The 68678-nt window shown below is 45.9% G+C and overlaps 3 protein-coding genes and 1 pseudogene across 8 annotated transcripts; 1 reads left to right on the top strand and 3 right to left on the bottom strand.

The window, feature by feature from the left end:
• Window positions 1–33: 33 nt before the first annotated feature.
• On the bottom strand, window positions 34–5506 carry LOC136457528 (uncharacterized). Of its 4 annotated transcripts, XR_010759742.1 has the most exons (11): window positions 4885–5506; window positions 4420–4605; window positions 3699–3808; window positions 2726–2834; window positions 2266–2421; window positions 1854–1969; window positions 1517–1683; window positions 1095–1225; window positions 872–996; window positions 704–758; window positions 34–517 (listed from the first exon to the last, which is right to left on the bottom strand). XR_010759742.1 is itself a non-coding variant. In XM_066457557.1 (10 exons), the coding sequence occupies exons 1-9, from the start codon at window positions 5476–5478 to the stop codon at window positions 889–891; spliced, it is 1677 nt and encodes a 558-aa protein (XP_066313654.1). In that variant the 5' UTR covers window positions 5479–5506; the 3' UTR covers window positions 34–758; window positions 872–888. The 4 variants fall into 4 exon arrangements, 3 of the variants coding, with proteins under 3 accessions (XP_066313654.1, XP_066313656.1, XP_066313655.1); XM_066457557.1 differs by having other exon boundaries at window positions 34–758; XM_066457559.1 differs by lacking the exons at window positions 34–517; window positions 704–758; window positions 872–996 and having other exon boundaries at window positions 1219–1352.
• Window positions 5507–7942: 2436 nt separating this feature from the next.
• LOC136461574 (protein ALWAYS EARLY 3-like) lies at window positions 7943–16243 on the top strand. 2 transcript variants are annotated; one of them, XM_066460860.1, is made up of 16 exons: window positions 7943–8226; window positions 9197–9340; window positions 9503–9598; window positions 9700–9762; window positions 9961–10038; window positions 10812–10977; window positions 11149–11529; window positions 12093–12176; window positions 12282–12430; window positions 13189–13455; window positions 13540–13721; window positions 13827–14109; window positions 14646–14852; window positions 15040–15222; window positions 15311–15457; window positions 15550–16243. In XM_066460860.1, the coding sequence occupies exons 2-16, from the start codon at window positions 9233–9235 to the stop codon at window positions 15748–15750; spliced, it is 2595 nt and encodes an 864-aa protein (XP_066316957.1). In that variant the 5' UTR covers window positions 7943–8226; window positions 9197–9232; the 3' UTR covers window positions 15751–16243. The 2 variants fall into 2 exon arrangements, with proteins under 2 accessions (XP_066316957.1, XP_066316956.1); XM_066460859.1 differs by having other exon boundaries at window positions 10809–10977.
• A 148-nt stretch (window positions 16244–16391) lies between these two features.
• Window positions 16392–20159, bottom strand: LOC136461575 (uncharacterized). 2 transcript variants are annotated; one of them, XM_066460861.1, is made up of 4 exons: window positions 19476–20159; window positions 18098–18274; window positions 17505–17921; window positions 16392–17400 (listed from the first exon to the last, which is right to left on the bottom strand). In XM_066460861.1, exons 1-4 carry the CDS (start codon window positions 19812–19814, stop codon window positions 16591–16593), a joined length of 1743 nt encoding a protein of 580 aa, XP_066316958.1. In that variant the 5' UTR covers window positions 19815–20159; the 3' UTR covers window positions 16392–16590. The 2 variants fall into 2 exon arrangements, with proteins under 2 accessions (XP_066316958.1, XP_066316959.1); XM_066460862.1 differs by having other exon boundaries at window positions 18098–19179; window positions 19476–19614.
• An 11085-nt stretch (window positions 20160–31244) lies between these two features.
• Window positions 31245–32606, bottom strand: LOC136457526 (protein ALP1-like; annotated as a pseudogene).
• Between the last annotated feature and the right edge of the window lie 36072 nt (window positions 32607–68678).

The raw sequence follows: 68678 nt of genomic DNA, 5'->3' as shown, positions 1-68678 counted from the left end.
CACATTAAAAAATCACATGCACCATAATTGAGCAACACTTACTGGAGATATTTTTGACACCAAATCAGAAAGTTCAGACAATATAATCAGCTTATACAGCCCGCTTATACAGAGTAGAGGTTAGGGGTTTGAGTAGATGGTATGCAATCCTATCAGAATTGTCATTCTGGAACCTTTGGCAGGCGCGCCTCGAATATGCCTTGAACTTTGAACACATATTATCACTTTATTCTAATGAAGGGGGGAACCTTTTTTCTAAAAGAAAGATAATCAACTTAGACAGCCTGCTACTTTCTGTAGATACCTCATGAAAAAAACATCGTGCCTTTGTTTGCATACACTCCTCTCTCCTCTCTGTAGAACGCAAGGGCAGGTCCAACCCTTGTTGTCTGTTGATGACCATCCAGTGAAGAGTCAATCGTACAATATGATCCGGGGCGACTGTTCAGTTCTCTTTTTTTAGCAACCCAAGCTTCTTCGGTGCTGCTTGATACATGGTAGCTGATGAATAAGAATTCTATTCAAAAAAATGTTTAGTCGTCAAAAGTGTTTCAATAAAACCCAAGGCCGGGCAGGGTCTTCAGAATTCAGATCAGTTGTCCAGTAACTTCCCGATGTTGAGAAAGAAGATACAAGGGTTCCTCAATCATGAGGAAATCATTTGTGTACCCTTCAATGAAAAGTATCAGATCAAGATTCTCACCATGGTATTCATGCCACAAACGAGTTGTCTCATTTTCAGAACATATGGACAATTTCTGAAACACGGAACAAAATTGTTAATAAAGAGGCATAAAATATAAGTAGCATTGTTGTCATCAAATATTAGGACAAAATGAAACGCAGTGGAAAACCTTCCAGTGGGTTTTACCTGACCAAAACTGAAAATCAACACAGCTCCAATAAGCAGACACACTCAATATGAGGAGTATGAGGAAACATATCCACAGGAATTACACTCTTCAGTTCATAGCATCCTCTCAAGTCTCTCTCCTCCTGCAGTCAAATTATTGAAGCAGCAACTAAGTATCACAAGAGAACTAAAATATCAAAAGGTATTGGTTATGTGCCAATAGGAGTAGGGCAAAACATACCACGCCATGACATAGATAGTCCAAATCCCGAGCACAAGTAGCTGGATTACATGAGACATACACTATTCGAGGAGCTTTAACTTCTAACAGCCACTTGATTAACTTCATGTGCATCCCAGGCCGATTAGGATCTGTATAATTCATTGTTGTCAGTTGGGTTACGAAGCAGACTAGAATTACAACTGATCCAGCATATAGCTTCATAAAGTTTGAAACTTCGTCTCATGTTTGTTGTATATAATTGTGACACTCATCAGGCTGCATACCAAAGATGTTGTTGCCTGTAAGTAGCTAATGAAAATACTAAGTTAAGGCAGATTTAGAAAGAACTGTTGCTGTCAAACAAATTTTCTAGGGAACATCATGGCGTAATTAAAATTTGAATGCCAATGAATAGTAGCAGTATATGAACCAATACGAACCTGAGATGATTATGTCAGGCTTTGGAAATTCCTTCCCGAATGATTCATTGATTTTATTGAGGTCCCCTTGAACAAATGTTGCATTATTGATACCATTCAACTTGGCATTCTTTCGCGCATCTGCAATGGCTTCAGGGACAACTTCATATCCATAAACATGCTTTGCCCTGAGCCAAGCAGAAGTGTGTTTACTAAAAATGGTTGCCATAAAGTGGTTTATTGTAGTAGCAAAATGGTTTATGTTAACCAAGAAAGCAATTAGACTCTCATAACTAGTAATATCTGTCTCACAGAATATGTACAAACAGAATATGTACACCCAGGGAAAAAAAACTACCTTCTGGCAAGGGTCAAACCAATGGTCCCAGTTCCACAAAACAAGTCAAGAACAATTTCAGAGCCATCTCCTTTAAGGCCAGCAGAGTCTTCAATAAGCCTGTAAAGAACATCAGCCTGCACGAAGTCATAGCGGGAGAGGGGCTCAGATCATTAAAGGCCAGGAAGGGACTTCATTTCAACATTCAAATTTCTGACATTTACCGGTCTTTCTCATCTATACGAGCATACAAGCTCATTTTCTGCATATACAGTTCTTATTTAACTTATGCTTTCTTTAGTTCTTTTCATTCACCCTATTGAAGAGGGGAAAGAAACACACGATGATTGGAGAGAAACACCATGATGGAATGGTACGGTTGTGACAAGAACAAAATGCAATAAAATGTCAATATCATTCAACAAAAACAAACCTGTTTTGTATTAGTCTGAAAAAAGGAGTTGGCAGATATCTGGAATGTAAGTCCTCTCAACATCTCTGTAATGTTTGGCTTCCCGTACAAGGTATATTCTTGTTCACCCACAGATGTATTGCCAACAGATGAGTTCACATTATTTATGACACTGACCTGCATTTACATTACGGGAATGTCAATAATTGAGGCCCAAATATGGAAACCAAACTAATTAAAGCCTGTTTGGAAAGGTAGTTTTGTCAACCAAATCCCTAGGATTCACTACAAACTTGAAATAAATCTTAAAAACTCCTAGATCATTCCTTCCATTCCGAACAGACCTTTAATTGGCACAAAAAATAGAACAGTCCTTACATAAAAGAGCTATTTTAAATTATAATATCTATCATCACAAAAGTAGCTTAAGAATATTTTCGTCATTATTAAAGTTCAGAACAAAAAGGAACCAATTACATACCACTTCAGGTATTTTTGTGATTTTGTCAACAAGAGGCATCAATAGATCTGGTTTATAACATGACGTCACAAAATTGACCATTATTTCTGGAGTTCCAGTGCTGAAGTTTCTGGAAAAAGAACAAATAAAATGGAATCTTTAAAGGAACTCATCACACAAAATGATTTGCTCAATGACCAACAAAAGGATCAATGGTAGTTTACATGGAAATATTATTCCCTTATCAACATTACTTGAGTTTTAAAAGGAAAATGTAGTCAGAACATCTTCCTATAGATAGAGATATATGATCAAGCAGCTAACAAAGCAAAAATACCAACTTGATTAACTGTTTAAAACTTTAAATATCAAACCACATTATCACAAGCGCTAGGTGCTAGTCAGAGGTCAAGCTCCACCTAGCAGCTAGGTGAGACTATGATGTTGTAATTTTCAGATGTGGGTAGAGTGATGGTATGTTAAATAAAAGATATTTGGTGCATCGAAACAAAGAATTTGACATTATATTACAACCATAAGTTCCATGACCATAGTTTGTCTTTCTTCATCTCTAATTTATCCCACATTGCCAAACTTGGATCAAGTCCTAAACGCCCTAGGGGAGAAATCACCTAGGTTATTGTGCTGCCCTGCCTAGAGCCCTATGCACCACCTTTTGAAACAGAGCTGACGATCGAAACATGTGTAGCATTGTAAAAGCACATCTTCTGAATTCAACTTAAAATGTTATATTTGTTTAATGGAGTGAGTCTTGTATATGCATTTTTTATAGTTAAATTGTAGCAATTAGAATGTACTATGCATAAAAATGGCATATTGGAATGCATGGAATAGATGGTGTCAGACACGCGAGTGTGTGACACTAAGATGAAAAACAAAAACAGAAAAAATTATATTCAGGTTTCAACCAGCAAAATGAGATATATGATAACACTGGTAGAACATGTGAAAAACACAAGATGGGATGCCATACCTTCCAGTTCTTATCATAAGATGCTTGAGAAACCCAACATGCTTATGGACATCATAAGGCGTGAGGCCTATGGTAGGATCCATCCAGGTTTCTTGAACAACTGCAAGAACCTATGGACATTAGCAACTAATCAATTCAGCATCCCATATTGTCAATCAAACAATAAAAAAGCTATGCGCTATTCACCCACCAATCACAATCAAGTAACATGATCACCAAGTAACAATCAACCAACCACATTAACATAAGCAACAAAATGCTGTTTAATAAACAACCTAGCTTTGACATAACCTCCAAGCCACATGGTTCCACACTTGTAGTCCAGAAAGATTAGAATACAGGTACCAGCTATAAACAATATGTTTCCACACATAAGCAAAACCCTCCTAGCAGATTATCAAATACAACTACATATTTCTCTGATGTAATGTTTAACACCAACCCGCAACTCCATTAATTATATCGATTGCAGACACTGCCTAAGCAACCCTGTTCAGACATTATCCTATGGAATGTTACCGAAATCGACAACATTAAACCTGAACATATCATCAGTTTATTTTATAGGAGATTCACTCTGCTTTTAAGAAAGCAAATAAGTCTGATACAAAGCGGACTACCAGCATTCAAAAGCACAGTAACATACTAAAAGGAACCAAACATATCATCATTTTTTTCTAATAAAGCAAACTTCCTACATCACAATTAACCAATTCATCACCTTATCTGCTGGCTCACTCTGCAGAAAACATTTCTGCACATGTAGCACCTTGTCGAAGAACCCTGGTGCGTGCAGTCCAAGCGCATATCCATCAGTTTCGTTTGTTTCCTGCTTCACCTCCACCTCCTCATCCTTGTCCTTCAACTCTTTTTGCACCCATCTCTTCGTCCCAAATGAGAACTCCATCTGCAACAATGAAAACACAAAATGGCATGAACATCATTAGCATTCAAAACGTTCAAAACCAATCCACCATAAACTTGATACGATTAGATTTATAAGCAATTGTACTGTCCAATACACATAAGTTTATAAGCACAAACAATATAATATAAAGTAAATGAATGGTCAAAGTATAATTTATGAGACCGTGGCATTTTAAACTCCACCTTATAAAACGGAATGGAGGGAGTAGTATTCAAAACGCCAAAACCATCCACCATAAACCCTGCAGTTAAACCTCACCTTGTTTCTGTACCGGAATATCTCGTCGCACGGCACGATGGGTTTGAGGATCGCATCCGGCTCCGAGCTCTCCAGGCGCTTGGGATCAAACTTGCCAAAGTTCACGAGCAAGTCGCGAACCTGGAGATGCTTGTGGCGGATCTGCGCGGCGTACGCGAGAGACTGGGTCTTGCAGCCCCCGCAGTCAGCAGCGAGGGGGCAGGGCGCCTCGACGGCGTCGTGGTGCGGCTCGAGGGTCCTGAGCTTGGCGGCCTCGGCGAAGGCGCCGCGGCGGAGGCGGCTGACGCGGGCGACAAGGCGCTCGCCGGGGAGCGCGCCATCGCAGAGCAGGACGAAGGTGGAGCCCGCGACCTTGCAGACGCCCTTACCCTTGAAGGCGAGCGCCTCGCAGGTGAGCTCGACGGTCTCGCCGCGCTTCGGGAAGTAGCCCTTGCGGGGCGGAACCGGGGACAGCGGCGACTGGGATGCCGCGGGGGTAGGCGCAGGCGCTTCCGGCGCTGCGGCGGCCACGGCGAGGAGGCGGCGGCTGTGGTGGAGGGGGACGCCGCGCTGGAGGCGGCAGATGGTGAGCGGGGTGACGGCGTGGGCAGCCATGAGAGTGCCTGGCTGCGGCGGCGTGGTGTGGAACTGTGGATGGGCAATGGACGGTGGAGATGGCGCGGGAAATAATGGCCCCGCACCTCCAATCAGTTAGCAATTCCAGGCCCATAAGCATGGGCCGAAAACCACTCAAAATACAAAAATGGGCCGATGTAAGTATTGTAGAGATTTTAAATCTTTTTATTATACTATATACTCCACGTCTTATTACTTCTAAAATTTATACCGAATTATAGAGCATTCTATGTGGTATCCATATTAAATTTAGCAAAAAAAATGTTAAAAAGGGATAATACAATTTGAGGAGAAGCACTTTATTGCCGTTTCTTCTACTCTTCATCTTTCTACATAAAATTGTCGTTTATTTTTCATAGCTATTTGCTAACATCACAAATAGCAAATTGTTTAATTATATGGCAATGTGTTTTTTTAATATTTATGCAGTTATGAAAAGAAAGTCAAATATTACATCTCTTTTTATTTTAAGTGCTTTACCAACATATGTAGGGTAGTAAAAAAATGGAATTTAACCCATTCATGCCTAGTTATTTCGGTTTTGTATTCGCTGCTTTAACTACAACACTAGCTTTATTTATTGGCTTGCTTATTTGAAATGAATTGGATGAATAGAAGGATCTTTCTTTTGGATTGGATTCCTGGTATTCTAGACTTTTAACTATCAGTATGACTTTTTAACTGTGTTATATTGTAAAGTGTTGAATAAAATAGCCAGAAAAATAGCATTATAAGTCAGTAGTACTCTTTTATGCCTATATTTCAATTATCAGTATGACTTTTGAACTATTTATATTGTATTTAGTGGATGATTTCAACTTAATCCATGAATTTAAGCCTTACCGTATTACTTAATGCTATAATAGATAATTTACCGAATTGGATATGAAAATTTTTCGACGGCATATCCTAAACTAAAATCCTGGATTCACCACTGCTTGGCAGGGCGGTGGACAAGTTCCACTAAAAAAATAACCAATTGAGCCATGCTTAGCTCATGATATACGCAAAAAATTTGCCACAACATAAATTCTATGTATCCAAAAAATAGTGCCGTGTAGCATGCTGTGGTAATACCATGATATAAGCAAAATATCTCGCCACCACACAAACGCTGAGAGAACCACGAATCACCATGCAGCATGCTGAGATATCCAAAATCACCACGCGGCAATGATGTGATATACGGAGATACACAAAATAACTCACCAGAGCGTCTCAAAAAAAAAAAAACTCACCAGAGCATAAATGCTAACATATCCGACCAAAAAAAAAACCAGGCGGCAGTCCTCTGCTTTACGGAAATGCACAAAAATAACTCGTCACTGCATAAATGCTAAGATACTCAAAAAGTCAAAAGTCCATATGCCATAGTGTGTTACTCGCGGATACATAAAATTATTACTCCCAACTACACAAAATGCTCGAATATTCAAAAATTGCTAAGCGACAGTGCTATGTTCTAAGAGATCTCCGACCGTATTTCTTAAATCGGCTATCTAAATCGCTATTTGTTATACTAATCAAATTGCTCTAGTCGGTTTGTAAATTTTTAAATAGGCTATTCACCCCCCTTTAGCCATATTAGGACCTTTCACCTCCGTACTAAAAAATGAAGTCGTTTTGTACAGCGATACGGTCTTCAAAGCATAACTTTGACTACTTATTTTTATAAAGATATTTATCAAAAAGTTATATATGTAATTTTTTGTGAAAGTATTTTTCAAGACAAATCTATACATATGGTTTTCACATTTCCAAACTCAACCACTTAAAAGTTATTCATGATTTATATTCTCAATGTTTGATCCAAACCTTGTCCAAAACGATTTTATTTTTTAGTACGGAGGAAGTACTCCTTTTAAGAGTTATGTTGCAAGAATCTAGGGCTGAATCCGTGGTAAAAAGATCTTATAAAGATATAAAGAGGCTCTTAGATTTGTTTTAAGTCACCATCGATGTCGGTTACCGTGGGTCCACCGTATTAGCTACAAAGATAGAGGGTACCTCTATTCCAAAATAGGAGTACCAAAATATAGCATGTTTCTATTTGTATCCTGAGTAAAAATTTGACTCTGTCAAGCCTCATAAAAATATATTAACATTTATATAATATCAATAAATTCCTACGAGACTTATGTTATGGTGAATTAATGAAACTAATTTTATCCTAAAATTTAATGAAGCTCACAAACGAACAGTCCAAAGGTAGCGACCACTAGAATCGCCACGCGTGCTTTCTCGACCGCCACAGACCCATCTACCGGCCCAAGATCTACACGACGGCCCAAGGCCCACGCTGCGCCGCGTCGCTCTCCCGAGCTACAACTTCCCCCGACCCTAATTTTCAAACGCGCGAACTCGCGTGTGGCCCACATGTAAGCGCCTCCACCCACCTTCGCAGGGCTGCTCCCACCCGTCTCCTCCTCTCTTCCTCTTCCCTTTTCTCTACTTGTATCCCTCGCCCGCCAAGCCGCGGCTGCAGCGCAGCAGAAACGCAAACCGGCCACCCGCACTCGCCGCCCCATCTCCTCCGCTCCCGTCCTCCCCGATCCATCCACGCCGCCGGAACCAGCCCCCCGAGCAGCACCTTCTCGCCGCCGGGCCCCAAGCCTCTGCCGGCGTGGACGCGTGGTTTCGCCTCTGCGGCGGCGGCGCCGGAGGGAGCGCGGCTCGGGCGTCCGAGAGGCGCCCTCGCGCGCGCGATCTCGTCCAGATCCGACCCAGGTGAGCTCCTCTGCGGGTCTTAGCTCTGGAATTCCGCGGGGTGGGCGATCTCCGCCGATGTGGTTCGGGTGGTGGTGTGAGGTCGATTTCTGCTTGTGGTTTTCTGCGCGGTTTTGCGGGTTGCGGAATTTGCGGGTTTCGCGTTGTTTCTGCGACGAGGGAGGAAGGGAGGCTGGGTTCATCGGAGCACCCGGTGCTGTGGCTGGGGGTAATCGAGTCAAGCGCGGCTGCTGGCGGCAGAAGCCTCTTCGCTGCTCGCGAGGCCGCACTGGCCTGGATCGCAGCTGCCAGCGAAGGCGCTCCTCCAGAGTCGGCCCTGTCCGCGCGCCAGCACGGTGGTGCCCGGTTCGATCTCCTACTTCTCCTCCCGCCCAACCCCGAAGCCGCCGCGACGCTCGTCCCTCCAGCAGCGGGTTTACCACCGCTCTTCACGCCTTCGTGACATAAAAGGGCTGCACGTCCACTGTGGTGTGATCCGTCGTTGTCACGCATCATAAATTAGGAGAGAATTTGGTCGGTTTGGCGGATTTTGTGTAGGCCATAGCTTTGGTGTTCAAATTTTGTGCGAAAAAAAAACAATGAAACGCGTTTTGTTTATTTCGAGTTATTCTTTTGGCACGGGCTTTGGAAAGTATGGATTTTTCTAACGAATTCCTCTTTACTTTTGATTCCTGAATGATATGGGATGGGTTGCTTTGTTTAGTTTCTTTTCTTTTCTGAGGTTGATGGCTTGCTTTGATCTCAGTAGTAAACGGGTCGTCGAATGAGTTTTTTCTTTAAAAAAGAGTTCGATCCTTTTCACTGCATCTTAGCTTGACTAAAGTAAGCATGTGGAAGTTTTTGAAGGTTGCAGGGAATTACAGAACTTATGAATGTGAATGACATGACATTCTTGTTTTATCGATATATTTTTGTTGCCCAAATGTTGCTTTGACTTCGGCCTTACTGATATTTCATTTGTTGCTCGCAGCAATATTTGTCGAGTCTGAAGTAAAGGACTGTTTTGATGGGCCCAGCAAAGGGTTCTCGAGCTATTAACAAGACCATAGTAAAAGGATATGAAGATCAACAGCAGCATGATGATCCATCTAGTTCAAGCAAAGCTAAACAGAAAGTACGCATATTTATTTCTCTTGGAAGCTGTACAGAGATTTATGATAGATGGGCTGTAGATAGAGACCAGTAATTGTGACATCATATCATCTAAATTAACATTCTACTCTGCAGTGATGTAGTATTCAGTTCTCTCATTCATCAAAATAATTTTGTTTTGCAGAAGAGGAAAATTTCAGACTTACATCCCAAATGGAGCAAGGATGAACTTACAAACTTTTATGAAGCCTACCGTCAACATGGGAAGGACTGGAAAAAGGTTCGAACTGTCTGTTTCCCTTTGTTCTTCTCCATCATTTGTAAGTATCATTCGAGGTGTCATGGCATTGTGAATTTTGATCGGTGAATTTGCTTATGCAGATCAGCATAGCGGTAGGTGGTAAGTCATCGGACATGGTGCGGTCTCTTTACACTTTACATCGGGTGAGTCTGAACTCTGTAGCTCTTTCCAAAGTGCACCATCTCTGCATCCTCCACTGTTTACATGGCTTTGTCAAACTTAAGATAGTGTTTTTCTGCTCATATAGGATGATATAACATGCTGCAGAAATAGTACTTATTTGAATGCCATGTTGCACTCTATGATCCTTGTGGATTGACATGTTTTATTTCTTTTGGTAGACTTTCTTATCTCTTCCAGAACGTGAAGCTACTGCCATGGGATTTATTGCGCTGGTGACTGGTCATCACAATGCTTCGGTTAGCTTATGATCGGTTACTTGTTCGAATTATTGTTTTTTTGGATACGTAGAACGACCCTCAATTTCTTTCATTTGTTATTTGATCAAGTGCACATTTGTCCATATGAAGCTACCATGCTAAGCTTGTTATAATGAAGATCAGCACGCCTGATCATTATTGTTCCAACATATGCTATGACAATTTTATTAAATATAAGAATAGCTATACATAGTCCCTTTGTTTCATAATTTGAGGTCTGGTTTGGCTTGGTGCAGTCTTGAAAGCTAACTTTTTTACCATTTTCTTGTTATAACATTATTGTTCACAACAATAAAATCAAGATCATAGTAAAGTACTTTTATATATGAATGCAATGGTACACCATTTTCATAACACTATGTACATAGCATTAGAGTAATCATCAGTCAAATGTCACCAACTTTAAATTTTTAATTATGTGTTTGCCCTAAAAGAATGGGAGGCTGTACTCTGTAGTGATGCTGGTGTTTCTAACATCAAACAGCGTCCAACCTAGAGCCGCTTGGGTCGTTTTACCATAGTTGGCACTTCTTAGGCTCTGAAGCACGATTCATACAAACAGGTGAATGATGAGATGGAAATGCAATGTGGGATAGACAAGACAAAACAAATGAATTGTAAAGGTTATAAAACTTGATACAGAGTTTTAACCTAGTTTGTTATTTTTTATCAGCATGCCTACACAACATGGTTTTATCCGAATTAGATTGACATTTTTTTCATTGACTGACTTGTGATGCTTGAAACAGCAGGAGAAAACCACGAGTCATAGAGGATATGATCACATAGTCAGAGCATCTGGAAAGGCAAGGAAACATGGAGAACAACAGAAATCAATTGATGGACCTGACCCGCACAACTGTCATGAAGGGAAAATTTCTGGATTTTCAGCTTCCTTCAAAAAACGATACTATGGCGGTGAGTATCATAACAAAAATATGTCATCTTCTGTTTCCCTTAATAACCTTTCAGTCTTTCTCATAAGGATTGCCTACTAAGGAGGAAACTGTTAGCAGATAGTTTGAGAAGTATTTTTTTATTGGATAATTTGTTGCCTAAGAAGTTTAAGCAGCTTTTTTGTTTCTTCAGAATTGGTCAGGAACAACCGAAATCATGCTGTTCGGAGGCGTACTCCTCGTATACCAGTTATAGCTCCTGCAGACAGGAGTACCATTGATGAGGCCACACCACGAATTGAAAACGTCATCAATTCTACCAAGAGAAAATATGAAGTAGCCAATAACGACTGTGCTATTGTTCCAACAAATGAGTACTCTCCGGACAGAGTTTCTGGCTTTGCTGAAGCAAACAAGGCTGGTCAAGATTTTAAGAAAACAAGAATTCAGCAAACTATGGCGGAAGGTCAGACTGGTATAGTTGAGCATGAGACAACGATGGCATCTAAAGAAGGGAATAAGCTAGTTGATTCACTAAACAACAATCAGATACTTATCGACAGTATTTCTGAAGGTACTTTTAGCAATTGGTTCATTCTTTTCACTTTTATTGACAAAATGTCAACATACTCATTATTTATGCAGACTTTATTTTCTGCCTTGCTTCCAATTCCATTTTCTGTATACGAAGTACTTTATACTTGTGTACTATTATGGTACATATTCATCCTCAGATCTGCTGAATTTCTGCATACTAGATTTCCAGGCTATGTTTTGAAAGCTTGAGCCTGAGCACACACCCCATCAACCCTTTAGCCTCCAGCCCACTACCGTGGAAAAAGAAAATACAGATCTGGCACACAGATGAACTAGGTTTACAAAATGCAACCAGAACAAAACCCCTGACCCCCTGTACAATATGTGATTGAGCATTCATTATGTTCACTTCTTCAACCACATAATTGCTGTCTGGTGCATATTCCTCGTCATAGGATTTCACTCATATTATTGTTGAAAGGCATCCTTTTTAGTAATCCTTGGTACTGCTAAGGTTAATAAGCAGTGTAATGTTTTACTAGTTATTAGTACTGTTTTAGATGAAAATATTTGACTGCTGCTGTTCTGTTATGGTTGCAGATGATATGTTGGTCTTGGATGTATTGAATAGCCTGGTGAATGCACCCTCTAAAATGTCAAAACTAGAGATTAATATTCCTTCAGGTCAGCTTCTGTCACTGCTCGTAGTTCCATCTTTTTTTCCCCACATTATATGTTAGCCATGTTGATAATTTCTTATGTATCTCTTCTTCTCATGTACTGATCCAGGTTCACTTGGGAAAACTGACTCTGCGTTATCTCACAGAAGGGAGGAAGACCACCCTATCATTGATGTATCTAAACAAGGGAAGCCTGTTGTTAAATCCAGTGCTTCCAAGACTAGGAAGAAAAAACATAAGAAGATATTAGATGCAGAGGTAAGTTTTTTTTAAACAAAAATAATAAATTGAACCTTGTTTTATGTACTACCTCCATCCCAAAAAAGATGCAATTCTAGGTTTGGTCAGTCAAACTAAGTAAAGTTTTACTGAGTTTATGGAAAATGGTACTAACATTTAAGACTCCATATAGGTATATTATAAAAATATATTCCATGGCAAATCCTAGTGATACTTCTTTAGTATGATAAGCATTAATAACATTTTATATAAATTTAGTCAAACTTAAGATGTTTTGGCTGAGCACTACTCTAGACCTTTTTGGGTGGAGGGAGTACTTCCTATCTAAATTTATGGTCCCTTTACTGGTCAATCTAGGAAATAAAATTCGATTGGCTCATCTATGTTCATTTTCTACTTTGAGTCAACTGTTTCCTTGTCAGTGTTATGATTTATTTGTTTTGGTGGAACCAAGATGAGATTAATGAACTTGTGAAATTGCTTTAGTGTATCTTATGCTGTCGGAATTCACTCATAGTTGGTTCATTCCTTCAATTGTTATCTTCCATTTTTTAACTCAATGCCACTTGCATCCCATTGAATTTATAATGTTCTGGGAATAATGTTTAAGGGCATTCATTTTGATCAATTATTCCGAGCTGGTGGTGGTGTGCACTGTTTATATATGTTTATTTATCATTCGAAATCATCTTAAATATTCGAAATCATCTTAACTCTCTCTCTCTCTCTCTCTCTCTCTCTCTCCCTCTCTCTCTCTCATTCTTTTTGTGTCACAGGTGCCTGCTGAAGCACAAAACATTTGTGGTAATAATTTAGTCCTGCCGGAAACACTGAGGGTTGGTATCACTGATGATTCTTTCTTGTGTACTGACTCTGGAAGAGTGGGGATACCAGAAGCATCTGAAGATATTTCTGCTGAAGTCCCCAATGCACAAACGGAAACCAAGCCTGAAGTTAGAATGTCTGGAAGGACCAGACGGAAATCTCAAATGCATTGCAAAACAAAGCATATGTCATGCAATGAAGGTTCAGATAATTTACAGGTAGTCTACCCACCTTTTATCAATATTACAAGTTGAGATATGCCCTGCTCTTAGACTTCTATCCTAACTGTTGACTATGTTCAGGCAAAGAAATTGCTGCACTGTTTTTCATCCCAACCACTTCGTCAATGGTGCACATATGAGTGGTTCTACAGCGCAGTTGATTATCCATGGTTTTCAAATAATGAGTTTGTGCACTACTTAGATCATGCAAAATTGAGTCATCTTTCAAAGTTGACTAGATCAGAATGGAGCGCAATTCGGAGGTATAAACCAAGCAAACCTTGGAGGACACAGTCTTTGTTTCATTGTCAATTCTGTCAGCATTGTGTTTGTTTATGCTATATACACTGAACAAGTTTTTCCTGCAGCTCCCTTGGTAAACCACGGCGATTTTCAAATAATTTTCTGGCTGTGGAAAAAGAAAAACTTGAGGATTATCGTGAGCAAGTTAGAAAAATCTATGCTCAACTCAGTAATGGTTTACGGGATTCTCTACCTGCAGACCTAGCTAGGCCATTTTCAATTGGTCAGCAGGTTATTGTTCGTCATCCAAGTTCTAGGGAACTTTGTGATGGCAAAGTGGTGATGATGGGGCTGGATTGTTACAAGGTCCATTTTGATGATCCTGACCTTGGTGTTGATATTGTAAAGGTATGTAGTTTCTGTTTCAGCTGCTTTCATCAATTGTCAGTAAGACTTTTTATATTATGCTGGTAAGATGGCCTTTTTTCATGTTATAAGCGTCAAACCTTTAGTTTTCACTTTGAAGAATCAATTTCACAATTCATTGAACATTGCTCTAGTTCTTTTTTTTTTTCTGTAAGCCTATTCCTGTGCAAATGTAGTGGCAAGCTTTTTTGCCCTTTACATGTGGAGACTACTAGCATGTTTTCACAATAAAAAAAACTTTTCAAAAGTGGATTGTCAGCATGGTAGCTGTCGCATCCAACTGCAATCTTGATCTGGTACTGACTATGCTGCATACAAGTTTCTCTTTGATTTGGCATGGGGCATGCTTGCTTTATGATGCATTTTTAGTACTTATACTTTGGATCATATTTTCCTTGAACTTGGTGAGGATTTGTTACTTATTCACAATCTTCTGCATTCATGAGCTTTAGAATTTCAGTCTGACAGTCTGATGCTATGTTACATAAAGATACATACCTGAACTTATTTGGTTTCAGGACACTGATTGTATGCCAGTTAATTGGCTGTATAATCGTCCTGACAACATGAGAAGGAGCTACCTTTCAAATAATGCGTACAGCATACTGGAGATGGATCACATTCCTGACCTTACACCAAGTGAGAACGGGGACCATGCTGTAAATGGAGCTACTGTACTTGAGGGGCTCAAAAAACTGCGTTTAACATCAGATATACAGCCTAAGGTTATCTTTTTTAAAATTCTTTTCCTCAGGGTTCATAAATTTTAGAGTGAGGTTCAACATATAGTACTTGCTCAGGCTAAGTAACTATATATTCACATAGCAGTGCTTAGTCCTCCACTCATTCATAAAATGCAATTATCATGATTAGTATCTCAGGGCTAAGTTTTTGTTGATGCTTCATTTGCAGGCAGAATCTATTGTAAATAATGAAAGACCGCCACATAGGAGTACATCTGATGGCCCTACAAAATCATCTAGAGATTGCCCAGACAATAATGCTGGTCACAACGATGAGCTAGAGTCATTTATAGCTGCATTTGTAGAAAGATCACTATCACAAGCCAGGCAGATGGTTGATGAAGAAATGCAGGTATGTTAAAACCTAGCTGGCAATTACTGGACTCTGTGCAACATGTTCCTCATAGTTTCATTTGATATGTTGCTTATGTGTTATATAGGCAAACTCTGGAGGTAGAGACGATGAAAAGTTATGCATGTCAAATCAAGCGACAGGTTGTGTAGGCCCAGGTTCTGAATCTGCTCGTAGCACGCAACATCCATCTGACCTAATATCAAAATGCATCGCAACAGCTCTTTCAATCAAGGTAAAATACTGACATGTCTTGTTATTGAGACTGGAGAAGCTGTGGTTAGAAGCTATTTTCATCTCTTATGTTCCTGTTCCAATTTTGTGCAGCGCCTTAGCGACTCGTGGCATGAATTTGATAGCATAGCAGGCGTCTTGGAGCACGCTTTGTCAATGCTGCGTCCAAGCTATCCAGAGAACCTCGCAGTCTACGAAGAAATAAAGAGGTTCATCGGTATCATAAGGAGCCAGATATTTGCACGTGTGCCAACAGCATTGGGCAATTGCAACCCTCCTGTCTCTCCCATGTAACTTGGCCCTGAGCCGGATAGACTCTTGCTGCCTTCTTGCAGGCCCTGCGGAAGAATAGGCTGCTTCTTCTGCTGTGAGTTCAAAACACAGAGGTTTTGCCGCTGTTGGTGCTTGATGTTATGGAGGAAGTCCGGTTGAATGGTAGCAAACCATAGCATACGGAGGACACAAGTCTGATGTGCTGACCTGAGCTTGGATATGCAGCGTGCGATCATTAACTGACTAGCTCCCTTGTAACCTGTGTATATAACTGAATGAATAGTTTATAGGCCGTTTGGGACTTAAAGGCTTTGTTGTTGTTGTTGAATAGTTTATAGGCCCATATACAGATTCAGGATAGCTGATATCTGATATTGTAGTGAACAAAGATGTATGTCTGCAGTCATGATTCTTGAGTGTAATGTCACAGGATGGTTTCTTGATAGGAAATTTACATATTAAAATGAACGAGCCAGGAGCTCAGGACCCGTTCACTGTGATTTACCGCGACAAGTTTTCTTTTTTTAGTAGGAAGAGGAGCTTGCCACCTGAATCATCATTCAATAGAAGTAAAATTCATGTAATACTGAGCTAGCTTACAAAATGGTATTGCAGGGATGATCCAGAGATAGACCCAAATCCCAACCAAAACAAGAAAAAAGTACTCAACCGGCACTCTGTATTTCCTCTCCATGTTTTGTTTCCTATCTAAAATGGTAAAACCAGAACCATCAATCCTACCCTGTAAATTTTTTCTTTTAAACTGTATACAGATATACAGATGAATTTACATTATGTTAGTACAATGCTGCAATCAGGGAGGAAGGAACATCCCCCGACTGCTGTCGTATCACCAACTGATCATCTATCGTGGTCTCGTAGGACTGTGAAGTGGAACTCGATCTGCAGCCGCCGGTGCGGCGCGCCACCACCGTCGATGCTGCCGGCGCCCCTTTTCTCGATCTCCAGCTCCTCCCTGAGCGGGATGGCGGCCAAGAATCTCTTGATGAACTCCCTGCAGCATTCCTTCCCGGTGACGATCACCTCCTGTGTGCCCTCGGCCTGCATCTCCGACGAGCTGTCGAACCTCAGCATGTAGGCCTTGTCGCAGCCCTCGTACAGCCTCTCGCCGAGCGTGTCGATGATGTAGTAGCAGTCGCTCTCCACCTTGAGCACAAAGAAGTGGTCGTTCCAGCTGACGATGTACACGTCGGCGCGGCCCGGCTCGCGTTCGCCACCGCTGATCTCGCGCCAGATGTCGTCGAACGACATGGCGCCTGACAGCGACGCGAAGCTTTCCGGCTGGAAGAAGCCGACGAAGGCCTTGTCGTGCTGCACCGCGATGGGCCGCGCCCGGGACGCGAGGACGGTGTCCAGGTCGAAGTGCCGGTTCGGGAACTGCGCCATGTGCGCCTCGTCGTCGCAGAGCTTCCTCCACTCCGACGAGCCGTCCCGGATGAGCGCGTCCAGCTCTGGCCGGGTGGGCATCGTCGGGTGGTTGGCGTGGAGCGCTGCCGCGAGGACAGCGACGAGCGCCGTGCACGCGCTCTCCCCGCCGGCGCTGTCGTCGCGCTGGTCGATGGACGCGAAGAACACCGGCGTCCTGAGCTTCGTCTCGGCGTCCCTGCTCGTGAACTCGCGCGTCTCCCAGCTGCCGGACGGATCGTCATCCTACACAGATTCGTCGTCGTGACACCACGATTAGTGCTATAATTCCCCAATGCCGGTGCACATGATGAGGAACATTTCATTTTCATCAAGTGCCAGAAGCTCACCATGCACTTCATATGCAGTTCTTGGGAGAGCGACTCGGTGCTCCTCTTGTCGAAGTCCCTGCTCCTCCTCATCCATGGCAGGAACCGGCGTTTCGACGTCGAGATCGGCTCTGGGCTCGCGCCGCCGCTGGTGCTAGCACTGCTGATGCTAATCGTGCTGCTGCTGCTGCTGCTGCTGCTCACGCTGCTGGTGTCGGAGTTCCTTTTGTTCCCGTACACGGCCACCCGGCCTTCCTTCTCAGCCAGATCAAGCAGCTGCTTCAGGTCAAGAACATCATCGTACGTCGCTGCCTCCAAGCTCTTCCGGCTATCTCGCACTGTCGGCCGTGGCGCCATGTTCGTTCTCGGCTTCTCCCTAAACGAGACTGCTCTTTCGATGTCCGAGCGCGTGTTCGCATCCACGAGCTCCACGTTCACCTGAATAATTAACCGCACACACTTCTTTCATTAGAACATGTCATTTCCACCAAACATTTGTCATATCTATTATCCAAATCCAAAGCAATTCCACTAAAACTGCAAATGGCCGGCAAGGCAATTGAAAGGGGAGGGGGAGGGTGGGGAAAAAGCAAGCCGGAGAAGATCGCGCTTACATAAAGCATGGCATCACTTGCCCATCCGTCCTTCCTGACCCTGATGGGGACAACCACCAGCTGCTGGCGCTGCTGCTGCAGTTGCATCTCCCAGCAGCACTCCTCCAGGCTTATCATGGCTGTCCCGATCTCCTCCAGCCTCACCAGCTCCTTGCCCCGGCCTTGTTCTTGGAATCCCTGCGTCGCAAAGCAATTCTTATTGCCAGCCTCGATGGCTACAAGCCTACGCATCCACACAAAAAGGGGGGCTACATAGCTAGAAGGTGGATGCTTTGATTGGTACTCTATGATCCATTCCACTGTAAGTCTCAAGATTACCCCGAAATGGCAAAGGAATAACATTGCTTGCTACGTAAATGCTTGTACTGCTCTTCAAGATTACTGCTTTGGAAGGAACCTAAGATATTCTTTGATGCCTACTTTGGTTCTGTTCCACGGGAGGTTACATTTAGTTGTCCTTGCGGTATAAGCTAGTAATTAAATTTTTACTGTTATTACTTTCACCCACCCAAAAAGGTTTTTAAAAATATAGTAGTTACAAAACGGTTGGTAAATAGGAATGAAACAGAAATGTCACAAGAAAACTGACAAACCACATATTATCAACACTGAAGAGAAAAGATTTGGGCAGAACAGCATCTTCCGAAAAATGCAACTTTAACACACATGAAAGCGAGGGGGCCACTGTTGGAACATAACCCTCAAAATTAACACCATGACATAGATCTCGCAACCAAATAAAAATAACTAAAGCCTGACTGGAGTCAAACTACGCGGGCCAATCGGAGTGGACCACGTGGCCTTGGCCCCCCTGTTCAATTTCAAACCACGCACAATAAAACTTTAGACAAATGCTCCCAGCAAAGATGAATACTTTTTCCTCAGCTCAGCACTAAACCATGGATTATGATGCTTAGCCCAACATTTGACTTGTCCTCTCCTCCCCAATTGCTGACCAGACCGCTACAGGTAAAAGAAAGCTGTGCATTGACCTCGAGCACACCACACCGAAGCTGCGGTCGCATCGCAAGCCTCCAATTCACAGCAGGAAATGGTATCCGCACAACTTACCACCAATGCGGCTACAAAATATCAACGACAGGTTGATTAAAAAAAATATTAGAATTTAAGCTAGAAAAAACCCGAGCGTATATTAAATTATGCTTGTAGAAGGTGGAAATGAAATCAGGAAGCCTTAAAGAAACAAATCATGTTGGAAAGGTTCAAATCAGTGTAACAGAAGATCTAGCAAAGTTTCTACTGATTGCATATGCAACATCCGTAATAACAGTACTAAACTAGGCGATTTGATTTGGCTGAAGAAACTGATGATCAAGAGGAGGGGGGGAGGGGGCGGGGGCGGGGGGAGGACGCTTACATAGAGGACGGAGAAGAAGACCCCGCGCTCCGGCCGGCCGCGGGCGCCGGCGGGGTCGACGACGTCGAGCCTGAACCGGCTGCCGTCGCGTGCCTCCCAGCGGACGGTCCCGCCAGCGCCGACGGCCTCGACAGCGGTGACCCCGCGCGCCCACCGGCCCGTCAGCATCCGCGAGAGCGCGCCCCCGGGCGCGGGCCACTTGACCTTGACGGCGGCGGCGCCCGGCCACGCCGCCGGGAGGCCCTCGAGCCTCGCGGGCCCCACCCTCACGCCGCCGCCCCGTCGACGCGCGCCGCCGGCGGGAGGCGGCGGATGCTGCTGCTTCCTCGCCACCACCATCCCGACCGTGGCGGGCGCGGCCTCCACTTCGCTCCTCCTCGCAGCTGACAAGAACCACCCCTCTCCGATCCTCGCTTCCTTCCTCTCTTTGCCGGAGCCTGGCTGGCGCGCTAGCTAGCTGTGGCTTGGCCGGCGGCTGCGCTTGGCCACCGACGAGGCAGGGGCGTGGTGGGTTGCTTGCTTGTTTCCTTCCTCGGGCGTGTCACTGCCGTTACCCTGGCGCTGGCGCTGGCGTCCGGCTGTCCGCCCGGGCCTCGTCGCGGTCTCGGCGTCGTTAATTTCAACTGCCCCGAGGCGACAGACAACAAGAAGATGGCCAAGCCAGGGCAGCGCAGGGCCGCCCGTTGCGGGCCGCGGAGCCTTTAATAGCCGCCCGCAGGGGATCCGGGGGATATGCGCGTGCGGGTCCAGGGTGTCAACGGTGGAGCCAGCGTGGCCGCGCGGGATTGGATGTGGACGGGCGTGTGGGGCTGGACGGCCAGCCAGCCGAGCCCCACTGGCACCGCACCAACCGCCGGTGCGTGCGCGCGCGACGTGCGAGGCGAACGGCGCGGGGGCAGCTGCGCGCCACATGCAGGGGCCGTCACCGAACGCGGGAACGGGGAGGGGCTCTCTTCCGGCTCACAACTCACATGCACGTTTTATTTTGTTTTTATATTGTATTATTATATTCTGGTTGTGGGACGGATTTCATTTCGTTTTCTAAAGCTTGAGGGATCTCCCATGAAACTCATGCAAATATTCCCTTTTTTCCTTCTCTTTTTAAGAGTAAGGCATTTCTGGCTGTGGACTGGAGATCATTTCGTTCTCTAAAGCTTGAGGGATCTCCCATGATACTCATGCAAATATTCTCTATTTTTTCCTTCTCTTTCAAGAGTAAGGCATGTTAGGTAGATTTTTTTTCGGCTCCAGATTCTCTATGAAGCTAATTGTTGGACTGAAACAATATTTATCTAGGTTTTTTATGATAAACTCTACACGTACGGTGATTATGTGCGTGGAGTGAATTAGAAGAATTTACTTTTATTTAGGTTTCAGCGTCATTTTAGAGAATTATTTCACACAACCAATATATATTCACTTCTCAGTAAAAAATTGTTTGGCGGTCATCCTCCTGAATTTAGCTTGTGTTTGGTTTCGAGACAGTGTGAGATGGGCTAGACCTATCATTCTCATGCGTTGGTTTGAGAGACGGAACTAATCCAATCTTTTGTTTTGATGTGAGGGATAGAGTGGGGTTGAGATGGACGGCATTTTGAATCGCGTTAGCTACTATTTACGTGGGGCGTAGCTGTCGGCCACTTTCCTAGCTTCTTCGACCTCCCGTCGACGAGTAGAGCCCTTACGCTCGTCCCCGCGGCGATGGACGCCGCGCCGTCGTACGTTGCCCCCACGCCGGTGGCCCACGCAAGGCTTGCGCGGCCTCGCGTCTGCAGTCCACGAAGCTCGACGGAGCTAGTACCAAGCAGGTCTGCGACAGAAGTCTGCATGGGCGACCGTTCACTCCTACTCTTGGTTGCATGGGCGACCGTTGAAACAGTCTATTAAGGCATTTGTTGCTTCATGTTCAGTATGACAGAGGCGAGACAGGCCATCTCTCGCTCTCCAGTGTACTCCTACTCGTAGTACTACTATTTGATTAGTGCGCTGTCGATGGAATGGAGGAGGCTAATCCAATCTCGTCCTCGGAAACACAAGCAGCAGAAACGGCAGCATGCGGCTGATCGTTGGACGTGCGCTCAGCTTGCTCAGGACATGCATGGAAGAACGAGGCAGACATCGCATACGGACTCAGAATGCTGCTAGCTGAGATGCACAAACCTGGCACTGCCGCGCCGTTAGCTATGGCGCGTCAGTGACGCGCCAAGATCGGTGACGCGGCAGACCCTGCCACGTCATCGGTCAGCGTCTCCGGTCTTCGCCGCGCCACCATGCATGGCGCGACACATGTATTTCGCCGCGCCATAGCAATAGATGCGGCCAAAAGTGTTAGATTTGAAAATAAAAAACAAACAGTGTTAGATTTCAAATTAATTTTCAAAAAGGTTTAAAACTAAAAAAAAAATTCAGGAAGGCATGGGCTGGGTGACTGGATCCGGTCCAGCTCCAGCCAGGCTCGGTCGTCGCTGACCTGGCCTCGGGCGCCCGTCGGCGTGTCGTACGTGGGCCAGGGGTGACGATCAGGTCAAAACAGTCGCCCATCGGCGCGTAGCTGGGCTGATTAGACTAGTAGTATAGCATTAGCAGTGGGAGCAGGAGCAGTCGCCCATTAGTTTTTAGTTTACTCGGTGATCACTGATTCATTGACGACGTCACCAGCGACGGAGCACGGCACAAAATCAAGGGGGGCCGACTTGATAAAAACACAAGTGAAATATGTTGACATCAGAAATAAAACCATATATACTATGGTAAATTTAACTAATCACATATTAAGTGACTACAGAGACTGTCAAACTACTCTTAACCAAGTTATGGACTAAAACTAGATAGTTATATATATTTATAGTTGAGTCATATTTCACAAAATGCAAGTGACCACAAACTATATTTGAGAATTTTGTTTTGGACAAGGGGGCCGGAGCCCAGTTTGGCCCCCACTGTGCTCCGTCCGTGGACGTCACGACGCCTTCGTCCGTTCGCTAGCTCTTCCGCGGCCGAGCGTACGTGTGTGTACCAAGAACCACCGTAGCGTCGGCGGCGGCTCCCGTCGCTGTCTGGTCGGCTTTTCCCGGCCGATCCTTCATTTTGTCCTTTTGGTCCTTGCTAGTATGATTGATGGTAGAAATTAAAGAAAGCGCTTTATTAATTATTATTTTCTGGAATGAAGCAAAAATGATTCTCATTATAGTACACATGATTATTAGTTTCTCTTTGCTTTTTCGTGGTGGTGTGTCGTGATGTACTTACGCCGTGTCTTGTCAGGCTCATCAACCATCGATCGACGATCGACCACAGCTGGCATGACCGTTTCCTTATGCGTGTAGTTAGGCCACAGAAATTTATATGTATTCCTTTTCAGTTTTGGAGAATAATTGAAGTTGTAAATTAAAGGGAACGCGTGTAGTACTATGTGAATGAATGAATATATACAGGGCCGAATGTTCCGTTTGCAATCCTGCTGTTTGGCCTCGATGGGGGCAGGAGAAAGATCATTTTCCGGACCACCACGCACATCATATTGGTCACGTGTGGAATAGCCGAATATATATAGGAGTTGTTTTAACAAAGTCTTGTCTCTCGATAGCTAGCTAAGAAAATGTCTATTTAAAAATAAAAAAAGTTGTGGAGATATTTTCTTCTTTACAGTAACAAGCATAGAGGCGTGATCACAACGATGGAGACGTAACAACAAACTTTACAGCACGCTTATTTCTCTTTTTCCTCCAATCCCTCTCTCTCCCTTCTCTCTCCCTTTTCTTTCTCTTCCCATGCATCTCCCCTCCCTCTCTGTTAACTCCATGGAGCTCCAGCAGGTACCCTATCAGGGTGCACTTGCCGCATATGCGTATATAACTATTACAATATACAATTGTTATTGTTATATATATATATATATATATATATATATATATATATATATAGAGAGAGAGAGAGAGAGAGAGAGAGAGAGAGAGAGAGAGAGAGAGTATCATGAATTAAAGTTGTGCAAAGAAACTTCTATATAGATACATGGTAGTACCTACTGCGATTGCAATGGATTAGGGGATTAAAAAAATTGTGTCTGATTGAGTAGGAGAGAAGGACCTAGAGACTTTGTAGCCTTATCGGGAACAGGAAAGAGGGAGTGCTCGCAAAATTTCCTTAAAGACCATTGTAGAGGTAAGGAATTCTTGTGGCATTGTATGCCTCCTCGAGGTAGCTCTGGTGGTATGGTAGTCTCTGTCACCTCCTTGCCTCTCCCAAGCGGTACAAAGGTCAATTTGAGTTCGTCACTAGAAAATCAAGGGCAACACAAACTTTCCGGGGTTCTCCCACAGACCAAGAGTTCTCGGGCAACCGTCTAGCTGGCTAGGGACAAAGCCCCAAGAGTAACAACCATAAATCCAACTGGCTTGACGAATAAAAAGTGCTAAAGCTTGCTTTGATGTTTCTCTCACCAAGAACCCTTCTCTCAACTCAAACTCTTGCAAGATTTGTATTTAGGAGCAAAGTGGAGGAGAGGAGGGGGCTTTGAAACCTAGGAGGCTAGTTTTTTCTGAAGGTAGGTCGTGAGTAATGGAGTGGGTAACGGATAGAAGAGAAGAAGAGTGATATTTACCCCACAAGGGAAATCTAGCTGTTCTGGGTGGCGGCGGAAGTTCCAACGCTTAGTGTCAGAACTTTCGACACCTAGGGTTTTCGTACAGGGAACAGTATGGACAAGGAATCTAATTTTGCGCGAAAAGAATTGTCGGAACTTCTGACAATTGTCACTTCCGATGCTTGGAAGTTGAGAACTTCCGGCGCAACACCGACGATTGGCTGCGAGAGCAAACGTCGTCGGAACTTCCGATGTTCCGACATTGTCTGCAGGGGCTGCGCAGAACCTCATCGGAACTTCCGACACCCGTCGGAACTTTCGATAGAGGAAAGCTCCAAGCCAAGCCCTAAGTGCTCATGCTGTGTTTGAGTGTCTATCAATTGTTTTTAGTTAGGTACTTGAGCACTAGACCACCTAGATTTGCATCCCACTTTGTAGTACGATGTTTTACTCAATTTCAAAACTAGAAAAGGAATTGAGACCACTTGAGTCTGGACGCCGTTTGAACTTTGAATTGAGGGGTGCCATTTCATAAAAATTATCCTTTAAATCTTTCAAGAGACTAAAAGCTACAATGTCACTTAATGAACTCGTTAGTCCCTAATTTGGATGTCATTAAAACACCAAAACCCACAGCGAGGGCAAATGCACTTTCAACAGGATAACTTATTTTGGCGTTTACATAAAATGGAATGTTCTCTGTTAAGTCAATGTACCATTTTCTTGTTAATATCAGGGTAAAGGTGTCATAGGAAATTTGACGTAAGGTGCCACTAAAAAAAAGATTTTCTTGTGGTATTTAAAAAAAGGAGGTCATTGTAACTAGGGATAACTTAGCAAAGATGAGGTGGAATGGTAGTAAATTTTGTTGCTTCTATAGCAAACATGAAACTATCAAACATCTCTTTTTTGGTTGTCATTATGCCAAATTTCTATGGCGTGCCATCGATATGTATTCCTTTCAGTTTTGGAGAAGAATTGAAGTTGTAAATTAAAGGAAACGCGTGTAGTACTATGTGAATGTGAATGTGAATGTGAATGAATGGATATATATACAGAGCCGAATGTTCCGTTTGCACGCGCTAGCATGCGCGTCGTCGTCTCCTGCTGTTTCGCCTCGATGGGTGCAGGAGAAAGACCATTTTCCGGACTTGGTCACGTGTGGAATAGCCGAATAGAAGCCTGTTTCCACAAAGTCTTGCCTCTGGAAAGCTAGCTAAGAAAATTTCTAAAAATGAAAAAGTTGGGGAGATATTTTTCTTCTTTATAATAACGAAGCATAGAGATATATGCAAGCGGCTCTAAAGCGTCACACGCACACGCTGGCCGGAGGCCGCCTCGACGCCTTGGAATACCTAAGTACACATCTCAGTTTATTGACAAGTTAACCTTTTTATGTTTGACTTAGTATATAGAAAATCAATATTTGTATTTTCGTAATTTTACAACTAATCTAATGATATTTATTAGTGAAATATATTTTTATAGTACAATTATGGAAATATAAATATAAATATAAATATTAGTGAAGTTTGAGTTCTCGATAAGTGAGATGTGCACTTACTTTGAGATAGATAGATAGATGGATGGATGGATAGAGTATATATAAATAATGCATCGACACGGTGCACCTGCCGCGTATACGCAATACACAATTATATGAAATATGTTACGTACCAGGAATTGAAGTCGTATAGTACAAGCGTACGACGACAGCGGCCCGAGTTCCAGAACGGCATATGGTGCAACGAGCCAACGACAGGCAGTATATCTTGGGTCCTTGGCGTACGCACGCGCATGCGCCCGGCCTGGCGGCTGGTAACTTAGCACGGGCGCTCCTTCGTCATCGTCAAGCAACGCAACTCCATCACCCATTCACGCGGGCCTCCTCGCACCATCCTGCATGGATGCAGTGAAGTTTCTTTTCCCCGACGACGGGCGAGGCATACGCCGATACGTACGCGACTGGCGACTTCGTCTCGATCAGATCAGCCAGCGTCCAGCAGCGAAAACTTGCCGTGCCTGTGCTCGGCATCATGTCATGTCACTAGGGCTGCGTGCACGTGTGCGCGTCCACTACCCGGAACTAAAGGCAGGCCCGGTTACAGAGGCTTTTCCATGTGTCGCCAGCCAGCCGTAGCAAAACACTACTCCGTACTCCATCTGTTATATGTCGTCTGCGATGCCACGGCACGCCGCCGTCTGTGATCTGGTCTCGTGGGTGCGCGCGGCCGGCCGGTTGCTTGGTCACCACGCACGTACGTACGGCACGGGTCGCATGCTTGCTTGGACTGGATTAATTGCATCCAAACTTGTCATCAATTTTGATTAATTGCATCCAAACTTCTCATCAATTTTGACGTGTGGGGACACGCTAGAAGGACGTACTCCTTTACGTACGTGTAACAGTTGTCGGATAAGTAACCCTCTCGTCGCTGCTCTGGCTTCCGGGCGATGGAGGCCACCGACGGGCCGGCTGGCGAAACCGAGCAAGCAACCACGCACACGTGCACATACGCGTGCGCGATGACAAAGCTAACAAGTCATCTCGCCGATCGATCCTAATCTCCATTATTATCGAAAACGAAACGAAAAGAATCTAAAAAGGTACGTGATTGATCCTAATCTATGGGAAAAAGAAACTTGAACAACTTGCTGCAGTGATATTTCCTCTTTCTTTTTTTGTTGTAGTTCTTTTTTGTGGTCCGGTCCGGGTAGCAAAAACAAAGGGTCTCTGGTTGGAGTGATAAGGAATCAGGCGCGCAGAATGTCGTTTCTCCGTTAGCAGTATGTAGTAGAGTATCTACTAAGTATATTACATTACACTACTTAGGAGTAGGTACGGTACTCCGTCGGTGCAGCGTCGTTATACGAAGCAAGCACTTGGGAGCCCACGCATATAATGCAGAGGGCAGAGCACAGCCATCCATAAACAACACGCGGCCGGCGACGCGATGCCTAGCTAGTCCCTAGGTCCCTGCGGTCCTGGCCGGGCGACGACGACGGCCTCCGATGGCAACGCAACGCAAGCCTGCGGAAGAGGACGGACGGGACGCGCCAAGGCGAAGAGTGCCAAGCCAACGAACCGAGCATCGATCGATTCTGTCGTCCGTTCCCTCGCCTCTCGCTCGCGCTCGCGCTCGCCGTCGCCAGCAACCGGCGCGGAGACAACGCAGCGGACCCAGGCCCAGCACAGCATAGCGCGCGGGTACGGCGTACCCATCACGTATCATCAGCAGCGGTGACAGCGGCGTGCACCGGTCCAGCAAAGACAGCGCCGCCTCGAGCTGTCGCACGTGCGACCACGTCACTAGCTCGCTTGGGTGCTGTCACGAGCAAGAGCGCATGACCCCACTGCTGCAACGAGCCCTCGACACAACACCAGAACCTGTTGTAATCTCAAACAAAAAAAAAAGAACCTGTTGCCTGCTGCTGTGGCGACTGGATTCAGGCTTTTTTGTGAAGGTGCATGCTGCAGAGAACTCTAAAACCTGACGGTCAGGTCAGGTGGGAATAGCATGGGAGGCGTTGGAGTTCCTCCCCAATGGAAGCCCACAAGCAATTGAACCCACAAGCCCTGCTATCCTGTAGATTTATCATTTTGGAGCCAACGGGTGGTGGGAGATCAGAAATTAATTCAGAAAGGAGTACTTTGTCACGAAGAGAAAATGATCCAACATAACTTGTATATTGATCATTGTAGTTGTAGTTTACATTTATCCAACATAACTTGTATATTAATTCTGTATTGCATATAGCTGAAGCATCTTTTTCTCCATCACGCAAAATGTTTGCTTGTCTTTGTGTTAAGTTAGATAAAAAGTTTAATACAACACACCTTAGCGGCGTCCTAGGGGGTTAGAAGACTTTTACATGGACGCTCAGACTCTCCTTAGTGCACTGAAAGTTAAACTATTACATTGTACACTGATCAACCCGAAATGTGGCGCCGGCTAGAAGGCCTATAGCCGGGCTGCCAAGCGGCGACGGCGCCGCTTGCGCGCACCCACGTCGTCATCCGGCAGGAACAACTCACGAAGCGCCTGCATGTTACCGGAATCACCGCTGTAGATTTCATCGTACACCTTCGAGGCCGACGTGGATGGAGAGGATATCCCGCTGCTCACCTCGTTTGGACACCGGGATATGCGACAAGCTCTGCGCCGCTATCCGCCTACTCATCTTGGGGCGTGCGGGTGGTGGACGTCCGTCATGGGCCGCAACATCTTCGGGTAGCTCCAGGAGTGGTGGCTGCCTCGCCTTTATGACTCGCTCGGTGAAGCGTTTGAGGCTTCTGTCGACAGATGTCACTTGAGGGGAAGGAGTGCGGTTGACGGCGTCCGTAGCAGCCATCACCGTCGCGCCTCCCGTGGTGGCAGCCTCGACCGGCGCTGGGTCAGGGCGTGCCTCGGTGTCCATGATGTCGGTCTGTCTCCCCCGAGGCGGCGTGACCGGTGGTGGCCGCTACACAGGCGATGACGGAGGCGAATCCATCGCCCACTGAGCAGCCATCGCCGGAGAACGGGTGTCCACCAGCGACGCATCCGCCTCCTGAGAGGCGGCCTCCGACGCAAGTCAGAACCTGGGTGGTGGTGCTCCGGCTGGGCGGCTCACAACGAGCGAGGCTTTCCAATTTTGTTGGTTTCATTTATAAGATGGTCATATGCATTTCAAAATCTCGGGACCACAATAAAGTTTGCTCGTTCAATTCTTTCCTCCTCATTTTATTTAGCCATGTGCTTCTTAGAGCATCTCCAACAGTTTGGTATATCACTTGCCATCCTTCAAAATTTGGCAAAACAAGCAAAAATCAATCTCCAACAGTTTGCCAAAGTGACTTGCCAAAATTCTCAGGTTGCCATCCCTCGGTGCAGCGCGCGTATATTAGCGCACGCAAATCCGACTGCGTATCCCTCCTCGCGCGCCCGCGACTCCTCTTCCCGCGCGGTCGAGGAATTTTCCTCTCCTTCCCGCGTGACCGAGGCGCGACTCCTCCTCTACTTCTTCCCGCCTCCATCCTCGCGATATCTGCGCCAACACCGGCCTCCGTCGTCGCGAGTTCTCTCCACCACGCGCCGAAGTCGTGGCCTCGTCCCCTGGTCGTTCTCGCGCGCAGGTAGCAGCCTGGCCGGACTCACGCTTCCCGATCTGATCCCGGCCTCGACGTCCACCGATCTAGTGTTGGCAATCGACGTCCACCGATCTGATCCCAGCCTCGACGTCCACCGATCTGATCGCGCAGGTACGTGCTCCCTCCTGATCCTGTTAGGGTTCCTGTTAATCTACGTTTTGATTTTGTGATCAATATATGTTCTAGTGCCATATACCAGGACCATCTCCCTGGCATATGTTCTAGTGCCCTCGATCGGATAGCCAAGTTAGGGTTCCTGATAATCTACGTACTGATTTTGTGATAGTCTAGGTACGGTTTAGTATTTATGGTGATAGATGATAGTGTTTCTAGGTGGATGATTAATATAGTTCGATGCTCCTTGCTGATGATCGAAGATACAGTATGTTTGCTGCTCAATATATCTTCTAAATTCTATTGTTTACATTTGTTTAGACTCATGGAGATGGATGGAGAAGGTTTCTTGTCGGGCATTCTCCTGAATGGACAAGATGGCCATGTTGATGGTTTGGACGACCTCACCATTCCAATCTCTTCAGATTCACAGACTAGTCCAGATGTCGAAGTGGAAGTTGTGCCACCAAGTCGTGCTAACAAGGTAACTAGGCGGTCCAAAAATTTTCATTTTTTGGAAGACGAAGTTGTTTGCTCAGGCTGGTTGAACGCTAGCAAAGATCCCATCCACGGGGCGAACCAAAATCGTAACACGTTTTGGGGTAGAGTTCATGCTTTTTTTGAGAAGAACAAAAAAAAACTGAGACTGTGCGGACAGAGAGTTCGATTATGCATCAGTGGCTCACAATTCAGCATCAAGTGAATAAATTTTGTTCATGCTATGAGGCGATTAAACACAGGCATCAAAGTGGACATACTGTCACAGACATGGTACGTATTATGTTTTTAATCTTTTACCACAATTTGTTTTATTTGAGACTGATATATAAATTGGTACATTGTTGTACAGATTTCAGAAGCATTGAAGCTGTACACAGAGCAAGACAAGGACAAAAAGAAATTCTCGCTGATGCCTTGTTGGAACATACTGAAGGGGAAGACAAGTGGGCAGCAAAGATGGTTGAAATTGCGGAGCTAGAGAAGCTAGAAAAATGCAAGAAGAAACAGAAGGCCGCAAAGGTTTCCAGGCCAAGGGATGAAGAAGGCACGAACACTGAACAAGCAGTTACAGATGTTGTTGGGCAAGAAACACAAGCAAGAAAAAGGTCAGATGGGATTAAGAAGGTAAAAGAAAATCATAGGCACGGGGGTGCGGAAGCTTGCGTGGAGGCGTTGGACAAAATGTGGGCAAAGAAGGAGGAGTTCGATAAGGAAAAAGAAAAGGCAAAACAGGAGAGGTTCAAGGCTGCACTTGACGTAGACAAGGAAGCTCTAGCGCTAGAGAAAATAAGAGCTGATGCTGATCTCAAGAGAGCTGATGCAGAACAGAAAAGAGCTGAAGCAGAACAAAGGAGAGCTGAAGCGGAGTTGCTGAAACAGGAAAAAGATATTATGTTGGCGGACAACAACGGCCTAAGCCCAGCGCAGCTTCAATGGCTTCAGATGATGTAGAAGGACATTGTTGCTAAGCATCTTGGAAATCAAGTTTAGTTGTCGAAATTTTATAGTTTTTCATCAAACAAAGTTGCTGTCATTTTAGTTCTTTATCAAATGAACATTTAGTCTATTTTAGTCTATATATTGTATCAGCTACAAACAATATTTTGTTTCAGGAATATTTGCTCTTAAATATATATGTATGCTTGCTCTTGTGCAATTGGACGTGCATGGTGTGCTATGGTGTTTCAGAACACAGTGCTCGGTAAATCAGTAAATGCTGCTGTCGGCTGTGTCTTGTGTGCATGCTCCTGTAGATATCTGCTCCTATGTGCGAGCTTTGGTGGCCGGCAAATTACAATAGAGTATATAAAACAAAATTGACTATAGAATCATTGCAATGGTTCACTGATTACACTTGAGTATATTATTGTTTCAACGGATGAAATATAAATGTATACCTAATACAAATGTGTCCATGAAAATTAAACTGTAACATAGAAATTTATATAGTGTACGAGTATAAATCTGGATGATGGTTCCACAGGTGTTCGATAAGGTCTTCTTTCAACTGTACATGTGTGTCCTTGTCTCTGATCTGTCTATGCGCTTCAATATATTCTTCAAGTGTACGATGAGCTTGATTCACCACCGTAATCAAAACGCTCATTAGGGTCGACCACGAATCCTTCATCTTCTACAATCATGTTGTGCATGATGATACAAGCCCTCATGATCAATGCCAAAGTCTCAATGTCCCAAGGGCGTGCGGGTCCTCGAATAATGGCGAACCTTGATTGAAGAACCCCAAAAGCTCTCTCGACCATCTTTCTCGCTGCTTCTTGCGCTTTGACAAAATATTGCCTCTTGTTCCCCATAGGTAGAGTGATTGACTTGACTAGAGTAGCCCATGAGGGGTATATACCATCTGCAAGATAATAACCCATTGTGTAGTCATGGCCGTTAATTGAATACTTCACTTCTGGAGCTATACCTTCCGCCAAGTTATCAAACAAAGGGGATCTATGAAGAACATTGATGTCATTGTGAGACCCGGGCATTCCAAAGAAGGCATGCCATATCCAAAGGTCTTCTGAAGCAACAGCCTCCAAAATGATAGTGGGCTTGTCCACATGTCCCTTGTACTGACCCTGTTTGTCATATGGACAATTCTTCCACGTCCAATGCATACAATCAATGGACCCTAACATTCCTGGAAATCCTTTTTTCTCACCCATTGCAAGTAAGCGTGCTATGCCTGCCTCATTCGGATACCTGAGGTATTCATCTCCAAAAATTTCAACAACTGCAGCAACAAACTTACGTAGGCTCTCAAGTGCAGTACTTTCGCCAATGCGAACGTAGTCATCTGTCGCATCAGCTGGAACCCCATAGGTGAGCATACGCATTGCGGCAGTGATTTTCTGGAAGCAACTCAATCCAAGCACATTGGCCGCATTCCTTTTCTGCACAAAGTAATCATCGTGCGCTTCAACAGCATTCATTATGCGTAAGAAAAGTTCCTTGGACATCCTGTACCTGAAGAAGCCATAACTAAAGATTCACAACTGAAATATAATTTTATCACGTAAAACAAATTCATCCAAAGTTATAAGAGTAAGAACCTTTGACGAAATATTTCGGGGCCGTATGTTGGATTGTCCGCTAAATAATCTTGATACATCCTATCATGGCCGCCTTCTCTATCACAGTAAAGAACTTTATGACCTTTGACAGAACCACCGTGTCTTCCTTTTTCATTGGAGAAGGCTTGCACAATTCGAGCAGCCGATAATATCAGGGATTCATCGTCATCGGATGATGACTCCTCCAATAGTCTTCGCGCACGGGATCTCTTCCTAGGCATGATTCCTGACCACGAGCAGAGAGGATGAAAAACAAAACCTAGATCACCTACAGGAGCAGAGAGGATCAAGAACAAAACCTAGATCACCTAGAGTCCTATAGGATGGTCAAGCTGACCTAAAGGGACAAGGAGATGGAGCCTTGGTGGAGTTCCTGACCTACGACGGGAGGAGTACAAGGGGCACGACGAGATCCTGTTCCTGCGGCGGCGTGAGGTATCAGCCTGGGCACTTTTTCACCGAAGACCGAACCGAACCGAAACCGAACCGAATAGTCGGTAGTTTCGGTTCGGTTTTGGTTTCTATGCCATACCGAACCGAAAAACCGAAATACCGAGAAACCTATTTTTTTTCCTGTTGTTTATCAAAACTGATGGAGTACTGTGGTTTATTATCAAGAATGAACTGTAAATTTGTAATATTTTATTTGAGCATTGAATTGTTAAGTTTGTAACAGTCTTGAGTCTTCAAATAATATATTGTGATGTGCAAGTTTGTACTGTGTTGCGCTGTCAGTTCTAAGTCCTGTCTGATATTCGGTTTATTCGGTTTTAACCGAAAAACCGAATTAAAAAACCGAACCGAAATTGGTTGGTTTTTGGAATTTTAGCAAACCGATCGGGAGTCATTTTCTGGAAACTGAAATTTTGAAAAACCGAAAAAACCGAACCGAACGGTCGGTTAAAACCGAACGCCCAGGCTGAGTGAGGTAGGCGGAGAGAAGGGGTCGCGCGCGATGAATAGCGCTCGCGGTCACGCACGCGCGAAGGAAGGGAAGGCGTCGGGGTTGTACCGGTCAACAACCTCACCTGGTGGGCCCTCCTCTTTTTTTTGATTTGGCAAGTTAAAAGTAGGGAATTGTTGAAGATGGCCTCTTTTCAACTTGATAAATTATTATAGCAACTTGCTAAAACACAACATTTGGCAAGTGAGATATACCAAACTATTGGAGATGCTCTTATTCAGCCAATCTTTTGCTGCTACTAGTAAGGAAGTAATGTAATCACAGAAATTTCTCTGTTTGTAATATTCAGGTTGGAGAGCTAGAACCTGAGAAGTCGATCCCTGATTCAATGGCCCCGTTCGCTTCGCTGAAAAAACAAACTGAAATATTGTTCCGGCTAATTTGTTGTGAGAGAAAAACACTGTTTCGGATGAAAAAAAACAAGCTGAAAAGTATGGATTATAAGCGAACAGGGCCAATCTGCTGACAAGTAAAATGGGTAATGGATTGGTGGTTGCGTGGAGAGGTTATGGGTCTTGGTCCCCTCCTTCTGCCATCTCATCTTGCGAGCTTGGATATGGAGTTCAGGTGATCTTCTAATCAAGCTTCTTTTTTTTGTTATAACTAAGGCCTTCTAACACTTGAAATATATGTCTGTATTTGTACCTTTCAGGCTGGAGGGGAGTTGACCGACTACATCGTTGATCTTAGGAATACATATGCCATCAGAATTTCCAGAGGTAAAGCACATGCCAATTGGAACCGGTAATAGTGCTTCTGCTGGTCATCTTGGACGAGCGACAGTGGTCGATTTGGTGCTGGTGGTTATGCTGCCTGTTAGACATATAGGTGTAGCTCTGATTTTCCACTTTAATTTTTTTATTTGGCCACAATGCTCTATTGTTCCTGAAACTGTTCAACAGTCAGTAAATCAGACACCACATTGCATAGGAGCTGAGGGCTTCCAGATACCCGGCTGGTTTGTGGCTCCTAGAGGTTCTTTTCGCTGCTGTAATGCAGGCAGGAGCTCAAGTGCTCAACACTACTAACTGATTTTAGATGCCTTATGATATTTTTTTGGAGCAGGAACGAGGAATTACTGTATTGAGCTTGAATGTAGCTAACCGTATCCTGGATGTTCTGGATGCCCTGATACACTACCTCCTTAATAACATTTGCCCCTGGTTAGTATTAGGCCTGGTTTAAATAGAAGGCGTAAAGTTTTAGGGTGTCTATAGGGTGTCGCATGGTGTGTTCGAATACTAATAAAAAAATAAATTATAGAATTCGTCAGTAATTCGTAAGACAAATTTATTAAGTCTAATTAATCCATTATTAGCACATGTGTTACTTTAGCACCACATTATTAAATTATGTATTAATTAGGCTTAAAAGATTCGTCTCGTAAATAAGTCGCAAACTGTGTAATTAGTTATTTTTTAGTCTATATTTAATACTACATGCATATGTTCAAACATTCGATGGGATAGAGAGTAAACTTTAAGAGGAGGAACTAAACAAGGCCTTAGGCCCTGTTCGCTTGAACTTATCAGCCAGAATCAGCCCTACTTTTCAACTATAGAAATAGTGTTTTCTCTCTCATAATAAATCAATCCTACAAATCAGCCGCAACAGCAATAAGTCCTGCCGAACAGGGCCTTAATTGTTTTGCTTCAACCTTTCATTTTCATAGCTGATTTGATGGCTTGCTCTGGTCAGGCCATTTCATTGTGTTCACAAATTAGGATTTTTGTCACCAAACACTGAATGGAGATGAAGAGCCTCTTCGCTTGTTGGTTTCAGCCAGAGCTTATCAACTATGGTATAGTATTTTTCTCTCACAACAAACCAGCACCAGACGGGTTTATCAGCCCAGAAACCAACCAGCGAACAGACTGGGAGAGGAAATGGAAGACAACAAAAAGTAACAGTGTAATGTTGACTGTTAGATGACAAATGGACGAATGAGATTGATCACCTTAAAAACACACGTCGCTTATTGGGTAGAGTATCTACTCCTTTATTACTTCGGCAAGCCTAGCGTCCGGATGTTCGGCCCTAGGTACACGTTTGGAAGTAGCTTCTCATCGACGCACCCGCCGCTCCCCGTCCAGTCCCCGGTGTAATAGAAAGATGCATGCCCGTGTAACAATGGAGCGCACCCGCGGGGCCTCACCATGCGCGGTCTTATCCTCACCGTGCATGCATCACCTACAGCGTGTCGTCCCGGCTGCGCCCACGACTACCCAAGGCGTCCTGTCTCCGCCACGCCCTGTTCTCCTCCACGCCTCTTCCCCCACCAAGCCACCACACCCGGTCTTGCGCCCCGTCATCCGTCGCGTTTTGCTCCGGTCTTATCTCATCTCCTCTGCAACATCAGTCTTACCATTGCAACATATAAAGTATACGTTTGAAACATGTCATTGCAGCATATGCAAATTCAGATCTATTTTTGCAACACACGTATGCAAATAGTTGAAATATTTGAAACATACACATGCAACATACGTGTATAACCATTGCAATATGTGCAACATCTCGATCTACTTTTGCAACATCTAAATAAAACAATTGAAACATACATTTGAAACATCTGAAACATATGTTTCCAACATAGGAGAGGGGAAGTTCAAGGCCAGTAAATATTTGAAACATACACAGGCAACATACGTGTATAACCATTGTAACATGTGTAACATCTCGATCTATTTTTGCAACATCTAAATAAAACAATTGAAACATACATTCAAAACATCTGAAACATATGTTTGCAACATAAGGGAGGGGAAGGTCGAGACCAGTCAATTCCGGTTGTTGGGGTGAGATCCAGCAGCAGCACCAGCGGCGGCGTGTGGGCACCACCGCCACCGGCACCGCCCTTGGCTCGGCGAGGCGGGTGGTGTGCGTTACACGAGAGGGAGAGGGCGGCGTGTCCACCCAACTTTGGATTGCGTTGGATGGCAGGTGTTCCAACCATGCTCGTGCCGAATCGGCCAAGAACAGTGGAAGGTTACAGATAATGAAGTCATCATTATCCGCACCACCGGTTTAATAGGCAAGCCAATAGTCTTCAAGCCAAAGGCTAGGGTTTGTCTCCCCAGAGTATTTAGGGATATTGGTAGGTGGTCAATACCTTGGTGGAAATGCAGCGTTGAGGATGTGCCGGCTGAAGGCCTGAGGCCCTGACAGGCCGGGGCTCAGGCTTCGGTCCTCACCGCTGTCGTAGTGTCCGCCGCGTCAAGGATGATAGCCATGGTGGGCTCCTTCCCTCGGGTCACTGTAGGTGCATCTGCAGGCGTCGAGGGTGCTACGTGCGTCGTGGTTGTGGCCGAGATGTTGATGTACCGGGATCGCAGCGCGCTGCTCGCCGCCTTGCGGCACTTGGTGGACTGATGCGTCCCTGGCGGGGCACACCGAGGGCGTACACTGGCTGGTGTCGAGCTCGTGTCGCTGAGATAACGAGCTCTCCGCCTACTGCGCTGCCGTGCGCTCAAGTAGCGTGCGAATTTCGCTGTGGGCCCAACGATCCACGGGCGTTGTGGCCTCTGGAAGGCCATGGAGCAAAGCCATTGTGGTGGCGATGTTCTGGCTTGCCTGAGCAAAGTGAGGAAGGGTTTCATCATCGGCGATGATCCTTCGGTTCACGTCACGGGCCATGGCGCGTGCGTGCCCACCGTTTCTGCGGCGTTCGATCTCCTGATCGACCTCCATGTACTCCCGAACAAGCTATTGTCCGGCTTCGTTTATCTCCCGCTTTTGGGCTCTGAGCTGCTCCACCCCTACGTGAGGTGGGGCCATTGTTCCCCCTTTGGTTCCGTCGCTGAGGTTGCCTACCAGGGTAGCCGCATCCGCGGAGACACTTTCGATGTGTCCCTCGGGGGTTTCTGCCATGAAACATTCCCAGGAGGGGTGATGGCTCCCCGCGTCGGAGTCATAGCCAAAGTCTGACCCCAGCCCCTGTGATAGAACCGCCCAATTTATACAAGATCAAGTACGGCTGTCCCCGCTAACACGTTGACATGCGCATACTTTCACTCATATAAACCCGGTAGTCCACCGAGTGTCCCGAAAGACCTCGGTAAATCAACATCACAACCAAGATCGTGGGATTAAGCAAATACACCTCACATACACAGGGTTGCAGTGGAAATAATATTACAAATTGGTTCACAAATAAAAGTACCAGTTTGGGTTTCAAAACCGCTTAGTGAAAACAACATAGCTTTTAAATGATTACATTAATATAAGTTCCAAATATATTGCTAGCATAAGTGACATCATCCGACAAAAGCATATAGATGAGAAGTAAGTATAGAATCACCGAGCCCACTGGTAGTTAGCCACCATCATCAATAGGTCGAGAACATCACCTGCAATAAGGTGGGATAAACCCTGAGTACTCGAATGTACTCAGCCAGATTTACCCGTCTTAAACCAAAATAAAGCGACACCAAGGATTATACATGGCTTTCTTTAGTGGGCTAGCTGACTTGTTTGCGAAAAGCATAAGCTATCATGAAGAAACCATTTTAAGTACTTTGCATCATCTTTATTATGACCTAGCCATCTAGGTAAGCACCTGTACTATAGCAATCACTTGATTAACCAATAACGATCCAGTTACCAATTTAGATTTAGCATATCCCATACCATCCAGATAACCATCATTGTTCCATAATAATTACTACGATGCCGTAGCTCGAGTCAAGTGTTCACTATCCAGTGAATGATGGCGATTCGAATCAATTATTAATCAGCTGATAATTTATTCCTTACACAAACCTCACTCACCCGCTAAAGTGAGGTATCGGTCATCGAGTCAACTATCCAGGAAAAATCTCGAGTTTGCCAGGAACCACATGTACCCGGGGGCCGACCGACTGCCTTTCGGTCTTATCATCGCGCCCCCGTGTCCTACCACACCTGCTCCAGTACAGTGCGTTGCGGGCAATCCACTCAGCCCGAATAATCTCCTAGCTTCGCGGTCGAAAGGTACGTTATTCGGCCAGCTAAATGTAAGGCATGCGTTCAACATGACCTGAGGCCCAACAATGGTCGGTCCTTAATCGACACAGACGGTAACTAACAGCACCCCAAAACCCTGTCTGGTTGCCTCCAACTTTTTTCCGTCCGGTCTCCAATTATCCATCACACATGGTTAATTCCAGGATATCATTCTTTCCATAGCTAAATTCTTCCAGTAACCCCCTATAAATGTAGGTGACCGGAAATCACCGATCGCTACCGGTCTAAGCAAGGCTAAGCAGTTATTCGATCCCGACCTAACAGGGTAAAAAGGTAATAAGGTAGGCAAGGATAGTAATAAATGCATCAACGGTTTCAATCAACTCCTACAACTTAATGCAACAATATATAACTCATATATAGAAAGAATTGCTTTTATAAAGTAGGAGACTTAGAATACTCCGGGGCTTGCCTAGGATTCGACACAAGTCAGTTCAGTTAGCTTGCACCGTCTTCGAGTTCGGCTCCAACATCACGTCCTTCACGTGGTTCATCTAGCGTACCTAAATGAGATGCAAGATGCATGTGTATGAATGTGATGAATTGTAACACAAGATGCATCACATAAGCATTCAAGACAAACACAAGATTATGCAAGACATAGACACCAATAGCTATTTAACTAACCTCACACAACTAACTATAGAGAGCAAGCTATTCACATCAAACCAAACATCGAGATAGCAAGTACAACAAGCATGGCATATTAGTTTACTTACGTTCTATTCAAATTACTTTAACTTGCCAATTTTAGACAACCTAATATACAATTGCTCATCTTCAGTTAAGGGCTTGGCACCTACAACTAACAAGTTATCTTAATTATTCTAGCATCTAAATCATCACATCAACTCATATCAAGCAAACAAGTTATTCACGGCAATCACAGAGTCAAGGCTGCAACAGCAGCAGCTAATTTTACTCATAACAAGAGTTGTACTAACCCAAAAGACATGCAACAAGACAATCTGGAAAGCTTATGGAATTTTCTACAATTCATCTTTAATCATCTTATCATTATTCTCAAGTGAACTAAGTCAAATATACTCATTTACAGAAACTGGTCCACAATTGACAGAGAGCAGCCATTTCTGACACCCAACTTTAAACAGGCATAACTCACAAACTACTTGGCCAAATGACACAAAATTTTAACAGTAGATAGATACATGAATTATATACAACTTCCTTATTATCATCGAGGTGTGATTCAAATCCTAACTAAATCAAACACTAGCATCTTTCAGATCTGCTTCGAATACAATCAAAACTTGACAGAAGACTTAAAAGTCATGTAACTCCAAAACTATTAGGCCTATGGTCTTACAATTTGAACACAAGCAATATTATGAAAATTTCTACAACTTTTGTATTCACTACAACCATAGAAAACATCATTTACACCACGAAAATGATTGCACAAGCCAAAACTGCAAATCCAGCCCAACAGCAGTGGTACAGAAAACTGATAGGAACTTCAGAGAAGCATAACTGGAGTTCTAGACCTCCAACAAATATGAACCATAACTTTTTGAAAAGATTATGAAGTTACCTACAACTTTATTATTCTCATATTAAGATGATTCTACAGTTAGAAGGGTCAATTAATCCAATAATTGCACCTCTGTCCAAAACATAGATAGAAACTGACATGCCACTTTAAATAGCTATAAATAGAGTTATACATGTCCAATAAATGTGGTTCTAGACTTTTTAGAAAGCTTACCAAATTATAAACAACTTTATTTTAAACACCTAAAGCTAATTCTACTACTAAGAAGGCCCCACAATAAGAACAAGAAAACCCTCTCTGGTTTTGGGCAGAAACAGCCACAGAGATTTAAGCAAGTATAACTCAAGATCTACTTAGCCAAAAGTCATGATATTTAACTTTTTGGAAAGCTTAAGAAAAGTAACACAACTTATGTATTTTCACCAAGTTATGATTCATAACTTAACTGAGCCAATTAATTCAAACATGCAGAACTGTTCAGAGTAGAAGCAAAGCAATACAGGGCATTTGTTATTTTTATAACTCTTAAACTATAAATCCTAAACTCCTGAAATTTTTACCAGACAACAAAAATCACCTTAGTAGCACTCCACAAAAATTTCACATTTATTTGTGCATAAAAACTGCAGTTATGAAAAAGACAAGACATGGCAAGTAACAGGAACCTAGCTGCATAGATCTATTTTTACAGCAAAATATTTAAACTAAAACATGCCACATTATAGATCTACTGCATAGACAATTTCACAAGGATTCCAAAAAGTCCTCATTTTCTATTTTACAATTTTTATATCAATTACTATGAATTTTTAAAGTGGAGCATTCAAATCTGCAAAAATTAGAGAAAGGAAATTTAAATCTTGCATCGAGGTCCCTGGAATTTACACAAATTAAACCCGAAAATATATCCTTACTGCACTATTCATCAGAGTCACTGTCTATTCACTTAACCCCCTCCCTTTGTTCAAATTTTTGCGCGAAGTCCCTGGCCTTCTTCATCCGGCCGGAAGCAGAGCAGTTCGCCGGCGCTCGCGTTTTCGGCCGCCGTGGTGCTCGCCGGAGGCAAAGGATGGGTGGAGGAGCACCAAGGGACCACAACGAACCCACGGGGCTATTTTACATGGCCCGAATTGGGCCAGGGCGGCCTGGCCACGACAGTGGCAAGCTCGGGCACTCCTCGGCCATGGCGGCATCCGTGCACGACCGACAGTGCAACGGCGAGGCTATGAGGCGGTGGCGGTAGACGGCACGAGCGTGGAGCTAGGCATGGGGAGGCCGAGGGGCAGCAGCACCTATAGCATCAGTGGCAGCTCGAGCTTTGCCGCCCGGCAATGGCAGCCATGGCCGCAGCTCGGCGCAGAGCGGCTGACGAAGCTAGGAGCAGCAGCGCGCGAGAGAGGGAGGCGTGGGGCAGCTCTGGCGCATGGTTTTGGAGTTGTAGATTAGTGGTTAATCAAGTCCAAAGTGTACTGTCATTAGAGTTGTAGATTAGCGGTTAATCAAGTCCAAAGTTGACACTGTCAACGTGTTGACAGCGGTTAAGTAAACGCCAAAATTGATCGTCCAACCAAAGTCAAACTGGTGCTATGTTTTTGCACGCTCTTCTCCACAACATATACTCCAACTTTTATCTTTGGACCAAATCGAGTTGCTTAACGAATACACAAGAACGCGACATGCCAACGCTGATGACGATGAATTCCTTAGAATAATTCTAAGTCTGAAAACAACCCTGATTCCATCTTCGAGCCTCTATTTGACTTATTTCCAAGTTGATCTAGCTCTTGGTCCAAAAACAAAGTTTGTTATACATAACATGGACTACAACTTTTATTTAGGTTCCACTGCCATGGAAACACTCTAAGCTACAGTTCAAACCATGTCAACGCAGCATCACGATAAAGCTTAAATTACCCTTTTTGATCTATTGGAGAATTTTCTGGCCACTTGCTCAACACGAACCCTTCATAACTTTTGTTCATGAGTGTAAGTAGAGTTATTTGAGTAAGGTTGCAATGTTTGTTTGTCATCACATGTTCTCATTCACCTAATAAAGCAATTTAGACAAGGACATAACTTGTCATTTCATGTGACTTCTCGATTCCAAACTTCATGAAACTTTTCCAATCATCCATGTGTGTGGACATTGATGTGAGGTACATGAAAGAAGTAGATCCAACATTACTCAAACATACTTTTTGGAAAGGGCAACATGTAAGCAATGGTGCATGGTCCAAGTTTAAGTGGTGGCTCATTTTTGTAGATTTGATCTTTCACCACTTAACATGTCATGGTTGAGCTCAACTAGTAACAAACACCTGGGGTGTTACAGCTCTCCCCCCTTAAAAGAATCACGTCCCAAGATTCAGGATGAAAGACTTTTATGGAAGAGAGACATGCTACCAGTTTACAATATCAGCCATAGCTTTAGGCTACCTAGCTTCAAGCATAAGAGAGGCTAATTTGGTCAAGACACTTTCTGATACTTGTCCTTTGTAGTAAGTTTTGTCTGAAGAATTTCCTTCGTTGGCCTTCATGAAGTATTGTTACTTTGGGAGGAATCCAAGATAGCAATGTCCTACATACTTCGTCCTTGATGTACAAAGAGTGATACAAACGTAGACTAAATACTTGTAGCATCTACTTCCCAAGTGGATATAGCATAGACCATATGAACTTTGCACTAGACCGTAGCCTGTTGACGGGTATTCCTTGCAACGGTGCTATATTTGTTCCCAAGGTTTGAAAAGCAGTTCTCTACAAAAGTGGCTTGAGCACAACTTTTCGTAAAGGATGTGATCATAGACAGGGTAAACATCCTTTGAGGATATGAGAAGCTAGTTAACCAATATCCAAACTGGTTGTAGCGGTGTAATCACACAGATGTCAACTGATGGAAAGCTACATAATGTTCCATGTGTGCAGTGCTCTTTCTCTAATAACAATATTGTATGGTCTAAGTCTGCTGAGTGAGTGGTAAACGTAGTAGCTGACTCTGTCGGCTCAATGTTCTCGATGATCATTCCTTAGGGAGCCTTTGGATCCAAGTTGCAACAATGATCTGGGTGGAATCTGATGCAACCTCTTAGGTAAAAACACATATAAGGTACCAAAGGCATGTCAGCATTGGAGAACCATTGACGCAGAAGGATGTTAGCGAGGCTTAGAGGACAACACAAGTTGCAAGTAATCACAAAACTAGGGACCCTGCACAGCAAGTTGGGTTGACTTGTATCGTAGCAAAACTAGCCTTCTTAAACTATATTTGACGTCGAGGCTTCCATTCTTAGGCCAATCAATATCTCAAAAACCATAATCCAAAAAATCTATGGTTTGACACCTTTCCAATTACTTTCGAATTGCAAGGGCACAATTTGGCTTCTAAAACACCTTGACTGCTCACGCATTGCTGATCTAAGAGGGCAAAAGCAAGGCACATAGGGGTGCAATTAGTCTTCTCAAGGGTATGGAGGGTTGTCTAACAGCAATACACCTACAAGTTGTAATTTCTTGGCAGGAATGACAAACACAACCGTCTAATGCAAATGATGATCGCAGTCACAGCGAAATTACAGATTTTGTACCCTTTTGTTTTCTATTCATATCTCACAAACTACTGCTCCAATATGCACAAAATTTGGTGGGCATGTAGATCCATGGGTCTTCTAACTACTCACCAAAAATCAACTCAACCGGACACCATTGACCATCCAAACAATTCATCTACCAAAACTGCTTTGTTATGAAATGGCAGCAAACCAAGCCAACAAGATATCTCTCAAATCTAATGTTTTACTCAACCAATACTCCAACAAACTTGAGGCATCGACCTGTCCTAAGTGAGGAATGAGGTCACCAAAATTTGAGGCCATTCCAACCATGTTTGAGTCACTAATCGTTGACTTGAAGATGTTTGGTTTTGTATCCTAAAATCTGGACAGATTTCTCGTTCTTCCTTTATAACCATGGTAGCTTTCTTGCTGAGGATGAAGGCTAGGGTTTTCCCCACATGTCTCTTAGGAAACAACTTCAAATGTTGATTTAGACACTAACTCGACGATGCACAAACATTGGACTTGTGGGCTATTTTCACAAGGCACAAAGCATTACTCCACAGGAAGGGCATCCCTATATAGATAAGGAACCGTTTCTGAATATTCTCTGGCACCTCGTCCAATAGAGCCTTGAACAAATCCGTTTGTGGTACCTAGGGGCACAATGATGCTGATCGAAACTAGGGATATGCTTTCTCTAGTTCTTCACTTAGCTGATACAACATCTTGCACTATATACATGATTGTCCAAGATGGAATTGACTTGATAGCACATTTGGAGAAGAAGTAGCACTTGCATTGTGGGGCCAAGTTTGTTGTTTCCTTGATCAACATTGTTCTGTGAGATCTGGCCTTCATAGTTACCAAATAGTCGTTACCTAACTGAAGACTAACTTTCCTACTGGTAACAAATCAGTTGTCTCTCAACACTAAAAAGGTTCCAAATCTTCACTCTTAATAATAATAAAAATTGTGGTCGAAGCCTACAGATGGTCGCCATTGAAGTCAGCAGAAAGGGGTCACACCAAAGAAGGTTGGTTCGTCTACGTGATCCTTATGCACCTAAAGATTGAGAACTTGGACAGGAACTCATATATACCAGGTGACCTATTACAGCACATAATATCCTAGTCCATTTATCATCCGACTAATAACTTGTTCAACCTTAAGTGTTGTGCATCTTTTCTGATCCAACTGGAATGACCTAAGTTGCTCACTAGATGACCGACTTCATTACAGGGACAGCTAAGGAGGGTCACTTGCCTACCATCTCTTATAGTCTGTTATGTTCATGTTAGTGACCTATTCTTCAAAGGTTAACCGTTGGACGACTCCAGAAGGAAATCCCATTGTATCCGGTTCGACGTATAGATCTTTTGACAAGATAAGGAGAGATAACCAAGGAGGAGCTCACGTGAAAATAACACATCGGTGCAGTTCTGCAATGGATCATGACTAGAAACCTCAATACCAGTGCATGCTGAGCAGCACAGCCTTGTGTGTGCACCCACAGGAGGCTCTCGGTTTCGTCACGGCACCATAGATCGCTAATCGTGGCACCATTACTGACCTACAAGAAATCTCACATGGCATAAATTGGGTTGCATAGGAGCAAGCACTATGCGAAGGAGGGATAGCAAACAAAGGTAGTCACAAGGTTAGGAGTCAACATGTAGGGGATCCGAAGATCAAAACACCACGCAAGAGAACATAGCCTAATTATCGAGGACAACTGAGCAGGGGACTCTTGCATAATTTCCATATACGCCTTGTGTCCACCAAGGTGATTACCAGGTAAAGATGAACTTGAGATTTGGTCTTCTCGAGCAGCAACATGAGATCAAGACTGATAACATCCAGAGACTTGGAAGAGTTGGAGACAAAACAAACGAGATTTGAGGGACAGAGCCAAGGCACTGACTAAGGTTTCAGTTGAGAAAGCAACGACATGATCTACGAGGAAAAGGTTCCAAAGCCAAGGTAGATAGCGATTAGCGTTGCACCAGATCATCAGTAGGAGAAGGAGCAATGAGGCTCGACAAGGATTTTTGAGCAAGGTCCTCCCCCATAGGAGCGGGACAACCACGACACATGCAAGCATTCAAGGGAACTAAACTTGGGCCTAAGGTCAAGCAAAGGCATGGATAAAAGTCTTTGTAGCGCAACGTTCAATGGCTAGCAACCTTGTGTACAGGCTTAGGCTCCTAAGAGAGAACTTAATTGGAGACGACAACCATGAGATTTTCAAAACTTGGATGCTGCTCTAGGATAGCGCTCTTCAACACCCATATGCTTACCGATGACAAAAGAGTGATAGCTACGGCACTACCTAGATAATGAGCATCCACATCTACATCATGGTCTTACGCAAGCATTTCGAAACACTCAATCTAATTAGCTTAAGCGACTATCACTAAGCACAAAGCTCGCACATACAAGCAGTCACCTACAACAACACTACTACACAACTCATGCAAAACATGGTGGTAAGGCACTGTTATCTTTTATTTCCTTTTTACAGAGTAGGTGGATATCTCTACAAAACAAGTTTCACTTACATTTAGCAATTTAGTTTTCAAAGAGGTGAACTTTTTTGCTAACTACTAACTTGTCATCTATTTCCTTTGGAAGCAAACATTCAAGGTAAAGCTAATCGCACACTATCTTCAAGCACAGCTATTCAAGTAGCATGGAACAAGGCACTTTGTCTAGCTTCACACAAGGAAAAAATAGTAGCATCACATTGATCACAAGTTACTTAGTATTAGAACAAGGTGAGGGAAGCATATTTATGCATAAACACAATCATGATGCATGCTCATCCTATCCATCCTTACAAAATTACCAACCTAAGGTGGCAATCACGTTCTACGTCGGTGGCATAACACGTACTCTCTCGATATATAGCTAGTCGTCAGCTATATTCCATCTACGCATTCATGGTTAGCATACCTGCAGGCAAATTCATTGCAGCCCATCCCCACAAGAGATAAATAAGCACATAATGAAAACAGTAAACTAAGATACCCTCCATATACACATCCCCAGATATATATACTTTGGTATCCATAGCTACCCGGCAGATATACCCACAATTAAGTACCTTCATATATACATGTGTGTACCATGTAAATATTCCAGTAACCACAGCTAACTCTCCCCTAGACCGCTAGTTGGACGGTCATGCTCTCACAGCTCACACTTACCTGGGTGTAGAGGCAATTGATCTATACATTACCATTCAAGCGAATGGCATCCATACAATAGCACGCCGTATGGACGATGAAAGAAAAATTGCAATAAAGTATATCCCTCAAAGTTAGTACTTAGATAGCCACCTAATAGTCCTTAGCTGGGCATAAAGGAAGATGTCGTTAGCATAGTTTTACAAATAAGTTTTGACAAATTTGCCTGTAGCTAAAGTTTTAGTTAAAATAGACTTTTTAAAACCAAAACTTGGCTTTTAAAACTATGTACCTGACAGTATTATGCTTAATCTCGCTCTGATACCAGCTATGACAGAACCGCCCAATTTATACAAGATCAAGTACGACTGTCCTCGCTAACACATTGACACGCGCATACTTTCACTCATATAAACCCGGTAGTCCGCCGAGTGTCCCGAAAGACCTCGGTAAATCAACATCACAACCAAGATCGTGGGATTAAGCAAATACACCTCACATACACAGGGTTGCAGCGGAAATAATATTACAAATGGGTTCACAAATAAAAATACCAGTTTGGGTTTCAAAACCGCTTAGTGAAAACAATATAGCTTTTAAATGATTACATTAATATATGTTCCAAATATATTGCTAGCATAAGTGACATCATCCGACAAAAGCATATAGATGAGAAGTATAGAATCACCGAGCCCACCGATGGTTAGCCACCATCATCAACAGGTCGAGAACATCACCTGCAACAAGGTGGGATAAACCCTGAGTACTCGAATGTACTCAGCCAGACTTACCTGTCTTAAACCAAAATAAAGCGACACCAAGGATTATGCATGGCTTTCTTTAGTGGGCTAGCTGACTTGCTTGCGAAAAGCATAAGCTATCATGAAGAAACCATTTTAAGTACTTTGCATCATCTTTATTATGACCTAGCCATCTAGGTAAGCACCTGTACTATAGCAATCACTTGATTAACCAATAACGATCCAGTTACCAATTTAGATTTAGCATATCCCATACCATCCAGATAACCATCATTGTTCCATAATAATTACTACGATGCCGTAGCTCGAGTCAAGTGTTCACTATCCAGTGAATGATGGCGATTCGAATCAATTATTAATCAGCTGATAATTTATTCCTTACACAAACCTCACTCACCCGCTAAAGTGAGGTATCGGTCATCGAGTCAACTATCCAGGAAAAATCTCGAGTTTGCCAGGAACCACATGTACCCGGGGGCCGACCGACTGCCTTTCGGTCTTATCATCGCGCCCCCGTGTCCTACCACACCTGCTCCAGTACAGTGCGTTGCGGGCAATCCACTCAGCCCGAATAATCTCCTAGCTTCGCGGTCGAAAGGTACGTTATTCGGCCAGCTAAATGTAAGGCATGCGTTCAACATGACCTGAGGCCCAACAATGGTCGGTCCTTAATCGACACAGACGGTAACTAACAGCACCCCAAAACCCTGTCTGGTTGCCTCCAACTTTTTTCCGTCCGGTCTCCAATTATCCATCACACATGGTTAATTCTAGGATATCATTCTTTCCATAGCTAAATTCTTCCAGTAACCCCCTATAAATGTAGGTGACCGGAAATCACCGATCGCTACCGGTCTAAGCAAGGCTAAGCAGTTATTCGATCCCGACCTAACAGGGTAAAAAGGTAATAAGGTAGGCAAGGATAGTAATAAATGCATCAACGGTTTCAATCAACTCCTACAACTTAATGCAACAATATATAACTCATATATAGAAAGAATTGCTTTTATAAAGTAGGAGACTTAGAATACTCCGGGGCTTGCCTAGGATTCGACACAAGTCAGTTCAGTTAGCTTGCACCGTCTTCGAGTTCGGCTCCAACATCACGTCCTTCACGTGGTTCATCTAGCGTACCTAAATGAGATGCAAGATGCATGTGTATGAATGTGATGAATTGTAACACAAGATGCATCACATAAGCATTCAAGACAAACACAAGATTATGCAAGACATAGACACCAATAGCTATTTAACTAACCTCACACAACTAACTATAGAGAGCAAGCTATTCACATCAAACCAAACATCGAGATAGCAAGTACAACAAGCATGGCATATTAGTTTACTTACGTTCTATTCAAATTACTTTAACTTGCCAATTTTAGACAACCTAATATACAATTGCTCATCTTCAGTTAAGGGCTTGGCACCTACAACTAACAAGTTATCTTAATTATCCTAGCATCTAAATCATCACATCAACTCATATCAAGCAAACAAGTTATTCACGGTAATCACAGAGTCAAGGCTGCAACAGCAGCAGCTAATTTTACTCATAACAGGAGTTGTACTAATCCAAAAGACATGCAACAAGATAATCTGGAAAGCTTATGGAATTTTCTACAATTCATCTTCAATCATCTTATCATGATTCTCAAGTTAACTAAGTCAAATATACTCATTTAAAGAAACTGGTCCACAATTGACAGAGAGCAGCCATTTCTGACACCCAACTTTAAACAGACATAACTCACAAACTACTTGGCCAAATGACACCAAATTTTAACAGTAGATAGATACATGAATTATATACAACTTCCTTATTATCATCTAGGTGTGATTCAAATCCTAACTAAATCAAACACTAGCATCTTTCAGATCTGCTTCGAATACAATCAAAACTTGACAGAAGACTTAAAAGTCATGTAACTCCAAAACTATCAGGCCTATGGTCTTACAATTTGAACACAAGAAAGATTATGAAATTTGCTACAACTTTTGTATTCACTACAACCATAGCAAACATCATTTACACCACGAAAATGATTGCACAAGCCAAAACTGCAAATCCAGCCCAACAGCAGTGGTATAGAAAACTGATAGGAACTTCAGAGAATCATAACTGGAGTTCTAGACCTCCAACAAATATGAACCATAACTTTTTGAAAATATTAGGAAGTTACCTACAACTTTCTTATTCTTATATTAAGATGATTCTACAGTTAGAAGGGTCAATTAATCCAATAATTGCACCTCTGTCCAAAACATAGACAGAAACTGACATGCCACTTTAAACAGCTATAAATAGAGTTATACATGTCCAATAAATGTGGTTCTAGACTTTTTAGAAATCTTAGCAAGTTATTAACAACTTTGTTTTAAACACCTAAAGCTAATTCTACTACTAAGAAGGCCCCCCACAATAAGAACAAGGAAACCCTCTCTGGTTTTGGGCAGAAACAACCACAGAGATTTAAGCAAGTATAACTCAAGATCTACTTAGCCAAAAGTCATGATATTTAACTTTTTGGAAAGCTTAAGAAAAGTAACACAACTTATGTATTTTCACCAAGTTATGATTCATAACTTAACTGAGCCAATTAATTCAAACATGCAGAACTGTTCAGAGTAGAAGCAAAGCAATACAGGGCATTTGTTATTTTTATAACTCTTAAACTCCTGAATTTTTTACCAGACAACAACAATCACCTTAGTAGCACTCCACAAACATTTCACATTTATTTGAGCATAAAAACTGCAGTTATGAAAAAGACAAGACATGGCAAGTAACAGGAACCTAGCTGCATAGATCTATTTTTACAGCAAAATATTTAAACTAAAACATGCCACATTATAGATCTACTGCATAGACAATTTCATAAGGATTCCAAAAAGTCCTCATTTTATATTTTACGATTTTTGTATGAATTACTATGAATTTTCAAAGTGGAGCATTCAAATCTACAAAAATCAGAGAAAGGAAATTTAAATCTTGCATCGAGGTCCCTAGAATTTACACAAATTAAACCCGACAAATATATCCTTACTGCACTATTCATCAGAGTCACTGTCTATTCACTTAACCCCCTCGCTTTGTTCAAATTTTTACGCGAAGTCCCTGGCCTTCTTCATCTGGCCGGAAGCAGAGTAGTTCGCCGGCGCTTGCGTTTCCGGCCGCCGTGGTGCTCGCCGGAGGCAAAGGATGGGTGGAGGAGCACCAAGGGACCACAGCGAACCCACAGGGCTGTTTTACATGGCCCGAATTGGGCCAGGGCGGCCTGGCCACGGCAGTGGCGAGCTCGGGCACTCCTCGGCCATGGCGGCGTCCTCGCACGACTGGCAGTGCAGCGGCGAGGCTAAGAGGCGGTGGCGGTAGACGGCACGAGGGTGGAGCTAGGCATGGGGAGGCCGAGGGGCAGCAGCACCTATAGCAGCAGCGGCAGCTCGAGCTTTGCCGCCCGGCAATGGCGGCCATGGCCGTAGCTCGGCGCAGAGCGGCTGACGAAGCTAGGAGCAGCAGCGCGAGAGAGAGGGAGGCGTGGGGCAGCTCTGGCGCACGGTTTTGGAGGAGCAGAGGGTGAGGTGGCACGTGGCCGGAGGTGGGACGCGCGGCAGCGGCGGGGGTGCATGGCGGCCACGTTCACAACACGCGTTGCCATTCGGGCATTTCCCCGAGCACGTGGCGAGCGTCGGTGTGGGCAAGGTGGGCGCCGGATTGGGCTAGATCTAGGCCAATTTAGACCTCGGGCCCAAAACAAAGTTTGAAGCCCGCGAACTGCTCTACATTTTCTATTTAAAGTGTATAGTCATTAGAGTTGTAGATGAGAGGTTAATCTAGTCCAAAGTTGACACTGTCAATGTGTTGACAGCGGTTAAGTAAACGCAAAAATTGATCGTCCAACCAAAGTCAAACTGGTGCTATGTTTTTGCACGCTCTTCTCCACAACGTATACTCCAACTTTTATCTTTGGACCAAATTGAGTTGCTTAACGAATACACGAGAACGCGACATGCCAACGCCGATGACGATGAATTCCTTACTTAGAATAATTCTAAGTCTGAAAACAGCCGCTGATTCCATCTTCAAGCCTCTGTTTGACTTATTTCCAAGTTGATCTAGCTCTTGGTCCAAAAACAAAGTTTGTTATACATAACATGGACTACAACTTTTATTTAGGTTCCACTACCATGGAAACACTCTAAGCTATAGTTCAAACCATGTCAACGCAGCATCACGATAAAGCTTAAATTACCCTTTTTGATCTATTGGAGAATTTTCTAGCCACTTGCTCAATACGAACCCTTCATAACTTTTGTTCATGAGTGTAAGTAGAGTTATTTGAGTAAGGTTGCAATGTTTGTTTGTCATCACATGTTCTCATTCACCCAATAAAGCAATTTAGACAAGGACATAACTTGTCATTTCATGTGACTTCTCGATTCCAAACTTCATGAAACTTTTCCAATCATCCATGTGTGTGGAAATTGATGTGAGGCACATGAAAGAAGTAGATCCAACATTACTCAAACATACTTTTTGGAAAGGGCAACATATAAGCAATGGTGCATGGTCCAAGTTTAAGTGGTGGCTCATTTTTGTAGATTTGATCTTTCACCACTTAACATGTCATGGTTGAGCTCAACTAGTAACAAACACCTAGGGTGTTACAGCCCCTCCACGAGGAGGCCGTGGAGGGATTCCATGATGCTTTTGATCATCCCCACGAACTCATTGTTCATGGGGGATGGGATCGTGCGTTGTGCCACAAGGTGGCTAACGGTCGCCGCGGCATTGCGGAGACCGAACAAAAGCGCCGTCGAGGCACTCCATGTGGAGAGTTCTGGAGAGAGGGTGAGAAGGCGTGGGTCCTCCCTAGACAGCTAGGGTCCAAGGGAGACGCCAGGCTGACGCTCAAGCCTCCCGTATTTAAAGCTGATGGAGGGGAGAGATTGGATGGCGGCGTGGGCCAATGCTAACTCTCCTCCCACCGTGACGATAAAGTCTACGTCACCGAAACGCACGTGTGCGCATGGGACTCAGTTGATTGCGTGGCTAGCCATCTGAGGCCTAATTTGGAACGCGCAAAGGCCCCTACCTGGCGTGCCAACTGTCGGTATTTTGAACAAACACCGGCTTATAAATTTATAATTGTTGCGCATTAGGCTCGGATGGTGTACTAAAGGACACAAGGTTTATACTGGTTCGAGAAGAATGTCCCTACATCCAGTCCACTGCTGCTCGTGTTATTAGTACCGAAAAAGGTTCGTAGTAGGGTGTACAAACGGTCAAGAGAGGGATAGTTCCCAAGTCTCCGATGGAAGGGTCGAAAGGACGCTAAGAGCTCGGTTGCTGCTTGACTGTGTGTTGTGTGTCCCAAACGATCCATCAAAAGTCGGTCCCTTTAGTGGGGTGCCCTGCCCTCTCTTTTATAGACCAAGGGGAGCAGGGGTTATAGATGGGAGAAAGAGAAAAAAACAAAGGTAGAGAAGGTCCTTCGGGGGAGCCGGGTCTTCCTTTTCCCATGTGCCTGCCTTGCTAACATGGCAGACCATGTCAGGGATGGCGTGTTCGCTGATCCTTATAGGGTTGTGCCCTGGCTTTCTGTTAGCAAGTGGGTGCATCCCATCCTACGTCGGCGGATGGTGCGGCGTGTCAGAGGGCCAAGCTGCGACCCTTCGAGGAGTAGACGAGGAAGTGACCCTATGTCTGTCACTGTAGGTGATGTGAATTCTATCTTGGATCGTAGTGGTTGTCGTATGCTTGTGTTAGTATCTACGTCTGAGGACTGATGGCGGCGCCTACAACACTGTAGGACAAAAGTCGGCGCCTACAACACTGTTCAAGCACTGTTAGGTTGGAAAGGGCTTAAAGCGCCCATCCCATCATATCCTGGCGGTGCCTTCCTATAGGCGTACATGGCATGACCCTCGATACTGCGGTTGACTCGAATGTCCTGTTGTACCATGTGCTCGTCTTTATGAAGGATCAGGGTGCAGTCGTCGGTCGAGGCGGAGCTAGCCCTCAGTCGTCGGGCAAGGCGGAGCCTGCCCTTGGGCGTCGGGCGAGGCGGAGTCTAGCCCTTAACCGTTGGGTAAGGCGGAGCCTGCTCTCGGACGTCGGGCGAGGCAGAGCCCGCCCTTAGCCATCGGGCGAGGCGTAGCCTAGCCCTCGGGGGTCGGGCCAGGTGGAGTCTAGCCCACCCTCGGACGTCGGGCGAGGCAGAACCCGCCCTCGGACGTCGGGCGAGGCGGAGCCAGCCCTTAGCCATCGGGCGAGGCAGAGTCTAGCCCTCGGTGGTCGGACGAGACGGAACCAATCTTCCATCGTTCGGGCAAGAAGCGCAGTACCGTTCTTGTCTGATCGGAAGTGTCAACGTTCGATGGTTAATAGTTCCACCTCATTGGGTACCCCGGTATTAGGTCCCCGACACTGCCTCTGCTCTCGCTTTCTATCTCGCATCCGTTGACAGCATAGCGCCCCCGACCTCTTCCCCAACCCCCAAAGTTGTCGGGATGCCTCGCCGCAACCGCCCCTGTCGATGGCCATTGGGCGCACGTGCCGAGGCGTCTCGGGTCATCCCTAGCCGAACCAAGGGCACCCACGAGTTTGGTCAGATGCTAGTGGCCCTCACGCGTTGCCGCTCGCCGCCGGCTCCAACCCAAACGACTAGAATTGACCAGCCCGTGTTGCAATTATTTTATATGGATGTTTCAAAAGTAGATCAGGGAATGTTGCATATGTTGCAAGTGTTTTAGAGGCATGTTGCAAATATTTGTTCAAAATGTTTCTTCTGTTCTATACGTATGTTGCAAGCGTTTTGATCTAGATGTTGCATATGTTTTAAACATACGTTGCAACAGTATGTTTCATCTGTTTCGGTCTTATGTTGCCCAAGTGTTTTTATGTTGCAGCAAGTGTTTTCATGTTGCAAATGTTTTATCTGTAAGTTGCATGTGTTTTACACAAATGTTGCAAGTGTATGTTCCAGATGTTTCATATATTTTAGATGTATGTTGCATTCAAGTATTTCATGTTGCACGTGTTTCATGTTGTTCGGAGAGTCAGGGGCGCAGGGAGTGATGGTGGCACGGCACGTGCTCTGGAGAATGTGGCGCGGCGAGGCGGGGGGCCGCGGACATGGCGTACGACGCGCTGGGGGCTGGCGGTTGGGATGCGAAGGGACGGGGCGAACGGCTAGGCGGATGGGGGCGGGTTGAGTCAAGGCGAACGGGGTGGACTGCACGTGCAAGGCGAGTCGTCCGGACGCGTGGGCGTAGCGACGAGGGCGGGTGTGGGGCGAGGCAAATTAGCGGACGGGGGCAGGCTGCGTGGGCATCCGGATGTCCGGGCGCTAGCCATGCCGTTTTCTCAATTTTGCGGGTGTCTACTAAATTGGGCAAGGTCGTCGAGGAATTGGCTGTGCGCGGGACAAGGAGGCAGCGCCAGCTGACTGACGGGGAAATTGCTGATGCAGGGCAAAGTGACGGCGCCGATGGAGAAGGGAAGGTGAAGGCGGCGCACTGGTCCTCGAAGGACGGTGGTACAGTTTGCACCAATGCAACGACAGTATCCGATCCCCTATAATAAGGCGGCGCACTGGTCCTCGAAGGACGGTGGTACAGTTTGCACCAATGCAACGACAGTATCCGATCCCCTATAATTTGGTTAATATACTTGCTCCATCCGTCCCAAAATAAGTGCATTAGCGACTGGAGCGGGGTACACATTCCCCCGGGGCAAAGTGCATGAAAAGGCTCCATTTACAAAAACAGGTCTAAGACCATATATTCACTGGAAGTTGTGTCTATTTAGCTTTGACTGGATATGAATGCATCTTAATAAACCATATTATATCTACAAAATTCCCAACACGTGCTAATTGTTAAATCATTCTACGAGCACAAAATTATGTCTTCCAAAGACCTGATGCTCAAAATATTAAAACAAGCGCACGTTTGCTCCAGTTTGTGCTGCTATCCCCATTGCTTCATCCAAGTAAATGTCACCACTGAAATCAAGCCCGATCACCTGGTAAACCATTCTTGTCTTCATGGGGACGGTCGCCACTTCCTTACCGTGTTCAACATATATAATGTTGGTGTCCCAATGGCCATCAATGCATACACACCGAGAGCCCTGCTCTTGGCAACTGGACCCGCATTTTCCACACGATATTTGGCCCTGTCAAAGGAGGAAAAGCAATATAATTAGTACGGTAAAATTGGCACTATGATTATTCAAATTAGTTTCAAAGGGTGCCCTATCAGTGATTGTACCATGTGCTGCGAGTTCTCTTCAAATATTGATGAGCTTCAACAAGCATGCAACTACCAAAGCACAATATGATTTGACAATGTCATACTTGCTGCCCTTAGATGCTCTGTATCAGGTTGTGAAATTGGTGTACTTAATCAATTCATGAAGAGAATCACAGTAGAGTACATGAGTAGAAGTCTATCTAATGTAAGTTTTTTTATACACAAGGTGGTACGTGCTTCATATTATGTGCAAATTTGAAGGTGTTAACAAAATTCGATTAAAATAACTATGTACCCTGGATATGCACAATGAGGATATGGACTGCAAACACTATGACCTATGGACTCAAAGCTATCCTCATACACAAGGTGGGAGTTGCAACGAATCTACTATGAACAACAACAAAAAATTGATTGAACAAGCAAAGAAAATGTGAAAATCATTTTTTTTGGTTCAACGTGAAACGACCAACAATGCTCTTCGTACACTCACCATTGCCACACAAGACGCGCAAAACTGTCTGCTTTGTCTCTTGGTTCACCACCCTCAGTTGAGAAACTCCGCCAGCTCTGCAACAACTGATTAATATAACAGTTTAAAAGTCTAGGCAGACGATGAACCAGAACAAGTTATATTCTGAAGCTGAACTCACACCGTGAGAATTGAGATGAGATGGAAGTTCGTTGAATGCAAACGTGCAAGGTAAAGATGCTTGTCTAATCGTTTAAACCATATATTGCTCTGTTATCCCAATCGGATTAGCAATGTATCCGGTATCCCTATCCCAACAATGCAAGGGCGCTGGGGATCCAATATCACTTGGAATTGGAAAGAAAAGTAACACACCCATCAGTTAACAGTTAACACCAATGCAAGGAAGTTGTTCCTAGTATTGGTTGTTAGTCTATTATACAGAGAAAAAATTGTACAGCGGTATTGTTGTGCGCAAGATATATTACTCCTACAAACGAAAGCAAGTTACATGTGAGACGGAGCCTAATTAACTGCCTAAGCTTCCATATTAATTCAGCTAACGCAAGCAAATCCACAACCTTAATCTACTAACTGTGCAGTGAACTTACAAAATTGTATGACACCTAAGGCCAGTTTTTATTTCCAATTTCCAAAAGAAAAGGAGAAAAAAAGAACCTCATTTCTGCATTCGGTAGCCAGTGATTAGGCACAAATTGCTGATTGCAGATTCTGTGTTCTGCAAGCTAGTGAATTGGAGATTTGCTAATTAGACTTTGTTTAACTAAAGTTGGTTAATTTAGAATTCTTGCATAAAATAGTATAAACTAACTACTAAGTTCAGGGCTATGGAAATCAACGCTATGTATAGTGAAGACTGAAGACCAAGTTTATGTGCAATCTTTTGAGTACAGACTACAGAAGCAAACATCGAATTGCAACAAATGTAAACTGAAACTCGACCTACACCAACCGTGCACTTGCCGATCATGCCGCGCGCCCAGGACGACTGCGACCAGCAAGGTGCCCACTGCCCAGGCCTAGACGCCGTCTTCCATGCTGTCGTGTCCCGCGGCCGGCTGGCGGCTGCCGTGCGCCCGCGCAGGCCACCGTGCCCCCACTCCAGCCTCCACTCTCCCACCGATTTTGCCGCCTACCGCATATCAGCCCGTGTTTAGTTGCCAGGCCAAATTCCAAAAAAGTGCTACAGTACCCATCACATCGAATCTTGCGATACGTGCATGGAGCATTAAATATAGACGAAAAAAAACTAATTGCACAGTTTGGTTGGAAATCGCGAGACGAACGTTTTTAGCCTAATTAGACCATGATTGAACACTAATTGCCAAATAAAAACAAAAGTGCTACAATAGCCCAAAATCCAAAATTCACCCCACTAAACACCCTCTCAGTGTCTTTGTGCTGAGGCCGAGCGCGAGCGGAGAGGGTCGTCGCTGCTCACGGTTATCCCGAAGAGAATGGGATCCGATCGGGGCATGGCGCCAAATGGCGGACGGGGAGCGACTGACTGCCGAGTGCGAGAGGGGCGGTGGGGATTTGAATAATTCAGAGAAGCAGTGGCCCAAGTCTGGTGGCTTACTGGGCCTTCTTGCCGAGCTAATTAAAGCCCAGTCAGCTGCTGGGCCAAGACATGACTTCTGAACGTCTTCAACCTCCGGACGCCGATCCAGCTCTTGTTTTCGTTGCTCTAATGGCGAAAAAAGAAGGGGGGGGGGGGGGGGGGGGGGGGGGGGGGGGGGGGCGGGGGTCAGGCGAGCCCCTCTCGTCCCACCGCAAGATCCGCTCCTCAAAGCGATGGTTTGTGTAAATTGCATTAGAATTTGTCCGGTTTTATAGGGGTACAGATATGCAAAGATTACTATACTCTACGAAAACTAACAAGCACCTAAAAGATCACCTCGAGGTTACGACGGACGGCCGCTGGGCGGAGCGGTGGCGGCGCAAGTTGTAAAACTTTATGGTGATACATAACGGTTTAGATATGACGTTATAACAAATCATCGTAAAAAGTTCTACTCTGTGACGTCATGTATAAAGGTTTTTTTTAGTGCGACGATCGTGATCCAGAGGAACCGCAGCTTCGGCGGCCCACCATCGCCATCGCAGATCGCAGTGCAGCCATCATGTGTCCGCGACAAGTGTTTTGGCTATCGCTGGGTGCGAGATGAGGATTCCCGTGATTGCTTGTGTTTTACGCACGGTCGGACACTGAATATGGCAGGGGTGTACGTGGCACTGAAACGGATACGGGTATCATACGGAGCACGAAAACTATCTCAACCGCTTCCGACTCCGTTTATTTCCTCGTTAAAACAAAAAATGTCATGCTATTTTGCCACTCAAAAAAACATTCTCTCAATTTTGTCAGGTGGGTTCCCAAACTGGGCAAGGCCGCCGAGGAATTGGCGCGCGGGACAAGTACACAGCGCCAGCCGGTTGACGGGAAATTGCTGGTGGAGGGCAAGGCGACATCGCCGGTGACGAAGGGAAGGTGGAGGCGGCGCCACCGGTCCTCGAAGGACGGTGGTACAGTACAGTTTTGCACCGGTGCCAGCGGAATCTATCCAATCAGATTTGTACTGTGACGGTATCCCGTCCCCTGTAATTTGGTTAATACTTACTCGATGGAAACAATAGCGGTTTGGATTTTTACCTTAAGTATATAATCGGCTAGCGTTACAAAAGGTCAAACCAAACACCATCAACGAAACATTGGCAACACACGACTACTCCGCACTAACAAAAGCATGCAGTGCTACCAGGGGCGGATCCAGCGGTGGGCCCCCCCTACCCAAACCGAATCAGTGCAAATTACTGTAGAGCCCCTATAAATTTTTAGGCAAAGTTCTATAATATAGGGGGGCTGAGACTTAAGATCGAGCAGCAGTGTTGTTCAGTCCCCCCTAAAATATTTTCTGCATCCGCCGCTGAGTGCTACCGAACAGCAGAGGTGGAGTTCTGCGGATGTCATGGTCCGGTCGTCCCTGCTGACCTGCCTACTCCGGGCGCTTGGTTCCACGTCTTACTTCACCATGCCATATTGCCATGCATGCAGCTGCCACAAATGCTAGGCTGCTCTTTGGTTTGCAAGTAAGCTGCGGCACACCACGAGATTCAGAGCTGCATGCTCGTCACAACTGTGATGGCCATTTTGTTCACCTCAACTGTGGCGGGGCCACAACCAGCATGGCGTGTGTTGGCGTACAACCAAACAGACCTTTAATCCCTCCGTCCAACAAAAAAAAATTCAAACAGGCCTTTATTTGCTCCCTCGGTCTAAGAAAAAATACAATTTTAGCATAGTGTTATGTTTTAATATCTTGAGTTTGACCAACTATAAATAGAAAAATATCATATTTATGATATCAAATAAATATCTTTAGATTAATTATAAAATATATTTTCATAATAAATTGATTTGGAGCCGTAAAAAGGCTCCATTTACTTATAAAACAGGCCTAAAAGCATATATTCTACTGAAAGTTGTGTCTGTTTAGCTTTGACTGGACATGAATGCGTCGTAATAAACCATATTATTATATCTACAAAATTCCAAACACATGCTAATTGTTAAATCATGCTACGAGCATAGATTTATGTCATCCAAAGACCTGATGCTCAAAATATCAAAACAAGCGCACGTTTGAACCAGTTTGTGCTGCTATGTCCATTGCTTCATCCTAGTAAATGTCACCACTGGAATCAAGCCTGATCGCTTGGTGATCCATTCTTGTCTTCATGGGGATGGTCGCTAGTTCCTTACCGTGTTCAACATATAGAATGTTGGTGTCCCTATAGCCACCAATGCATACACACCGACAGCCCTGGACTTCGCAACTTCACCCGCATTTTCCACACGGTATTTGGCCCTGTCAAAGGAGGAAAAGCAATTAGGACGGTAAAATTGGCATTATGATGATTCACATTAGTTTCGTGAAGGGTACCCTATCAGTGATTGTACCGTGTGCTGCGAGTTCTCTTCAAATATTGATGAGTTTCAACAAGCATGCAACTATTAAAGCACAATATGATTGACAGTGTCATACTTGCTGCCCTTAAAATCAGCAATGTATCAGGTTGTAAAACTGGTGTACTTAATCAATTCTTGAAGAGAATCACAGGAGAGTACAGGAGTAGAAGTTTGTCTAATGTAAGTTTTTTTTATAATACACAAGGTGGTACGTACTCCATTTTATATGTGCAAATATGAAGGTATTTATAAAATCCGATTAAAATAGACTCTGAATTTGCATGATAACGATATTTTTTTAGATTACGGAATAAAAGCATTTCGGCCTTCACATTTGTCGGTGTTTCGGACCGGGGGTCCTCAACCAACCAGTAAATGTGAACTGCGTGCCCCTAATCCCGGATGGTGATGCAAAGAGACACAAGGTTTATACTGGTTCAGGCAATCGACGCCCTACGTCCAGTCTAAGAGATCGATCTTGTATTCCTTGCACCGAAGTGCTTGTAGTAGAGGGTTACAAGCAAGGTGAGAGAGGGAGCTAGTCCCAGGTCTCGACGAGGTGTCGTGTGGGCTGCTTGAGTCGTTGCCCTCAGGCAACTGGGAAGTGTGTGTGTTATCGGGTGTTGTTCTTCGTTCCCTAGAAATAGCCCAAGTCCTCTCCTTTTATAGTTTGAAGGGAGGACAAGGGTAGTACATGAGCTAACTATACGGTGTCGTGCAAACAGGGGCGGCGTGTCCGAGCCCTGTGGCCTGTTCCTGTGACGGCGTAGTCGTCGGAGTGGTCCGTCCTTGGAGCACTGGGGCGGCGTGCTGGTCACATCTGATCCTGTGCATCATGGGAGCTCCAGGACTACCTCAGAGTGGGTGCGGCGGTCATCGTACGAGTCGCTGTGGACTGACTGTGCGCGAGGCCAAGGCTCGGTCGGTGCCGAGGCTGCATCGCAGTGGGGGGTCTCGGCAGACACGAATCTTGAGATGGGCGAGACCTTGGTGCATAGTGCCGAGGCCCTGAGAGAGCGGTTGATCTGGTGCGCTGGCTCGGAGGCGGTGATGACCCGGGCCAGGCTGCCCGTGTAGTGTTGTTTTCGAGGCGGGGATTGCGTGGCACAGTGTAGTGCGGGCGCTGATCGTGGGCACAGCGTCAGGATACAGTGATCGGTAATCCCCGCCGTGCCCTGTCTCAGCTGGTATGGTGCTGATGCGATCTCATGTCCCGTCGGCCATTCTGCGGTGTCGAGCCATCGTCCGGCTGAGATTGCGGGAGTGGTTGACGTATTAATGGGACATGACGTGCTGTCGGGAAGATCGGTCGAGGCAGGGGGCGACGGGCTATGGACAAGTCGGCCTCGAGTGATATGGAGAACGAGGCCTCGCGCGAGACGGAGATCGGACTCCTTGCCGAGGCCTTCCGTGAGAGGCCTCGCGCGAGACGGAGATCGGACTCCTTGCCGAGGCCTTCCGTGAAAAGCCTCGCGCGAGGCGGAGATTGCGTCAGGACGCCGAGACCTCCTGTGCGAGGCTCGAGGCGAGGCAGAGAGCCTGGTGGGCTCGAACATGGCCGGTGAGGAGCCCATGGCTTACCTTCTAGCTTTGTCTTTTAATGGGACCTAAGTGGCCCTTTTGATGTTCGCTCGGGGTACCTCGTTCTACGGTACCCGACAGTAGCCCCCGAGCCTCCGGGGGAGTGCGTGCACTCTCCCTGGGGGTTTGCCGAGGCTTGGTTTATAGCCGCTCCCGTAGAAATTGGGTTTTGTTTCTTGAGGTTTCGGTGGGTGCGCGCGAGCGCACCCGCTGGGTGTAGCCCCCGAGGCCCTAGAGGAGTGGAGTTACTCCTCCAGGGGCTTTTTTCGTTTTTGTGTTTGAGTGAGGAGTTTTTATCGTATTTGCCGAGCCCACAAGTGCAAGTTCGGGTCACGGGGGTCTCGGCGAGGTTGTAGAAAAAGCCCTCTAGCCTCCGCACGGAGCGAGAGGTCCGTCAGGGGTTCCCTTGGCTTTTGGTACGACCCTCATGCTTCCTTTTCGCTCGGAAGGAGGGGTGGAATGTGCCAGGCTACCCTCGATGGGCACGAGCGTGGGCACTTCCGGTGAGCTGTTATTGGGTAGTCCGAGTGGAGGCCCGAACCCCGTTCGCTAAGGGTTGGCTAGCGGTCCAGAGACGCACTCCAAGAGTACCGGAGGGTTTCTCTAGTGGGTGACAAGGCCGTTCGCTGGGCCTCAGTGGCTCGGTGCCTTCCTACGGTGGGATCCCATTCGGAGACTTTCCCGCCGGTCTCGGACACGACTTAGGACGCCCCGAGCGATTGTTCGCTCGGGCCTCGGCCATTCATAGGCTTGCCCCGAAGTCATCCCTAACTCTGTTGCCCTGGGGCGGCTGTCGAAACCTCTGGGGGGCCCAGCCTTTGAACCCCTGGACCGTAACGGGCTCAGTGCCCTTGATCGTATTTGTAACGAAACTTCTAGCGTGGACTTAGACCGTTTGTCTTTGTCTTGGGTGTAGGAGGAGCCCCCGAGCCTCCGCCCAGAGCAAGAGGGCGATCAGGGGTCCCCTGGCTCTTTTATACGACCCTCACATATCCTTTTCGTTCGGACGGAGGGTTTGTTTGCCGAGCCCATTCGGGTGCGAGCCGGAGCCGCTGGGTCTTGGCATGGTTGCAGGAAGAGCCCCTAGCCTCTGCATGGAGCGAGAGGGCTGTCGGGAGCTTCCCTAGCTTTTTATACGCCCCTTGCGCGTGAGGGTTTGTTTGCCGAGGCCCCTGTGGGCGCGAGCCTGGGTCACGGGGTCTCGGCAAGGTTGTAGGAAGAGCCCCCTAGCCTCTGCATAGAGCGAGAAGGCCGTAAGAGGTTCCCCTGACTTTTTGTATGACCCTCATGCTTCCTTTTCGCTCAGAAGGAGGGTTTGTTTTGTCGAGCCCCTTCGAGTGCGAGCCGGGGTCGCTGGGTCTCGGCAAGGTTGCAGGGAGAGCCCCCTAGCCTCTGCATAGAGCGAGAAGGCCGTTAGAGGTTCCCCTGACTTTTTGTACGACCCTCATGCTTCCTTTTCACTCAGAAGGAGGGGTGGAATGTGCCTCGCTACCCTCGGTGGGTACGAGCGGTGGCACTTCCGGTGAGCTGTTATCGGGTAGTCCGAGTGGAGGCCCGAACCCCATTCGCTAAGGGTCGGCTAGCGGTCCGGAGACGCACTCCAAGAGTATCGGAAGGTTTCTCTAGTGGGTGCCGAGGCCGTTCGCTGGGCCTCGGTGGCTCGGTGCCTCCCTACGGTGGGATCCCATTCGGAGACTTCCCTACCGGTCTCGGACATGACTTAAGGCGTCCCAAGCATTTTGCTTGCTTAGGCCTCAGCCCCGTGTAGGCTCACCCATAGTCGTCCCTGACTCGGTTGTCCTAGGGCGGCTGTCGAAACCCCTTGGGGCCCAGCCTTCGAACCCCTAGACCGTAATAGGCTCAGAGCCTAGTTCCTTCATCTGAAAGGAATAGGCCGGGGGAATACCTTCCCCACTGGCTCAACAACGGATGGCGCGCCTTTTGAGGCAGTTCCTGGGGAGGCAAAACGATGCCTGCTACCATAGTGGTCGAGCATGACGTGGTGGATGGGACGTAACTGTTCCCGCATTTAATGAGAAAGAAGTGGGCGCGTGGGCGGCAAAATCGGCTCATGGTTAACCGCACCGGATCGGGGGGAAACTTCCCTGATTTCATCGCCCGTTCATTTCGCCTTCCCCCTGCATAAATACTCAAAGAGTCTTGCCCCTCCTCACCTTATCTTTCCTGCATTAGCTCTACCTCCGTCGAGCCATCACTAGAGCAGCGGGTGCTGGGAAGAAGAAGGGAGAAGAGCGAGCCTAGGGAGAAAGCGAGAAAAAGCGAGAGCATGGGAGAGAGAGAGAAAAACTCACCGCTGCATCCGATCCCTTCATCGCACTCATGGCCGGTGACATCGTCGTTGTCGAGGCGGACCCCTAGGATCCTTCCGATGTTACCGTGGAGACGCTCTAGTCGCTCGTCGACGGTGGACTCCTTCACCCGGTGACAGACCCCACCAGGCCAGAGTGGATTGCTCTGTACGGCGAGCCAGAGCCGAGGCCTCACGATGGCTATGTCGTGAGCTTCGTCTCCTTTCACGAGCATGGCCTCGGCGTCTCGACGGATCAGTTTATGCGGGCGCTCCCACACTACTACGGCGTGGAGCTCCACAACTTCAATCCCAACTCCATCGCTCAGGCGGCTATCTTTGTTGCCATCTATGAGGGGTACTTGGGGATTGCTCCCCATTGGGAGTTGTGACTCCATCTATTCCGGGCGGGTGAAGGGTCGAGATGGCGACTAGAGGGGGGGTGAATAGTCTTTTCTAAAACTTAATCGTATCGGCTAACCGATACAAATGCGGAATTAAAACTATCGGTCTAGCCAAGACTATACCCCACTATATATGTTCACTAGCACCTTGCAAAGATAACAATTATGCAACAAAGGTGCCGAGCTAGCTAGAGCTCTCCTAAACAATTCTAGGAGCAAGGTTATACAAACCTATGCCACTAGTACTTTGAGCAACAAGAGAGCTCCTACACATGGTAGTAAGCAAAAGCACAAAGCTAACTAAGCTCACTAGCAATGCTCAATAACAAGGCAACCAATGCCTAATTAGAGAGCGCAAATACTTAACTACATAAACTAAGCAATGTGACTAATAAGGTTACTAAAACCAAATTAGCCACGCAATGGAGCTACTTCTATGCTACACAAGCAACAAAGTAATTAGCAAGCTACACAAGCTATCTAATTACAAGAGCAACTACACAAGCTTAATATGTATAAAAGTAATTGCAAGCTTGTGTAATGGGGATGCAAACCAACGGGAAGAACAAGGTTGACACGATGATTTTTCTCCCGAGGTTCATGTGTTTGCCAACACGCTAGTCCCCGTTGTGTCGACCGCTCACTTGGTGGTTCGACGGCTAATTAGCATCACCCGCTAAGCCCGCACGTCGGGCGCCGCAAGAACCTACCCCTTGAGTGAGGGTAGCTCAATGACACGCTTTACTAGAGTTGCTCTTCGCGGCTCCCGTGGGGCGAGCACAATGCCCCTCACAAGCACTTCTCCGGAGCGCCGCACAAGCTTCTTGCACGCTTCGACAGAGACCACCACCAAGCCGTCTAGGAGGTGGCAACCTCCAAGAGTAACAAGCACCACCGGCTTGTAACTTGATCACCTAGTGCCACTCGATGCAACCTCACGATGCAATTGCACTAGAATCGCTCACACACACAATCGAATGATCACTATCAAGTATATGTGTGATGGAGGGCTCCCAAGCACTCACAAGCATGGACACTAAGTCCCTTGAGGTGCTCCGCACCAGCCATGGCCGAAGGCCACTTCTATTTATAGCCACAAGGGCTAAACTAGCCGTTACCCCTTCACTGGGCAACGGTCGGGCCGACCGGACGCTCCGGTCATGTTGAACGGACGCTGGACCTCATCGTCCGGTCGCCCATAGATGGCCACGTGTCCCGGTTCCAACAGTCACTTGACTTGACCAGATGCAGCAGCTTCAATTGACTGGACGCTGGACCCTCAGTGTCCGGTCGTTTCCAGTAAGCTCCCGAGCATGACCGGACGCGTCCGGTCGAACGCGATCGGACGTAGCCCCAGCATCCAGTCACTCTCCAGCTACTGCTACACTCCACGTCAGCATGACCGGACGTAGGTAGGCAGCGTCTGGTGCTTTTGGATCTAGCATCCGGTCACTTGACCGACGCTGGCATCACCTCCATTCTCTTCACCCTTGCTCAAGTGTGCTAACCATAAGAATTTGCATCCGGCGCAATAGAAAGTAGGCATTCCATTTTCCCATCTCACCCCTGCAAACACCACCTCCTTTGTAAATGTGCCAACACCACCAAGTGTACACCACCATGTGTATGTGTGTTAGCATTTTCACAATCATTTCCCAAAGGATGTTAGCCACTCAACTTGCCACGCCACTCGATCCTAGCGACAATGCAAAGTTAGATCACTCGAGTGGCACTAGATGACCGATATGCAAACAAGTTTGCCCCTCTTGATAGTATGGCCATCTATCGTAAACTCGGTCATAAACTTCTCTACATACCTATGACCGGTGAAATGAAATGCCCTAGGTTATACCTTTGCCTTGCGCATTCTATTCCATCTCCTTCAATGTCGATGCAACACATGCACCAACACGATCAACAATGATATGATCCACTTCATATCATCACATGATCATATTGGTTCATCGATCTTGACTCTACTTGCTCTTCACCGTTGCCATCGTCCATCGGCGCCAAGTCTTGCTCAAGCTTCACCGCCACGCGGTCCATCACTCCAAAGCCTTCGACTTGCCCTTCACGCTTGCAACCGGTCCATCAAGCCAAGTCTTGTCTTGATCTTCTCCACCTTGATCACATGACTCAATGTCATGTCTCATGTGCATTTAAGCTCCTTCATCATCACATGTGTGAGCTTTGCAACATCTCCACGCCATTTTCACCTCCATGGCATATGTTGCTCACACACATGTACCTATGGAGTAATCACCTGTGTATCTCATATAAACACAATTAATCCACCTAAGTTGTCACACAATTACCAAAACCAAACAAGGACCTTTTAGTGGGGCACACCACCAAGCCGACGGGCACATCGGGTACGAGGAAGGCGACGAGGGCCGGCGGCTACACTCTCCAAGTGCGCCAGGACCGCCAGCACCTCTACATCCCGACCCAGCTCATGTCCTCCAACCGTCGGTGGTACACTAGCTAGTTCTACCTTCGTAACGATGACGGAGGACTTCCCCCCTATACTGGGCGGATTGTGGGGAGCTGCCCGAAAAGATGGAAGTATGGTGTTCCAAAGGACGACCAGCCCAAGCTGCAGCCGCTTCTGGAGGGGCTGGAGAGGCTGTGGGGCCGTGGCCTTACCGTGGCTGTGGTCATGGCTGCCTTCCACCGTCGGAGGGTGCTGCCACTGATGGCTCGGCGGCGATGGCTGTTCGAGATGAAGCCGGGTGAGCCCATTGAGGGCATCCGGATGTCCTCCTCCGCCCTTTTCGACGAGGAAATTATTCGTCGGGTTAGGGAGACGGTAGAGGCGAAGCTAAGGGGCGGCAACCTGACCCCCATCGCGATGCGACCGTTGCGGGGGTTCCTCTCGCTGGTAAGTCATGTACCGCCGTAGCCCCCGAGCCTCCTCCATTTCTCCTACCTTCTCATGCGCGTTCGCCGTTCCTGTAGGGGATGAGGGACGTGCACGCCTCTCCGCCGCCCATCCTTGAGGACGCGAGGCGGTGGGTGATCAACCAGGCGCACGCCGATGCGCAGAAAAAGAGGAAGGACACCAAAGCGGTGAAGCGCACGAAGAAGATCCTCGCGCGCGAGGAGCTAGACAAGCGCCGCCGTCAACAAAGGAAGGATGGTCTCCCGTTGGAGGAATCCCTGTCGCCGTCACTATCGACGGAGGCCTCAGACGGGGATGACAAGGGCGAGGTGGGGCGAGGTCCTCTGGACCATCTCCCTGACGTAGTGGAGGTGGTGCCCAGGGCGTTGGCAAGCAGCCCGGCACTCCTGGGAGGAGGAGGAGAAGCGGACCCGGGGTCGGTGATTGCCCGCTCCAGGGCCGAGGCCGACACACTCGGGGCGCGAGCATTGGGCAAACACACCATCAGCCCGATGGGCTCGACGGCGATGGTGGAACAAGTGGCGGCAGAGGTGACGCAACTACCCCCGTAGAGGACAAACGGGGCGCCGGGGTCCTTTGAGGACCGGCCGGCGCCGATGGACATGGAGGTGATGCCTCTGCCGCCGCCTCCACCTTTGCGGATGAGGGTTGCCGTGGTGAAGCGGTTGTCGCCCTGTTCGAGGTAGGTGTATCTTTGGTGGGGTCGTAGCACCTTCCGTTCGCTCTTTGGTCCCGTGCTGACCCTGTAGGTGATTTTTCCTTAGTTGGAAGCAGCCTGCGGATGAGCTTCCCTTGGCGCCCCTTAAGGCGCTCAAGGCGAGCCCCGACTCCTCCGCCCACTGGGTGGCGGAGGCACAAGCCGCTATACAATGTGGCGCGGCATCGGCGAGGGCCGACCCGAAGGAGCCGGCCGCCCAAGGAGGGGTTGCCGAGGCGACCCCGACAGAGACGGGGGAGGGAGTGTTTCCACCCCGCGAGGGCGAGGCTCACGAGCTAGATGGGGCCGGCGTGTCCTTGGTTGCCGAGGCCCCCAGGGTCTCAGAGGCTGAGGCGACGGAGGTCGGGGCGCCCAAGACTGCTAAGATCGTGGCGGTAGGGGTCGGTGTTTCAGCGACCACTGAGGCCACGATGGTAGAGGCCGGAGCCCCCGAGACCATCGAGGCTGTGACTGCGGAGGCTGGAGCCCCTGAGATCACTGAGGCCGACATGATGGCGGCAAGGCCGTCTGCCCAGGAGGCAGAGATGAAGGCGGCGGAGGCCTTGGTGGCGCCCTTGGTTCAGGGCCCGCCATTGTTACGAGAGAGCGCCCAGGAGGAGGTCTATCCGATCTCCTCCGACGATACTTCTCGGGCGCGGGGGGTGGTTGACGCTGAGGAGACCGGCACTATGGAA

Source organism: Miscanthus floridulus, chromosome 6 (assembly GCF_019320115.1).
Source record: "Miscanthus floridulus cultivar M001 chromosome 6, ASM1932011v1, whole genome shotgun sequence".
Classification (NCBI taxonomy): Eukaryota; Viridiplantae; Streptophyta; class Magnoliopsida; order Poales; family Poaceae; genus Miscanthus; species Miscanthus floridulus.
The sequence above is the reverse complement of the archived record's forward strand: the minus strand, read 5'-3'. Positions and strand labels throughout refer to the sequence as shown.

Coding starts and splice junctions, on each gene's coding strand:
- LOC136457528 (XM_066457557.1), bottom strand. CDS start 5,478: ATGGCTGCCCACGCCGTCACCCCGCTCACCATCTGCCGCCTCCAGCGC. Junction 2,422..2,725: donor TCACAAAAATACCTGAAGTG/GTATGTAATTGG, acceptor ATGTAAATGCAG/GTCAGTGTCATAAATAATGT. Junction 1,684..1,853: donor GGTTTGACCCTTGCCAGAAG/GTAGTTTTTTTT, acceptor TGCTTGGCTCAG/GGCAAAGCATGTTTATGGAT.
- LOC136461575 (XM_066460861.1), bottom strand. CDS start 19,814: ATGGTGGTGGCGAGGAAGCAGCAGCATCCGCCGCCTCCCGCCGGCGGC. Junction 17,922..18,097: donor CAAGTGATGCCATGCTTTAT/GTAAGCGCGATC, acceptor TTAATTATTCAG/GTGAACGTGGAGCTCGTGGA. Junction 17,401..17,504: donor AACTGCATATGAAGTGCATG/GTGAGCTTCTGG, acceptor GAATCTGTGTAG/GATGACGATCCGTCCGGCAG.
- LOC136461574 (XM_066460859.1), top strand. CDS start 9,233: ATGGGCCCAGCAAAGGGTTCTCGAGCTATTAACAAGACCATAGTAAAA. Junction 9,341..9,502: donor CAAGCAAAGCTAAACAGAAA/GTACGCATATTT, acceptor TTTGTTTTGCAG/AAGAGGAAAATTTCAGACTT. Junction 10,978..11,148: donor CAAAAAACGATACTATGGCG/GTGAGTATCATA, acceptor TTGTTTCTTCAG/AATTGGTCAGGAACAACCGA.